This window comes from Bufo bufo, chromosome 2 (genome assembly GCF_905171765.1).
Source record: "Bufo bufo chromosome 2, aBufBuf1.1, whole genome shotgun sequence".
Taxonomy (NCBI): Eukaryota; Metazoa; Chordata; class Amphibia; order Anura; family Bufonidae; genus Bufo; species Bufo bufo.
The window spans coordinates 767,294,325-767,366,413 of record NC_053390.1 but is presented as its reverse complement, the minus strand read 5'-3'; the positions used below and the strand labels follow the sequence as shown (position 1 = coordinate 767,366,413).

The following is a 72,089-nucleotide window of genomic DNA, read 5'->3' as shown; positions in this document are numbered from 1 at the left end:
GGGGTCATTCTAGATAAAAATGGTACAATACGACTATAAATGAGTATACATGAATAATGGAAGCTCTTAGCGCATATACGTGTCGGGCCCATCTACCAGGCGTCAAGGTGGCTTCCGCAGATGGGTCCCTATCACTAAAGAAACTGCCTCACTTTGGACTTACTTAAGCCTACAATCTTCAGGGCAGTGTAGGAACCAGCTACAAACATATTCTGTATACCGTACTCATTTATAGTCGGTATTGTACCACTTTTATCTAGAATGACCCCCATTTCTTAGCTCTATTGTTTGTATATATAATGGTGTGCAGCCATTTTGTTTTTGTAATTATGTTTGCCTCATGGATATGCACCTGTGATCCTGAAGGTTTTAGTCTAAATTTTCTTGCCACTATAGAACGTTAAGTCCCCGCATTACAGCAGGAGGTCACAAGCTGCCTTTTTAGCAATAATAGCAAAATCTGGAATTGAATACATCTTCAGTTGTAGGGAGATTCACCAAGTGTATGCAATATACACTGTTAGCTAGTGTTGGACAAGGACTTCTTGGGCCCACCAGGGGAAATTATTCTCAAGGCCCAACCCCTAAATCAACAAACCCTAATAGGGTTTTATTCAAAGAAATAGACGCTAGTGGAAATTGATTGGCTCCAAAGGCTGCCAAATTCGTTTTTTCTCCTGGATCCTTGGGGCCCACTATGGTATTAGAGTCTGGGCAAATTGGATGAACCTCTGGTACACTGGGGATGGGCCAGTCCAACCCTGCAGTTAGCACACCAAGAGAGGTATAACTATAGAGGTGCAGAGATTGTGGTCACAAAAAGGCCCTGGAGTCTGAGAAGAACTAAAAAGTCCACATGTCCCATATGAGTAGACCAGTGCTGTACACTACACATGATAGTTGAAGGTGCTGTTAAGTATTTTACATTGCAGCCCAGGAGCTTGAAGTTACACATTGAGATTTAGAGAGGTTTTCTAATAAAGACTTGCTTCCGCTCAGTCAATAGGGTTGCCAAAAGTCCAGAAGTTTCAGGACAGTGCGTAAAAATAGGCGACTTTATTACTGAGTCCGTGAAAAAAAAATAGATGTGTCTGCGATTTTTTTTTAAGCTGGTGGTACTTGAGTAGATTATTTTGGTGGTAATTATCATCATTTTACAGCTCAGAATAAATGCTGGTAATGAGTTGTTATCAGTATATTAAGCAATTGACATGTTATAATTATAATCTTTATCATTAATTGGGGCTTTACAATTTTTCCATAAAAAATGATGGCTGTAAGAGATTTTGGGATAACTTGTCCAGAAAAAAGTTTAATTCTGGTTATATCGATAGAGATCTGGTGTCACTAATGTCAAGAATAGCAAGAAGAGGCTCAGTCCTCCTGGTCCATCTCCGATATAGTCTTTGTAGTTCCTGTTTCATGTATGGTCAGGTAAGGAATGAAAAATAAAAGAAATGCTGCAGTCAAGATTTTTTTAATGCTTTTTATTTTTTTTGGGGGGGGTAGATCACTCTTGTTTTATGAGGGTAGTGGAAAATTTGTGCTTTTTTTGTTTTTTGGGGATGGGGAATTTTTTTAAGGAAAAGGTAAGTATTGATGTTTTTTTGGGGGTGGGGGTTGTTTTCTGAGAGTAGCTTTTTTTGAGAAATAATTTCAGCTAGGTATATTCCATTGAGGCTGAGTGCACACCCATCAGTTTCCTAAAGGCAGTGGAATCTAGTAAGTGATATGGCAGCGACTACACCGCCACCTACTTGGTGAGATGAGAGTTCAGTGTGCACACAAGTAAATTTCTTAGTTGTTTTGTATAGCTACATATTTCATTATGGGTGACTGATGATGGAACAGAGGATAAGGAGGAGTCTGAGCGGGAGAAGCAGTAACTGATGAGGTTTTGTACTGCTTACATACAGCCAAGCTGCTAGAATAAACAGTGGGAGAAGGAGGACAATTTTGTTATGATTGCTGGCCATTTTGTTTTTTTCCCTGGATCTGATGCCTCATGTGCCGCAGTAGAGCTGTGGTGCCTATGTTTGTGTTTGAATGGTGTATTTTCATCCTGTACAGCTTGCACATGGCAATGGTTTTGGCTGCAGGCACAAAACTACCAGTAGTCGAACTTGGCCTAGGTCTGACACATTTTGAGCCTGTGTGCACAGTACCAGTGGCATCAGCTGACCATAATATAAGCAGAACTGACCATGGCAGGTTTTTTCGGATGTCAATATCATCCCTCCTTTTGGCTGGGAGGCTGACTGCAAGACATTCTGGTCAAGCCCAGCTCTCTAGTGTACTAAATTTGATATGTAAAATGGCGAACAGCTGTCACTTGATCAATCAGAAGCGCTACAAAAGGTCTCCATGTGCCCAAGCCTGGAGGTACACCTACACTTTTTGGGGTACTTTTACCTAATTTTACTGGGGTTTTCTGGGAGCACAATGTTGATGACCTTTCTTCAGCTCAACATAGACCATGTGACTGGTGAACGTAGCATCACTAGCCTTGGAAGAGGCTGCAGCGCTCACCAGAAAGCCGAGGTTCTTCAACAGCTGATTGGCAGGTGTACCGGGAGTAGGACCTCCACCAATCACATACTAATGGCCTAGCTCAAGGATATTGTACAGTCGTGGCCAAAAGTTTTGAGAATTAGATAAATATTGGAAATTGGAAAAGTTGCTGCTTAAGTTTTTATAATAGCAATTTGCATATACTCCAGAATGTTATGAAGAGTGATCAGATGAATTGCATAGTCCTTCTTTGCCATGAAAATTTACTTAATCCCAAAAAAAACTTTCCACTGCATTTCATTGCTGTCATTAAAGGACCTGCTGAGATCATTTCAGTAATCGTCTTGTTAACTCAGGTGAGAATGTTGACGAGCACAAGGCTGGAGATCATTATGTCAGGCTGATTGGGTTAAAATGGCAGACTTGACATGTTAAAAGCAGGGTGATGCTTGAAATCATTGTTCTTCCATTGTTAACCATGGTGACCTGCAAAGAAACGCGTGCAGCCATCATTGTGTTGCATAAAAATGGCTTCACAGGCAAGGATATTGTGGCTACTAAGATTGCACCTCAATCAACAATTTATAGGATCATCAAGAACTTCAAGGAAAGAGGTTCAATTCTTGTTAAGAAGGCTTCAGGGCGTCCAAGAAAGTCCAGCAAGCGCCAGGATCGTCTCCTAAAGGGGATTCAGCTGCGGGATCGGAGTGCCACCAGTGCAGAGCTTGCTCAGGAATGGCAGCAGGCAGGTGTGAGCGCATCTGCACGCACAGTGAGGCGAAGACTTTTGGAAGATGGCCTGGTGTCAAGAAGGGCAGCAAAGAAGCCACTTCTCTCCCAAAGAAAAAAAAATCAGGGACAGATTGATCTTCTGCAGAAAGTATGGTGAATGGACTGCTGAGGACTGGGGCAAATTCATATTCTCAGATGAAGCCTCTTTCCGATTGTTTGGGGCATCTGGAAAAAGGCTTGTCCAGAGAAGAAAATGTGAGTGCTACCATCAGTCCTGTGTCATGCCAACAGTAAAGCATCCTGAGACCATTCATGTGTGGGGTTGCTTCTCATCCAAGGGAGTGGGCTCACTCACAATTTTGCCCAAAAACAAAGCCATGAATAAAGAATGGTACCAAAGCACCCTCCAACAGCAACTTCTTCCAACAATCCAACAACAGTTTGGTGAAGAACAATGCATTTTCCAGCACGATGGAGCATCGTGCCATAAGGCAAAAGTGATAACTAAGTGGCTCGGGGACCAAAACATTGACATTTTGGGTCCATGGCCTGGAAACTCCCCAGAAACTACCATTGAGAACTTGTGGTTAATCCTCAAGAGGCGGGTGGACAAACAAAAACCCACTAATTCTGACAAACTCCAAGAAGTGATTATGAAAGAATGGGTTGCTATCAGTCAGGAATTGGCCCAGAAGTTGATTGAGAGCATGCCCAGTCGAATTGCAGAGGTCCTGAAAAAGAAGGGCCAACACTGCAAATACTGACTCTTTGCATAAATGTCATGTCATTTCGATAAAAGCCTTTGAAACGTATGAAGTGCGTGTAATTATATTTCACTACATCACAGAAACAACTGAAACAAAGATCTAAAAGCAGTTTAGCAGCAAACTTTGTGAAAACTAATATTTGTGTCATTCTCAAAACTTTTGGCCACGACTGTACTCCTGGAAAACCCCTTTAACCACCTCAGCCCCCAGTGCTTAAACACCCTGAAAGACCAGGCCACTTTTTACACTTCTGACCTACACTACTTTCACCGTTTATTGCTCGGTCATGCAACTTACCACCCAAATGAATTTTACCTCCTTTTCTTCTCACTAATAGAGCTTTCATTTGGTGGTATTTCATTGCTGCTGACATTTTTACTTTTTTTGTTATTAATCGAAATTTAACGATTTTTTTGCAAAAAAATGACATTTTTCACTTTCAGTTGTAAAATTTTGCAAAAAAAACGACATCCATATAGAAATTTTGCTCTAAATTTATAGTTCTACATGTCTTTGATAAAAAAAAAATGTTTGGGTAGAAAAAAAATGGTTTGGGTAAAAGTTATAGCGTTTACAAACTATGGTACAAAAATGTGAATTTCCGCTTTTTGCAGCAGCTCTGACTTTCTGAGCACCTGTCATGTTTCCTGAGGTTCTACAATGCCCAGACAGTACAAACACCCCACAAATGACCCCATTTCTGAAAGTACACACCCTAAGGTATTCGCTGATGGGCATAGTGAGTTCATAGAACTTTTTATTTTTTGTCACAAGTTAGCGGAAAATGATGATTTTTTTTTTTGATTTTTTTTTTCTTACAAAGTCTCATATTCCACTAACTTGTGACAAAAAATAAAAAGTTCTATGAACTCACTATGCCCATCAGCGAATACCTTGGGGTCTCTTCTTTCCAAAATGGGGTCACTTGTGGGGTAGTTATACTGCCCTGGCATTCTAGGGGCCCAAATGTGTGGTAAGGAGTTTGAAATCAAATTCTGTAAAAAATGACAAGTGAAATCCGAAAGGTGCTCTTTGGAATATGGGCCCCTTTGCCCACCTAGGCTGCAAAAAAGTGTCACACATCTGGTATCCCCGTACTCAGGAGAAGTTGAGGAATGTGTTTTGGGGTGTCTTTTTACATATACCCATGCTGGGTGAGATAAATATCTTGGTCAAATGACAACTTTGTATAAAAAAATGGGAAAAGTTGTCTTTTGCCAAGATATTTCTCTCACCCAGCATGGGTATATATAAAATGACACCCCAAAACACATTCCCCACCTTCTCCTGAGTACGGAGATACCAGATGTGTGACACTTTTTTGCAGCCTAGGTGGGCAAAGGGGCCCATATTCCAAAGAGCACCTTTCGGATTTCACTTGTCATTTTTTACTGAATTTGATTTCAAACTCCTTACCACACATTTGGGCCCCTAGAATGCCAGGGCAGTATAACTACCCCACAAGTGACCCCATTTTGGAAAGAAGACACCCCAAGGTATTCCGTGAGGGGCATGGCGAGTTCCTAGAATTTTTTATTTTTTGTCACAAGTTAGTGGAAAATGATTATTTTTTTTTTTTTTTTTTTTTTCATACAAAGTCTCATATTCCACTAACTTGTGACAAAAAATAAAAACTTCCATGAACTCACTATGCCCATCAGCGAATACCTTGGGGTCTCTTCTTTCCAAAATGGGGTCACTTGTGGGGTAGTTATACTGCCCTGGCATTCTAGGGGCCCAAATGTGTGGTAAGGAGTTTGAAATCAAATTCTGTAAAAATTGACCTGTGAAATCCGAAAGGTGCTCTTTGGCATATGGGCCCCTTTGCCCACCTAGGCTGCAAAAAAGTGTCACACATCTGGTATCTCTGTATTCAGGAGAAGTTGAGGAATGTGTTTTGGGGTGTCTTTTTACATATACCCATGCTGGGTGAGATAAATATCTTGGTCAAATGCCAACTTTGTATAAAAAAATGGGAAAAGTTGTCGTTTGCCAAGATATTTCTCTCACCCAGCATGGGTATATATAAAATGACACCCCAAAACACATTCCCCACCTTCTCCTGAGTACGGAGATACCAGATGTGTGACACTTTTTTGCAGCCTAGGTGGGCAAAGGGGCCCATATTCCAAAGAGCACCTTTCGGATTTCACTTGTCATTTTTTACAGAATTTGATTTCAAACTCCTTACCACACATTTGGGCCCCTAGAATGCCAGGGCAGTATAACTACCCCACAAGTGACCCCATTTTGGAAAGAAGAGACCCCAAGGTATTCGCTGATGGGCATAGTGAGTTCATGGAAGTTTTTATTTTTTGTCACAAGTTAGTGGAATATGAGACTTTGTATAAAAAAAAAAAAAAAAAAAAAAAAAAATCAGCATTTTCCACTAACTTGTGACAAAAAATAAAAAATTCTAGGAACTCGCCATGCCCCTCACGGAATACCTTGGGGTGTCTTCTTTCCAAAATGGGGTCACTTGTGTGGTAGTTATACTGCCCTGGCATTTTCCAGGGGCCCTAATGTGTGTTAGGTAGGTAAATGACCTGTGAAATCCTAAAGGTGCTCTTTGGAATAGAAAAAAATTGCCCACCTAGGCTGCAAAAAAGTGTCACACATGTGGTATCGCCGTATTCAGGAGAAGTTGGGAAATGTGTTTTGGGGTGTCATTTTACATATACCCTTGCTGGGTGAGAGAAATATCTTGGCAAAAGACAACTTTTCCCATTTTTTTATACAAAGTTGGCATTTGACCAAGATATTTCTCTCACCCAGCATGGGTATTTGTAAAATGACACCCCAAAACACATTCCCCAACTTCTCCTGAGTACGGCGATACCACATGTGTGACACTTTTTTGCAGCCTAGATGCGCAAAGGGGCCCACATTCATTTTATGAGGGCATTTTTAGACATTTGGATACCAGACTTCTTCTCACGCTTTGGGGCCCCTAGAATGCCAGGGCAGTATAAATACCCCACATGTGACCCCATTTTGGAAAGAAGACACCCCAAGGTATTCAATGAGGGGCATGGCGAGTTCATAGAAATTTTTTTTTTTTGGCACAAGTTAGCGGAAATTGATATTTTTTATTTTTTTCTCACAAAGTCTCCCGTTCCGCTAACTTGGGACAAAAATTTCAATCTTTCATGGACTCAATATGCCCCTCACGGAATACCTGGGGGTGTCTTCTTTCCGAAATGGGGTCACATGTGGCGTATTTATACTGCCCTGGCATTCTAGGGGCCCTAAAGCGTGAGAAGAAGTCTGGAATATACATGTCTAAAAAATTTTACGCATTTGGATTCCGTGAGGGGTATGGTGAGTTCATGTGAGATTTTATTTTTTGACACAAGTTAGTGGAATATGAGACTTTGTAAGAAAAATAAATAAAAATTCCGCTAACTTGGGCCAAAGAAATGTCTGAATGGAGCCTTACAGAGGGGTGATCAATGACAGGGGGGTGATCAATGACAGGGGGGTGATCAATGACAGGGGGGGGTGATCAATGACAGGGGGGTGATCAGGGAGTCTATATGGGGTGATAACCACAGTCATTGATCATGCCCGTGTAAGGCTTCATTCAGACGTCCGTATGCGTTTTGCGGATCCGATCCATCTATCAGTGCATCCGTAAAAATCATGCGGACATCTGAATGGAGCTTTACAGGGGGGTAATCAATGACAGGGGGGTGATCAGGGAGTCTATATGGGGTGATCACCACAGTCATTGATCATGCCCCTGTAAGGCTTCATTCAGACGTCCGGATGCGTTTTGCGGATCCGATCCATCTATCAGTGGATCCGTAAAAATCATGCGGACGTCTGAATGGAGCTTTACAGGGGGGTGATCAATGACAGGGGTGTAATCAATGACAGGGGGGTGATCAGGGAGTCTATATGGGGTGATCACCACAGTCATTGATCACGCCCCTGTAAGGCTTCATTCAGACGTCCGGATGCGTTTTGCGGATCCGATCCATCTATCAGTGCATCCGTAAAAATCATGCGGACATCTGAATGGAGCTTTACAGGGGGGTAATCAATGACAGGGGGGTGATCAGGGAGTCTATATGGGGTGATCACCACAGTCATTGATCATGCCCCTGTAAGGCTTCATTCAGACGTCCGGATGCGTTTTGCGGATCCGATCCATCTATCAGTGGATCCGTAAAAATCATGCGGACGTCTGAATGGAGCTTTACAGGGGGGTGATCAATGACAGGGGTGTAATCAATGACAGGGGGGTGATCAGGGAGTCTATATGGGGTGATCACCACAGTCATTGATCACGCCCCTGTAAGGCTTCATTCAGACGTCCGGATGCGTTTTGCGGATCCGATCCATCTATCAGTGCATCCGTAAAAATCATGCGGACATCTGAATGGAGCTTTACAGGGGGGTAATCAATGACAGGGGGGTGATCAGGGAGTCTATATGGGGTGATCACCACAGTCATTGATCACGCCCCTGTAAGGCTTCATTCAGACGTCCGGATGCGTTTTGCGGATCCGATCCATCTATCAGTGCATCCGTAAAAATCATGCGGACATCTGAATGGAGCTTTACAGGGGGGTAATCAATGACAGGGGGGTGATCAGGGAGTCTATATGGGGTGATCACCACAGTCATTGATCACGCCCCTGTAAGGCTTCATTCAGACGTCCGGATGCGTTTTGCGGATCCGATCCATCTATCAGTGCATCCGTAAAAATCATGCGGACATCTGAATGGAGCTTTACAGGGGGGTAATCAATGACAGGGGGGTAATCAATGACAGGGGGGTGATCAGGGAGTCTATATGGGGTGATCACCACAGTCATTGATCACGCCCCTGTAAGGCTTCATTCAGACGCCCGTATGCGTTTTGCGGATCCGATCCATCCATCAGTGGATCCGTAAAAATCATGCGGACGTCTGAATGGAGCTTTACAGGGGGTTGATCAATGACAGGGGTGTAATCAATGACAGGGGGGTGATCAGGGAGTCTATATGGGGTGATCAGGGGCTAATAAGGGGTTAATAAGTGACGGGGGGGGGTGTAGTGTAGTGTAGTGGTGCTTGGTGGGACTTTACTGAGCTACCTGTGTCCTCTGGTGGTCGATCCAAACAAAGGGGACCACCAGAGGACCAGGTAGCAGGTATATTAGACGCTGTTATCAAAACAGCGTCTAATATACCTGTTAGGGGTTAAAAAAAACACATCTCCAGCCTGCCAGCGAACGATCGCCGCTGGCAGGCTGGAGATCAACTCTCTTACCTTCCGTTCCTGTGAGCGCGCGCGCCTGTGTGCGCGCGTTCACAGGAAATCTCGCGTCTCGCGAGAGGACGCACCGGCGCGTCCACCCAGAAGAGCAGGGCCGCCGCAAAGACGCAATCCTGCGTACGGCGGTCCTGAGGTGGTTAAAGGAGTATTCCCAGAGTGTCACGCTGTAATGTGTGAGGGAAACCCCACACCGAACATAGGAGGGAAAGGGGAAAGGAAATAAGGCCTGAAAACTAGGGAAGGAAGATGGACACCTCCTAGTGAAAACCCTAACAAAGCTATGACTGAATACCAGTATGAACAGAACCCAAAGGTAGGTGAGTTCATACACAGGAATACCTAAAGTCCTATCTAACCAGACCCTGGTACTAATGACAGGAATGAGACTACCTGTTCCTCCAAAAGGAAGGATGAACGGGAGTCTCCCTGAGGCCTATTACAAAACAACAAGGAAATACAACTCACAGAACGGTCAAAATAAAATACAAAAGGGAAAGGTAACACTTAACTTCCAAGAAGCTATGGCAGCACCCGTAACTCAGCCGAGATCCAAACACCAGCTATCCACAAGTCCAACTGAAGCTATAAATCGCACAGCATTGTGGGAGAAACAACTATAAATAGGGAAAGTTAAATGAGCACAATAGCAACACCTGGAAGTTAAGGGTGTGGCCAGTACCAGAAACAACACAGACGCCTATTGATCCACAAGGTAAACATGTCAAATCAAACCACCTGTTGCCAGTCTCAAAGATCTCCTGCCACTCACTGTTGCGGGGACGTCCGTATGTCTCGGTACATCCGTAACACAGAGGTGTACACAAATCTCATAGGGCCCTATAGCAAAACTTAGCATGGACCCCCTGCACCTAGTTTCCCAGTGTACATGCATCAGTCACTCTCAGGCAATGCAGGAGATGCGGAACTCCCCAGATTTCTGACAAATTTATGTTTTTTTAATCAAGTAGAAGAAATTTTAATTAAAAACAAAGTGTAATTTTAAAAAGTTGCCTTTGGCCTTATCCACTTTATTTGACTTTTATACGGGAAAATGTGGAACAGGTGCTTCAGATATATGGTGCTCACCCATATTTCTCTTTTATCAGAAAACTGGCAAAAATACATTGATAAATCTCCTGCATCTCTTCTGTTACAATGATAGCTTGGCTGCCTGCAGCCACCACTAGGGGGAGCTCAGTGAATAGGAATGGATACAACTGCAATAGAAGCTGTAATAATGTCTTTGCATTGAGCTCCCCCTACTGGTGGATTTTTGAAAATGCAGTTTTTTCACGAGAGTAAGAGAAGAGCAAGTTCTGTGCAGGTCCCCATTTCTGCTCTATTGCAGGTATGCCACCAGGTATTCCCACCTCAGACATTGATGGCATATCCTATCTCCAAAACTGAGCCCCCAAAGTGAAGGAGAGCAGATTTCAGATGTGTGGCATGCTCTCCATTCACTGCTCGCAGTTTAGGTAAAAAAATCAATGAACTTGGGTCAATAATGGCATCTGAGAATGTAGATTTAGTGGCTGTTACGGAGACATGGTTTAATGAAAGAAATGACTGGGACATAACCATACCAGGGTACTCTTTATACAGGAGAGACAGAGAAGGCAAGAAAGGAGGAGGAGTGGCCCTGTATGTGAAAGATAGCATTAAATCTAACCTAATACAAGTTGGTGAGGCCAACATAGAGTCAGTTTGGTTTACGTTGCAGTTTGCTAACCATGCAGTAACTCGTGTAGGTGTGATATATAGACCACCTGGTCAAGTTAAAGAACTAGATGATCTACTAGTTGAAGAAATAGCTAAAATGACAATGAAAGGAGAAGTTATCATTATGGGAGATTTCAATCTTCCAGATATAAACTGGAAAACCAAAATAGCAAGTTCTACCAGGAGTACAGATATTCTAAATTCCCTACTGGGGTTATCTCTACAACAAGTGGTTGAGGAGCCAACCCGGAGGGAGGCCATTTTGGATTTGGTATTCACAAATGGGGATTCGGTATATGATGTCATTGTAGGCGAAACCTTGGGATCTAGTGATCACCAGTCAGTGTGGTTTAATATAAGAACTGTGAAAGAGTCCCACCACACAAAAGCAAAAGTTTTAGATTTTAGAAAAACAGACTTTTCAAAAATGAAATTAGTCATAAATGAGTCCTTATCAGACTGGAACGGATTACATGGAGTCCAGGAGAAATGGGACTACTTAAAAGGTGCATTATTGAAGGCAACAGAAAATTGCATTAGACTTGTCAGTAAAAGCAAAAAAAGGAAGAGACCACTGTGGTACTCAGCAGAAGTGGCCCAAATCATTAAAAATAAAAAGCTAGCATTTTATAATTATAAAAAAAACCAGAGCAATGAAGATAAGGAAATCTACAAGATTAGGCAGAAAGAGGCCAAGCAAGTTATAAGAACTTCTAAAGCGCAGGCAGAAGAAAAACTAGCTCAGTCTATGAAAAAAGGGGATAAGACATTCTTCAGATATATAAATGAAAAAAGGAAATTAAAACAAGGAATAACTAAATTAAAAACAAAGGACGGAAGGTATGTAGAAGAGAATAAAGGGCTAGCCGACTGCCTTAATTAATACTTCTGTTCAGTTTTTACAAAAGAAAAAGGAGAAGGACCTCCACTAGAAAGGATGACTAATAAATCGTTTGATGCATGTATCTTTACAGAGGAAGATGTTCTAAGTTTGCTGTCTAAAGTGAAGACAAATAAGTCACAGGGGCCTGATGAGATACACCCAAAATTATTAAAAGAGCTTAGTGGTGAGCTGGCAAAACCGTTAACAGATTTATTTAACCAATTATTAGTAACAGGAGTCGTCCCGGAAGATTGGAAATTGGCAAATGTCGTGCCCATTCACAAGAAAGGTAGTAGGGAGGAATCGAGCAACTATAGACCAGTGAGTCTGACATCAATAGTAGGCAAATTAATGGAAACCCTATTAAAGGATAGGATTGTGGAACATCTAAAATCCCATGGATTGCAAGATGAAAAACAACATGGGTTTACTTCAGGGAGATCATGTCAAACAAATCTTATAGATTTTTTTGACTGGGTGACTAAAATAATAGACGGTGGAGGTGCAGTAGACATCGCATATCTAGATTTTAGTAAGGCTTTTGACACTGTCCCACATAGAAGACTTATCAATAAACTGCAGTCATTGAGCATGGACTCCCATATTGTTGAGTGGATTAGGCAGTGGCTGAGTGACAGACAACAGAGGGTTGTAGTCAATGGAGAACATTCAAAACAAGGTCATTTTACCAGTGGGGTTCCACAGGGATCTGTACTGGGACCAATTTTGTTTAATATCTTCATAAGTGATATTGCAAAAGGCCTCGATGGTAAGGTTTGTCTTTTTGCTGATGACACAAAGATATGTAACAGGGTTGATGTTCCTGGAGGGAAACGCCAAATGGAAAAGGATTTAGGAAAACTAGAAGAATGGTCAGAACTCTGGCAACTGAAATTTAATGTGGATAAGTGCAAGATAATGCACCTGGGGCGTAAAAACCCAAGGGCAGAATATAGAATATTTGACACAGTCCTGACCTCAGTATCTGAGGAAAGGGATTTAGGAGTAATTATTTCAGAAGACTTAAAGGTGGGAAGACAATGTAATAGAGCAGCACGAAATGCCAGCAGAATGCTTGGATGTATAGGGAGAGGTATAAGCAGTAGAAAGAGTGAAGTGCTTATGCCGCTGTACAGAACACTGGTGAGACCTCACTTGGAGTATTGTGCGCAGTACTGGAGGCCATATCTCCAGAAGGATATAGATACTCTAGAGAGAGTTCAGAGAAGAGCTACTAAACTAGTACATGGAATGCAGGATAAAACTTACCAGGAAAGGTTAAAGGACCTTAATATGTATAGCTTGGAAGAAAGAAGAGACAGAGGGGATATGATAGAAACTTTTAAATACATAAAGGGAATCAACTCAGTAAAGGAAGAGAGCATATTTAAAAGAAGAAAAACTACCACAAGAGGACACAGTTTTAAATTAGTGGGGTAAAGGTTTAAAAGTAATATAAGGAAGTATTACTTTACTGAGAGAGTAGTGGATGCATGGAATAGCCTTCCTGCAGAAGTGGTAGCTGCAAATACAGTGAAGGAGTTTAAGCATGCATAGGATAGGCATAAGGCCATCCTTCATATAAGATAGGGCCAGGGGCTATTCATAGTACTCAGTATATTGGGCAGACTAGATGGGCCAAATGGTTCTTATCTGCCGACACATTCTATGTTTCTATGTTTCTATGCTATTTTTATCTTCTGTTGATTTCTGTCCATTTTTAGCACAGTTATTTTGTCATTATTTGGAATTCGGTCCTTTTAAACCGGCTGTCTACAAATTGTCTCCTCGAAGGGTTGACGACCCATGATTGCCAGTTACAAACAAGGGTACTTATCCTTTGCCGTTTAACTTAATCTCTGCATCACAAACGCATTATTTACCGTGCGGATCACCACGTGAGAGCAGACATTTACATGCAGTTTACCATCTGAGGACAGAAATGAAGTTGACATTTCTGAGCTGCTAACAAAGATGTAGAAATGGAAGGAAATTTCCTAAGCAAAAAAAGTCAGGATTGGCGCACAGCTATTGTCATCAATGGCAGCAGCCTTCAGCTGACACCAGTAATGAGAATTTTTACTTCTGTCTGCTGGGTGGATAATGAGAAACGATGCACAGGCTTTTCGGAGACTGTCACACTCACTACTTGGATTAAGTTTAACTATTTGGACCAATTTACCTGTAGGGAGAAGACATCGATGCAACTTATTTTTCACCAATTTTTTTTTTTTTATGAATTCAGAAGATGACTTAAAATTAATAGCACACCCACTACAAAAACTAACTGTACAGCCAGATGATACAAACCTGGACATGTCACCGGGTACACACGTGGCATCGTTGCCAACTGCTCTTATCTCCAAGGGCTGCCCCGTTTTTTTTTTTTAATGATCTGTCAATGAACATTAATAATAAAGGTTAAATGTTTTTTGGGGGAGGGAAAACTTTTTAAAAGTGTAGATAAAAATAAAAAATTTGCATGATTACACATCTCACGGATCCCCCACCACTGCTATCCTGATGGGCATTTTTTTAACCCATACTTTTTAACACCATTACTCTATTTTACATTAAAAATATATTTTACAAATATATGTTCAGAGCACCCGCCCGTTATTATCCTTTATAGTTTTTCTTGTATCTGTAGGCACCGGATAGGTGCAGGAGCTCAACATAATTTTGTAGATAGATTTATATTTCATATTTTTTATTTTTTTGTGTCTACTCCATTTTTTTTTTTATCTATTATTCTTCTTTCCTTGATTGAATATTTCTCCCCTGGAAAACCTTTTAAGTAACTAAAATACAAGAAGGGTCACTATACAGATTTTGATTTCAGATATAGCAGAGCTGAATTTTTTACACTACCTACCGCATTGCCCTATCCGCAGAAGTACACAGTACTGTAGAGACCCATGCAGTTCAGAGCGATACTGAGGAATAATACAGCTGTCCTAAGGGTATGTCACATATGGCAGATGGGTTGCAGAAATCTATTCCACACATCTGAATGTCATTGCTGCAGATTTATTTTACCAACTACATTCAGATTTATGAAAAAGTCTGAAAAATAAAGAGGGGGAAAAGCTGGCAGTGGAAAAAATCCACGGTGCCATGGGCGGATTGGTCATAGACCCTACAGGGAAATTTCCCAGGATGCACAGGGGACCACTTTATCCCTTCTCATGGCCGTCAGCAAGGTACATAAAGATCTGATGCTCTCAGCATTAATTAATGTAGGAGCATCAGACACTTATGCACCTGGCCAATGGCCGTAGGTGACCTCCTGAGTTGAATTATATTGCCATCCTCAGGACGATGATACAGCTTCAGGCCTCTTTTATACTACCGTATGGCTATTTCAGTGTTTTGCGGTCCGTTTTTCACAGATCCGTTGTTCCGTTTTTATGTTTCCGTTGTGTTTCCATTTCCGTTCTGTTTTTCCATTCCGTTTTTCCGTATGGCATATACAGTATACAGTAATTACATAGAAAAAATTGGGCTGGGCATAACATTTTCAATAGATGGTTCCGCAAAAACGGAACGGATATGGAAGACATACGGATGCATTTCCCTATGTGTTCCGTTTTTTTTGCGGATCCATTGACTTGAATGGAGCCACGGAACGTGATTTGCGGGCAATAATAGGACATGTTCTATCTTTCAACGGAACGGAAAAAAACGGAAATACAGAAACGGAATGCATACGGAGGACATTGCGGTTTTTTTTGCGGAACCATTGAAATGAATGGTTCCGTATACGGACCGTATATGGAACGCAAAAAACGGCCCGCAAAAAGGAAAAAAGAAAACGGTAGTGTAAAAAGAGGCCTCATACTGTGAGGCGAAAGGCATTATTTTGTGCTGCACTGTGGTATTTTGTTCTGCTGGGGCAGTATATTGTGCTGCACTTGGAATTTATTTCTGCTGAGGCAGTATATTGTGCTGCACTTGGTATTTAGTTCTGCTGGGGTAGTATATTGTGCTGCACTATAGTATTTAGTTCTGCTGAGGCAGTATATTGTGCTGCACTGTGGTATTTAGTTCTGCTGGGAAAGTATATTGTGCTGCACTGTGGTATTTAGTTCTGCTGAGGCAGTATATTGTGCTGCACTGTGGTATTTAGTTCTGCTGAGGCAGTATATTGTGCTGCACTTGGAATTTATTTCTGCTGAGGCAGTATATTGTGCTGCACTGTGGTATTTAGTTCTGCTGAGGCAGTATATTGTGCTGCACTGTGGTATTTAGTTCTGCTAGGGCAGTATATTGTGCTGCAATGTGGTATTTAGTTCTTCTGAGGCAGTATGTTGTGCTGCACTGTGGTATTTAGTTCTGCTGGGGCAGTATATTGTGTTGCACTGGGGTATCTGGTTTTGCTAGGGCAGTATATTGTGTTGCACTGTGGTATTTGGTTCTGCTGGGGCAGTATATTGTGTTGCACTGGGGTATCTGGTTTTGCTAGGGCAGTATGTTGTGTTGCACTATGGTATTTAGTTCTGCTGGGGTGGTATTTTGTCCTGCACTACGGTATTGCTGATCTCGCCTACTCATGTTGCCCCGCCTGTCAATTTGGACCACCCTTTCTTTTTTTTTTCCAGGGCCATTTTAAGTTCCGAGTCCGCCCCTGGGTGCTGCAGGGGCAGATAAGAGTGATCGTGGGCTGAATGAGGCAAATCATGAAGAAAATAGGTGATATGAATCTAGAAATGCTACTATAGTTTTTTACACCTACTGGAGTGACTGGAGTGGTGTAAGAAAAATGGCATACTTTTTGCGCAAGTGACCCCAAAAAGTCACAAAGTCCCTATGTTGCAACTTTTTTAAGCTAAAATTCTGCATGTGATAACGTCCCTCATAATGTCTGCCTTAAAAAGTTCAAGAATGCATTTATTTAATCTCTATATTTAAAGTTTACATATATTTTTATATAATTTTTTTATAATTTTATACCATAGGTGATAATTGTGAACCCTGTAATATATTTCATTAATGAAGAGTGCCCATCTCTACTCTTATCTTCCTCCTCCTACCCCTGATCACTGTCTCTGCAATGACTGAACAAATCTGTAGAAGCCCCTACACAGTGCATTCATGTCTATTGGGAGGGGAGGCGGAGGACGAGCTGCAGAGATCTTGGAAGTGGGTGGGACCAAGTGCAGAACAAGCACTTTTCTGTAATAAAATATATTACAAAGTTCACTATTATCACCTTTACTATAGAATTATAGACCTAAAATAAAAGCTTAGCTATGCTTTAACCCTTTTTATGAAATAGTCTTCAATATCTGAATGACCAGAGCAAATTATAACCCTTTCGAATGACACAAACGTGTATTCCATGGGTACTCTACCCTAGAAGCATCTCTTCTGAGGGAGAGCACTGTGCCTCGCTGAGTCTTTACTCTTTATAGGTTTGTAATATGGACTGTGTGCTGACATATAGAGTCTACACATACAGCATTGTCATTGACCTTACCTGAGACCTGCAGACAGTGTTGGCCTGGGGTACCTAGGGCCCACCATTAAATTTTATTATGGGGGCCCTCCGTACGGTTACTTTCAAATATAATAAATAATCTAGCATGTTTTTTATATGCAAAAATTTTTTTTTGATATGAACATCGGCTGGTTGAGGTGCTGTACATTGAATATATGTATGAAGTGCTGCAAGTCTAATGTGTTATGTGCCACTTGTGCAGGGGGTGGGAGACTAGGGGCCCACCTTCTCAGGGGCCCACCGGGGGATTACTCTGTATCCCTGTGGGCCAGTCCGAGCCTGCCTGCAGATCAAGAATTAACTACATCAAACATATTGTACTTGTTTGAGGAGCGACTAGTAAGACTCTATTCTCATCAAAATTTTTACAGTTCCTTCCACGCTCTCAAGGTCTGCTACTCCATGAACACCAATGGCAACTGACCCCGCTAACATGTAATGGGGTCCGCTGGGTTCCAGCGAGATGTCTGCATGCAACGTTATTTTTTTCAGCAACACGTGACAGAATCTACAATGGAGGTTCCTGATGAAACCTCTGATGTATATGTGAAGATTACCTAACAACTTTAGCAGAAACTTTTTCTAAAACGTAGATTCTTCTGATCAGAATTCTGCTTTGCGTTCACTCATGTATTATTAGGCAGTGGTAGGGAGTGGACATCTGGAAGTCCTTTTAAATAATACAAGATTTCTTTTTCTTTTCTTTCAACATTGGAAAAAGTCCAATTTATGAAACTCCAGGCGATCAGCGGTTCTCACTGGAGAAGGCTTCACCGGCCGCTGCAGTGGAAATTCTATTATACGATATGATATTCCAATGAATGGGTGACAGTGTAATACACAAGCAGCACCCCAGAATAGAGCTACTGCAAAAGCTTGATTGTTATAATGTTATATTCCAAAAGTAAAATGTTTTCATTTAATGTGTTTGTGTACCTAATAGAACTGTATGGATAGGTCAGGGTTAAATGCCTCAGACTCTTTTAGGTAGCCAGGAGATCGACCTGGGTCTGCCCCTGGTTAGAGGGAATTCCTGTCCAGCTGCGGATCTTAAAGCGTGCCCTAATTCTGTACCATAAACCTCAATTGCATGCCTACAGTTCTGCAGAGAGACTTTAGAAAAACAGAGAGGTGTTGCCATCAGGAAAAAAATTGCATTGTGAGCTACTGTTGGAATTGTGCCTTGATTCTGTTGAGTGTACTACTACTCCTTGTCTGCACTTTAGTAAAGAGAGATCTCATTTGTGTTGAAATGCAATCTAGTAAACCTAATGGGATCTAAATAATAAAGCTCACTGCGGGAGATTTATCAAATTTTGGTGTAAAGTAGAACTGGCTTTGTTGCCCATAGCAACCAATCCGATTACACCTTTTATTTTTCAGAGGAGCTGTGAAAAATGAAAGGTGGAATCTGATTGGTTGCTATGGGCAACAAAGCCAGATCTACTTTACACTAGTTTGAAAAATTTCCCTCATTGACTTTAGGCCTCTTGCACACCAACGTGTGCTGCCCTTGCTGCGGACCGCAAATTGCGGTCCGCAATGCACGGGCACCGACCGTGGCCCAGCCGCTTGCGGATCGCGACCTCATTCACTTGATCCGTCCGCTCCACAAAAAGATAGGACAAGTTCTATCTTTTTGCAGAACGGAAGCACGGAGCGGAACACCACAGAAGCACTCCGTGGTTCCGTTCCGCATCGCATCTCCGGATTTGCGGACCCATTGAAGTGAAGGGGTCCGCATCTGTGATGCGGAATGCACACGGCCGGTGTCCCGGGCATTGTGGACCCGCCGTACGCGGGCTGCAATACGGCCACGGGGGACACAAGAGGCCTTAAATGAATTGTAGCAATAGCCATTATCTAAAACTCCAGAAGCTGGGGAGAATATCCAGACTGTAAAATCTGACTACAGGCTTCTTATCCCCATCACAGAAGCTGGATTTCTCCCTTCTTTCCCGCCTTTACTTATATTCGCAATGGCTTGCAGAAGTCATATAACAGACAGAAGCATGCTCAGTGATAAAGCCTAATATTTGTTATCATTTCTCTTGCTTTACAGACATCTTAGATGTTAAAGTTACCTTTGAAATGAAGCGGAAAGTCTTCTTTAATAAATTTAGTTGATATTGATTTTACAAATGGCAGGATTTGCCCTTTCTATTCGGAGCGTTAAAATGAAAGTTCCAAATAGATTTTAAAGAGAACACAAAGACAAAGGAATGGCGGACAGGAATCATTTTATGGAACACCAGTGCCACCTAGTGGTCGGAGCACGCCAGTGACCCACATGGAGATCCTTGTAACTGTACGTATTTAGCTGGAAAAGCTTATGTAATACCCATTGTTTATATAACTTTAACATGTCCCCAGATCTCAGAGCGCACACTAGGGTCACATTCATAGCACATTTTAGCAGATATAGATCTGAGCTGGCCTTTTACGGCCTTCTGATCATGTGGTTACACGACTTCTTAAAGGGGGTGTCCCATGATTAATGTAAACAAATGAAATTCAGGCATCATATAGTACATGACAATCTCTTTCTAACAAATCCAGCATTAGGCCTTGTACCTTACATGGATCCAGAGATCTTCCCATTCATTGCTTTAATTGCTCTGCGAGATTTATTACAAGTTGGCAGGGCAGGGGGCATGTCCTTTCTGTTGCAGCTGGTGGCATTTGAAGGACAGAACTAAGCATGTGCATCCATCTCAGTGAGGTGGACAGATAAATTAGACAAAGAGCAAACAGCAGGTGGCGCTAAACAGATAGATTTCGGTGAATAATTCAGTAACTATACAAAATTTTTAATTACATGCAATTACAAACGTTTTCAGATCAAGGTGCTGGTTTAAAAATAGTAGAGTATTTTTTGGGGGACAACCTCCTTAAGGAGAGAGGAAAACCACTGTCCTTGAGCTTGCATCTCCCTAAAGTTCTCACGCACATGAATGTGTGCTGGCCGGGCCCGTGCTGCGGACCGCAATTTGCACGGGCACTGACCATAGGGCCGCTGTATGCATATGCAGGACCCATTTACTTGAATAGGGTCCGCGATCATGCACTACTTTTTTGCGGTGCAGAGGTACGGACAGAAAACCCACAGAAGCAATACATGGTGCTTCCCTGCCTCCGTTCTGCTCCGCACCTCACCTTCCAGATTGCAGACCCATTCACTGGTCTCTGACTATCCATAAAAATAAAAAAAAAAGGTTTTCCAAAGGTGCCTCCAGTGCCATCTATTGGAAGGCAGCTATCCTACAAGTCAATGATCAACCTTCTAAACAGGCCTCGAGGGCCCATTCAGACAACTGTATTTCTGTCCACATCAGTTCAGCAATTTTGTTTAAATCACGTTTCACTTTTTTTTTGAGAATTTGAAATGTAATTTTCCAGGTCACTATCTATATTTAAACAAAAAACATAAAAAAAATTTGCACTGAAATAAAACAAACACTGTACAGTTTTCGCACTGGCCACCAAGCCTATTAACAGGTGCCAATTCTTGGTCTGTACAGATTACTTTACAGCAGTTATCTGCTTATCTATACACAGAGGTGATATCATTACAGGCAGGATTAGAATGACCGATAAGACAGGATCCACAATAGGTGATTGTCAGAGCTCATCTATTCCTTCCTTGTACAATGACCTCTAGGTCACAGAGCACGCCTAGAAGACTCTCCCATAGAAGTCAATGAGGTCCCCTCATGACCATTGTGTCTATGGCCCATGTGGCTGCCATAAAGCAATTTTCTTAATGCTTTCTAAATGCTGTTAAGAATAGCTCAGGCAAGATGGCAGCCCCCATAATCATATTCAGAACATAGAATAAATACATCTGCAATCATAAAATAACAACAGATTAGAAAAAAGGATGTGTTCTACTATCTGATTTTAACTGGCAGAAAAAACATTGTGTGACCCATTTCCTTAGGAATATAGCTAAGCCAGTACCTCTGGCAAACAGCTGATTTGGGGTGATGGTCCATCATCAGTTCAGAGTTTAGTTGGGTAAGAAGCCCTTCTCAGGGATCTAAGAAGCACTATTACTCCTTGTGGAGAGCACCTAATAGGCATAAGGAGTCTTATAGGCCATACAATGCTCTTCTGGGAAAAGGATATGCAAATTAATTTATTACAAAAGAGAAAAGAACGCTGAGCCTCTGATGCCTCTGCTGGAAGGCATCTATTCTATAAGCCACACAAATGATTTGATTACACTTACCGGAAATCGGTTTTCTTTGAGCCTATGACAGCACTCCTGGAGAGACCGCCTCCACCTCCTCAGGACAGGAAACAGAACCGCCTTTTTAAAGGAGGGATCATCCCCTCTATCTCCAGTCCTTTCTTCAAGAACTAAGAATAAACATCTTAACAACACATCTTAATATCTTGTTTTTATTTTTTATCTATGTACATATATATATATATATATATATATATATATATATATATACGGTATACACTGCTCAAAAAAATAAAGGGAACACAAAAATAACACATCCTAGATCTGAATTAATTTAATATTCTTCTGAAATACTTTGTTCTTTACATAGTTGAATGTGCTGACAACAAAATCACACAAAAATAAAAAAAATGGAAATCTAATTTTTCAACCCATGGAGGTCTGGATTTGGAGTCACACTCAAAATTAAAGTGGAAAAACACACTACAGGCTGATCCAACTTTGATGTAATGTATTAAAACAAGTCAAAATGAGGCTCAGTAGTGTGTGTGGCCTCCACGTGCCTGTATGACCTCCCTACAACGCCTGTGCATGCTCCTGATGAGGTGGCGGACGGTCTCCTGAGGGATCTCCTCCCAGACCTGGACTAAAGCATCTGCCAACTCCTGGACAGTCTGTGGTGCAACGTGACGTTGGTGGATAGAGCGAGACATGATGTCCCAGATGTGCTCAATTGGATCCAGGTCTGGGGAACGGGCGGGCCAGTCCATAGCATCAATGCCTTTGTCTTGCAAGAAATGCTGACACACTCCAGCCACATGAGGTCTAGCATTGTCTTGCATTAGGAGGAACCCAGGGCCAACCGCACCAGCATATGGTCTCACAAGGGGTCTGAGGATCTCATCTCGGTACCTAATGGCAGTCAGGCTACCTCTGGCGAGCACATGGAGGGCTGTGCGGCCCTCCAAAGAAATGCCACCCCACACCATTACTGACCCAATGCCAAACCGGTCATGCTGGAGGATGTTGCAGGCAGCAAAACGTTCTCCACGGCGTCTCAAGACTCTGTCACGTCTGTCACATGTGCTCAGTGTGAACCTGCTTTCATCTGTGAAGAGCACAGGGCGCCAGTGGCGAATTTGCCAATCTTGGTGTTCTCTGGCAAATGCCAAACGTCCTGCACGGTGTTGGGCTGTTAGCACAACCCCCACCTGTGGACGTCGGACCCTCATATCACCCTCATGGAGTCTGTTTCTGACCGTTTGAGCAGACACATGCACATTTGTGGCCTGCTGAAGGTCATTTTGCAGGGCTCTGGCAGTGCTCCTCCTGTTCCTCCTTGCACAAAGGCGGAGGTAGCGGTCCTGCTGCTGGGTTGTTGCCCTCCTACGGCCTCCTCCACGTCTCCTGATGTACTGGCCTGTCTCCTGGTAGCGCCTCCATGCTCTGGACACTACGCTGACAGACACAGCAAACCTTCTTGCCACAGCTCGCATTGATGTGCCATCCTGGATAAGCTGCACTACCTGAGCCACTTGTGTGGGTTGTAGACTCCGTCTCATGCTACCACTAGAGTGAAAGCACCGCCAGCATTCAAAAGTGACCAAAACATCAGCCAGGAAGCATAGGAACTGAGAAGTGGTCTGTGGTCACCACCTGCAGAACCACTCCTTTATTGGGGGTGTCTTGCTAATTGCCTATAATTTCCACCTGTTGTCTATCCCATTTGCACAACAGCATGTGAAATTGATTGTCTCTCAGTGTTGCTTCCTAAGTGGACAGTTTGATTTCACAGAAGTGTGATTGACTTGTAGTTACATTGTGTTAAGTGTTCCCTTTATTTTTTTGAGCAGTCTATATCCCTCTACAGAAACTATCTAGGGTCGGAAATTAACTGGGTGCTGTCATCGGCTCAAAGAAAACCGATTACCGGTAAGTGTAAAAAAAAATCATTCTTTCTCGCCTATGACAGCACCCCTGGAGAATAGGCAAGAATTTATCTAGGGTGGGACCACAGCCTGAAGTACTTTACAACCAAATGAAAGACCTTCATTAGAAGGTAACTGTAGTCTATAGTGCCTAAAAAATTTATGTGGAGAGCTACAGGTAGCTGCCTTACAGATCAGCTCTATAGAGGCTGAAGCTCTCTCTGCCTATGATGTGGAGACTTATCTCGTAGAATGAGCCCCAACCCCCGAGGGCAGAATAACTCCTTTAGAAGAGTAGGCTAAGGAAATGGCCTGTCTAATCCACCTAGCAATAGTCTGAGAGGAGGCTGCCGATCCTTTCCTTGCTCCCTGAAACAAAATTAACAAACGTGAGGAGGATCTCAAAGGCTGAGTGACCTGTAGATATTGCAGGATACATCTCCTAACATCCAAACAGTGGTATTCAGACTCCTTATTTTTTGGGGAAGCACAGAAGGAAGGTAACACTATCTCCTGAGAACGATGAAAACGTGAAGAGACTTTTGGTAAAAAAGAAGGATCAGGCAAAATCACTACCCGATCCTCCAGGATCACCAAATAGGGAGGGTCAACTGAGAGGGCAGCAATCTCACTGACCCTTCTAGCCGAGGTAATGGCCAGAAGGAAGGCAAGCTTAAGGGTCAGCAACTTCGGGGAGATTTTATCGATAGGCTCGAAAGGGTCAGAAGTGAGAGCAGAGAGGACCAAGTTTAAATCCCAGGGGGGTACTCTATTTTTACATACCGGAGATAATTTAGACACTGCTGTTATAAATCTTTTAATCCAAGGGTGAACTGCTAACTTAAATTCAAATAAGGCGCTTAAGGCTGAAACCTGGACCTTCAAAGTGCTAGGCTTAAAGGGATTCTGTCACCTCCTTTTACGATTTTAAGCTGGCACCATCGCTATGTTGACTAAAGTAGCTTATTTCCAGGACTCTATTTTTTACTTTATTTCGTTTAGTAGTTTTGATGTAAAAGCGATTTTTATGTTATGCTAATTAGGGTCCAAGGTGCCCAGAGGGGCGTTTTTCTCACTCTCCGGTGCCCAGTGACGCCCCCCTGCAGTGCCCAAGACAGCCTCCTGATAATCAAAACACCTCCCACAGCCCGGCAAACGGTTCCGCCCCCTCCCCACGTCATAGTCTGCCTTATAGAAATGCCCCGTCCGCCTTCCTGTCTGCGGCCAGAAAACTCGCGCAGGCGCAGTACCGCCTGCGGCCTGTGCGATCATCAACGTCCTGAGGGCAACAGCGCTCAGATCACATCACTAGGCTCGGCGCATGCCTAGTGAGACTTTTGAGGCTGTTGCGGCCTGCGCCTGCGCGAGTTTTCTGGCCGCAGACAGGAAGGAGGACGGGGCATATCTATAAGGTAGATTATGACGTGGGGAGGGGGCGGAACCGTTTGCCGGGCTGTGGGAGGTGTTTTGATTATCAGGAGGCTGTCTTGGGCACTGCAGGGGGGCGTCACTGGGCACCGGAGAGTGAGAAAAATGCCCCTCTGGGCACCTTGGACCCTAATTAGCATAACATAAAAATCGCTTTTACATCAAAACTACTAAACAAAATAAAGTAAAAAGAGTCCTAGAAATAAGCTACTTTAGTCAACATAGCGATGGTGCCAGCTTAAAATCGTAAAAGGAGGTGACAGAATCCCTTTAAGTCACCCCTCTTGTAGGAAATCTAACACGAGCGGGATGTCGGGCATCTCTAGAACATCCAGAGGTTTTTTGGCGAATCTGAAAAAGGTCCTCCAAACCCTAAGGTAAATCTCGGAAGTAGCCCTTTTCCGACTGGCCAACAGAGTGTCTACTACTTCCTCAGAGAGACGCCTTCTCTTTAAAATCTCCCTTTCAATAACCAGGCAGTCAGGTGCAGATTTCTCACCTCTGGGTGAAAAACTGGACCCTGAGATAGAAGCTCCTGGAAATCTGGAAGTACCCAAGGTGTTGCTATTGACATTTTGCGGAGCCAGGAAAACCACATCCTTCTCGACCAAAAGGGAGCTATCACTATTACCGTGTCCTCTTCCTAATCTAAGGACCATTCTGCCTGGTATAGACAATGATGACTGAGGTAGTCCGCTTTCATATTGTCTGAAGCTCTTAGGTGAACTGCAGAAAGAGATAATAGAGAAGCTTCTGCTAGGTTGGAAATCTGATAAGTTAGAGACATTAGGCCTTGAGCTCTTGTCCCTCCCTGTCGGTTGATATAGACCACTGCTGTCGTGTTGTCCGAATACATTTTTACATTTCTGCCCCTGATGATTGGAAGACTCTGTAACAAGGCTATCCTGAACGCATCCAACTCCCTGAAATTGTGCGACTGGGAAAGAGATCTGCTGTCCCAATTGCCCTGCAACAGCATGGACTCCACATGGGCTCCTGTGAGAGAAGGATTTATTATTTTATACATATATAATTAGAACATTCTGTAGTACACATTTTTGTCCACTAGATGGCCGCAAACCATATGTATGAGAAGGTCAATAAGGGAGGGGGAAGAGGGGATTACTGAAACCACTCCTATCAGGTTAAGGAGCCAATAGTCTCTTCTTAAGGAACACCCCTTTTGTGATGTCATGTCTGCTATTTAAGTGAATGTACTGTGAATAAAAGGCTCTCGCCTGCCTCTTCTACCATGGCTCAGGGAAGATAAGAAGATGCTTTCATGAAACCACCTAGTGTCTGGTCTCATTATAAAGCAGTATGGTGTACACATACTTATTCTTCTAATTGATTTGGCACCACACAAAGTAGAAGGAGAAGCGCATGAATTGCGACGACAAAATGGCGCCGAGCGTGGGGCAGACAGCTTGCGTAACTTCCGATTCAAACGCCACGAGAGCGACTTAAACGGAACCATCAGACGAGATCACATGCCGACATGGTAAGAAAGCTTTATTTCTTACAAATCTCCTCTGTAACTTCCGCTTTTGTGGGTTCTCAAGAGTTGAATTGGTGTTATCGCGATAAAAGGGTTCAAGTTATAGCTGATCTGTCCGTTAGAAAGAACCTGTTGAAATATTCCTTCTTTGTGTGGTAGAACATGCTGGAACTAAACGGAAGTTGTTAGACAGCTGAGTTGGATATCCTGTGACGTAGAATTGGTTCCCAGCCCAAGATTCTGACGATAACTTGAGGAAAGGGTTAATACCAATTGTCATAGGCAATTGGAAGTTATTAAGATTTTGTATCCCGGTGAATTGACTAGGGGTCTTCACTTTGAGAGATTGTGGGTTCAATACTATTATATCATTTGAGCTTTGTGCAACTGCGCTTACGTTTGTGGGTTCGGTGGCGATTACTTATAGTAATCGGATTCCGTTTGAGCTTTGTGCAACTACGCTTAAGTTTGCGGGTTTGATAAGTAGCAATTGTTTGAGCTTCGTGTAACTACAATAATGGGAAATTCGAATGTTGCAGGACAGAGTGAAAAGATTTTAACAGCGGCTCAGTTGATGAGAGAAAGAGAAGGAAAAGTTTCAGTTAGGAATAAAAGTTGAAAGCATTCTGTCATACTAAGTAGCAGCGATTTCCGGTATTATCCGGAAATATGCAGTTTTGTGTAAAAGTTCCCCCTAGATGTTGCAAATGCAGTAGGAGATAGATTAAATTAAAGTTTGTGGAAAAGTGTAGATGGAAAGTTGAAAGTAATTGAGAAGAATGGACAATATTGCTATAGTAAAATGGAGGATTTGGGTGTGGTAGGGAACAGAACAAAGAAGTTTGCCATGTGGCATTCCCTTCCCCCCCCCACCACATCTGTTGTAACTTTAAAAAAAAAAGTAATCCTGGGTCTTGTGGTCCATCAAAGACTACCTATTGCTTTTTCTGTCAGCCCCTCCTCTACACCATGTACTGGAATGTGCTAATCAGCACCACCCACTGTGCCTTCTGCTCCCTCTAGCCCTTCCCCACCCCCCCCCCCCCAAAACTCTTTCCTTAGGCCTTATGGGGGATGGGAGTGTGTGTGCGAGTAACATGTTGTTTGTTTGTGGATCTCAGAGAGAGGACACAATTTCTATCATAGTTTCCAACACTGGATTATATCCAGTGATGTCTGAAAATAACCCTTCCCAATTGTATGTCCCATCAGTTAAAAATGTACCTGCAGTAATTGCCCCTATGATGCCTACTAGAAATATTCCAGATCAGTCTACTCAATCTAGAATGCACCCATTCTAAGTCCTTAGTCAGATATGAGTGAAAGTGTAGGGATATCTGCATCATTATATGATGTATGACATATATTACACCCAGCAGTAACATCAATTTTGCCATGATGAATAGCATTCCCAATTCAGAGGACTTACTTATGCTGCTTTATAGAAAATTAGTTAAAATATGGAGAGTTTTCTCATATTATTTATAAGATTTGGAAAATTGAGTCCAATGTAGAGCTGGGGATTTAATGCATAGTGAAGATCAGTGAGTCTGGGAGGAAGTGTTTAGATCATCAGTCAGTCACATTGTACTCAGGACAGAGTGTGTGGAGAAAGTTTTCACTAGACTCCAGGAAAGTTGGGTGGATTTGGATTTTTGAGCTTACTTTATCTATGCATGAGAAAATCCTAAGTACTGCCTTTGTGTATGGTCTTGAGAATCATCTAGAAAGGTCTAGTGTTGGCTAGGCTTGAGAGAAGTTCATTTTGTCCCTATTTTGTCATATTGTTAAAGTTAAATCAAACAAAGACCTAAGGCAGAGGTGGCTGCCTATCAGTCCTCCCCACAAGGGGGGGGGGGGAAGACTTTGTATGTACTTGCCCACTTCCTCGCCCGTGGGAGGAGCTACAAATGTTCAGCCCCTTCAAATGAAACACCCATAGGGAATTTAACAACCCTGTTATCTATACAGTCCTTGGGATCTAATTACATTGCCTCATAGCAAACATGTTCCAAGATCTCTCATGGCTAAGGGTAGTATCACATGTGTAGGAGCTTTTAGTAATGCAATTCCTACTCCTCTCACCAATTAATCACCGTCTTAAGGGTGTGCAAAATTAGATCCGATTACTCTGCTGCATCTGGAAGGGGGGAGGCTGGGAGTAGTAAATACAAATACTTTTTCCCACCTCTGTAAATAAAAATAAAAAGTGCTTTCTGGGAGTAGTAAATAAAAATATAAAAATATAAAAATTCAAATTTAATGTCTCCATCCAATTAATAACCACATTTTTGAGTTTCTGGTAGATCATTTCAGGTTCCTGGAAGATGGATCATCTCGGACAGGATATGCTGTTCCTACTTAATCTGATGTTGTCAAGAAAGAACCACTCCGTCCAGCAATGGTAGTGCAGGAGACAGAGCTGAAGACACTCGCTGAGGTTGGTAAGATGGCTGAGGGTAAGACTACTAACATCCAGGTATGCCTTCGGTATCACTCATTATTATGGTCTAATCTAGTGAAGCAGAGATTTTGTTGGATCCATGGCTAAGCCCATCAATAATGAATGCTGAGTGTATGAAAGATGTTTGATGCCCTGATGCTGCCTGAGGAGGTAGAGGCTACATTATTACCTAAAGTCTACGCTAAGTGGAAATCTGTGTGATAAAGGATGGCTTATGGCCAGTGGACTTCCAAAAAGTTTGTCTTTTTCAGATACAGGTTACAGAGGCTGAAAGGAAACATCAAAGGATAAAGGTAGAAGTGATAATAGGACTCTGGAGAGTTGGTAATAAACTCTTCCTTCAGAGGGCACTCTACCTAAAGAGGATGGATTTAGAACATGGGCAAATCGAGAGAGAGAAGGTGTGATTGGGTTCTGTGGTGGATGACTCCTGGGTTCAACAATGCTGCCACTAGGTGAATGCTGTAATAATGATAGGAGAACTATGGGAGTTCCAGGAAGGCATATGCCAAGGTCATCTTACCCATTTCAGAGACTGCGGATTGACTACATTCAGAACAAAGGTGGAACAGTGTGAATATGTCTGTGTCTATATTGATCTCTTTCCAGAATATTCGGAGATTTGGCCTGTAGCAAAGGCTACAGCTAAAAGATACTGACTGAGGTGAGAGTACCTATCCCTGGGGTTTTTCTTCCTCCGATATACATCTAACCGGAAGATAGGCCTAAGTCCTTATGAAGTACTCTTTGGGAATGCTCCTGGATTAGGTGTCTATTTCCCCAATAGATCCAGATGCAGCATAGTAGTTTTCCAAAATGATGTTGTCTGTTGCACAATTTATTGTCTAATGTGTATTTCCAAGTTTTAGTTGTTTCCTAGAATCCAGACTGTATAGAAGCGATTCATTCTTCACAATCAGGAGATTGGATAGTGGTGAAACAAGAGACGGGCGGAAAGTCCTAGAGCTACGGTTTAAAGACCTACATCAAGTCCTGATAACCGCCGCCACTGCTGTCGAATTGCAAGGAGAAACTGATCGTATTGCAATCAAGTGCCAGGACTATAAGAGCCATAATGTTGTTTCCTGCCTTATTGTTTGTTCCATATTGTACAAAGGGGAAATCACAGTCAAATCAAATTCCAACGGTTTTATATTATCAAGATGAGTCAGGAACAACTAAGTTGACTTTTGCAGTATAGTGGACTGTAAGACAGATGACAGATAGGACACTTGGTTTTGGTCTGATAAGTACATCTGTGTGACGGGGACTGACCCAGTCTATGGTAATTGTATTTAAATATGACCATACCAACTGTGGATATTGGAAATTAACAGAATGGAGCACTAATCTGAAGTGTTGTGAATACAAACTAGTGGAAACTACCTCTAGAGTCAGTAAAGGTGAAGGTTTGTCGCAAAGAATGACTATCCTGAAGGGAACCCCACCAAACAGTTGTAAACATGATGAGTGTAATCCTCTGTTCCTGTCCATTAGAAATCCTATCCAACAGGATTCGGGGATATATGTGTTAGGAGCGTGTGTAAGTGACAAAGATCCCCTAGGAAAATTTAGAATGTTGGTAAAGGAGAAACCTCAAAGTTCAGTTGCTTCTGTGGCTCCTACATCCTTACCTATAATTGACATTAAATATTTGGCCAAATTTAAAATATATGACAAACTGACCTTAGAGACAGGATTTATACAGGAAAGCCCTTTGGTGTTTTCCCTCCAGGATATTGTTCTTACTTAATTCAGATGAAGAAGACAAGTAGTGACTGATGGTTCCTGACAGTTGGTTTATCAACCAAAATGATCAAAACGCAGATATCTGGTGATTGTGTGGAGATTTGAAACTCCGACCCAGGATGCAGGTGGAATGAAGTGGTCAATGTACCCTGATCAAGTCCTGATCGGGTACTGATGCCATTTGTTCTATTCTCACCTCCTGAGTGGGATCAAATCAGAAAACAATGTCCGGTCACGACTAAGGAGGTAACTCCCTACATCTTTTGACTCAGGTTTATACATGGATACATGGATGCCATAGGAATCTGTAGAAGAGTTTCTGATGAATTTAAAGCAAAAAGTCAGATAGTTGCAGGATTTGAGTCATTAACTCCCATGATTAGTAAAAATAAAAAATAAAAATAATTTTTTTGGATTGGATTAACATATCTATTGTCATCAACAGAGATTTGTGAATTATATCTGTGATGCTGTTAAGGGAATGGTGGAACAACTGAGCTCTTTTCCAGTGATGACTCTACAGAACCGACTGGTCCTTGACAGCCGAAAAAGGAGGGGTCTCCAGGAACTGCTGCATCTACATCCCGGACAACACTGCCCCTGATGGAAGGATCACCAAGGATCTGAAGAAACTGATGGAAGGATCACCAAGGATCTGAAGAAACTGATGAACTTTATCAAATGAACTGATGGGAAAAATTCTGAAATTAATATCATGGCCAGAATAATGTTTTGGGAACTGGTTCAGCGACTACAATGTTATTAGAATTTGGTTTTAACAGGCTGTCATATAGTTCTACATTTTAGGAAAATTGTTTTTGAAAATGTATAATACATCCATGCCCACACTATGTATATGTGCTGTGCCCCTGTCAAAGACAAAGATTATTCCATCCTTAAGTAAATAAAACCTTGTTGGTGGTTGCGGGGTAAATAGGACAAGGTGAAGGCAAACCCGAAAGGGAGTTGAGGGGACCTGGTGAAGCAATAAGGAAAGTCCAGCTCTTCGCTGTTTAGGGCGTTGGGAGAGTACCTCACTTTGCCTGTTCACCTCTGGTCTATTGCCCGCAAAAGGAGGGATTTGTGAGAGAAGGATTTATTATTTTATACATATATAATTAGAACATTCTGTAGTACACATTTTTGTCCACTAGATGGCCGCAAACCATATGTATGAGAAGGTCAATAAGGGAGGGGGAAGAGGGGATTACTGAAACCACTCCTATCAGGTTAAGGAGCCAATAGTCTCTTCTTAAGGAACACCCCTTTTGTGATGTCATGTCTGCTATTTAAGTGAATGTACTGTGAATAAAAGGCTCTCGCCTGCCTCTTCTACCATGGCTCAGGGAAGATAAGAAGATGCTTTCATGAAACCACCTAGTGTCTGGTCTCATTATAAAGCAGTATGGTGTACACATACTTATTCTTCTAATTGATTTGGCACCACACAAAGAAGAAGGAGAAGCGCATGAATTGCGACGACACTCCCCAACCGGAGGTGCTCGCATCCGTGGTTAAGGGGAGAACCGCCTCCCTGGTCCAAGGAACTCCGCTCTGTAAGTTCTTTAAATACATCCACCAGTCTAAGGAATCTAGGGTCTGGGAGGATAGAAACATCCCCATGTCCAGAGAGGGGAGACTCCTGTCCCAGTGCTGCGGGATCTGTAGCTGAAGAGACCTTGAATGATACTGGGCCCATTCCACTCCTGGAATAGCGGATGTCATGAGACCCAGTACCAACATGGCCTCTCTTGGTGAGTGACGTAGACGAATGAAGAAGCTGAACTCTTGACCTGATCAGTAGGGCTTTCTGCAGGGGTAGTAGGCACTTCTGGGAAGTGGAGTCCAGATTCATTCCCAGAAAACTGCATCTCTGGCTTGGGCATAGACTGGATTTTTCTAGGTTTATTTCCCAACCCAGCCTCTCTAGAACCTCCCTCAACCAGGCAATCTGACCCAGGAGAATCTGGTCTGACCAGGCCACCAGGAGAGAATATTGTCCAGGTATGGTATAATGATAATGTCCTGCTCCCTGACGTGGGCCATCATTTCTGAAATATTCTTTGTAAAGATCCTCGGAGCCTGAGAGAGCCTGAATGGTAATGCTCGGAACTGAAGATGCAGAATTTTCTTCTCTAACTCGACCGCTACCCTGGTCGATGAATGGGGACATGATAGTACAGTATGCATCTCTCAGGTCTACTGTGGCCATGAAGAAGCCCGGGTAAAGATTGTTCACTACCGATCTGATAGACTTCATACGAAATCTCTCGTACTAAATAAAATGGTTCAAACACTTCAAGTTTATTATGGTCCGAAATGAGCCATTTGTTTTTTTGACCAGAAAAAGAGTCAAATAAAACCCCTCTTTCCATTCCTGATCTGGGACACTTACTAGCACTTTTTTGTCTATTAGAGAAAAAACCTCTGAAACGATGGCAGAATGTTTTGCAGGATCTGACCGGAAATCTGTAACTGCAAATTTTCCTTCTGGAACACTCTGGAATTTTAGTTTTAGGCCCTACCCTATTACTGACTATCCAGGGGCTGTTGGAGATCCTCTGCCAATGGTGTACAAAGAATGACAGACAGGAGCCCTGGCGTCATTGGGAATGCTTTTTTGAGGCATCCGACCCGGAAAAAAGAAAACCCCTATTCTTCTTGCTTGGACCTGCAAACTGTCTTGCTCTTTCTTTCCCCTTAAAGGACCCTTTGTTAAATCTGGGACAGAAAGATCTTTTGGGTGGCTGACTATCAGAGGGAAGCCCTTCTTCTTGTCTGAGGCCTTTTCTAATAAATCAAGAACAGGCCCAAACAAGAATTCTCCCCGACAAGGGATAGTGCACAATTTTGCCTTGGAACTGGCGTCTCCGTTCCAACCCTTTAACCAAATAGCCCGCCGGGCAGAGTTGGATAAGGCAGAGGCCCTAGCGGAAAATCTCAAGGTATCCGCAGAAGCGTCAGCTAAGAAATCCAAGGCATTGATTATAATAGCAAAGGAAGAAAGCAATTGCTCCCTAGGGGTACCCCCTTTAATGTGAGCCTCTAGCTTCCCCATCTACACTTTCATGGACCTAGCAACAGATGTAGCAGCAATGGCAGGTCTAAAAGTTGCCGCAGAGGCTTCCAAATTTTTCTTTAAATAAACCTCTGCCCTTCTGTCCATTGGGTCCTTGAGTGAACCCATGTCCTCAAAGGGGAGCGCGGCTTTTTTGGACATTTTTGCTACAGGGGCATCCAACTTTGGGGCTCTATCCCAAGGGGCAGACAATTCCTCATCGAATGGATACTTCCGCTTCACTTAAGAGGGAACGAAAAATTTCCTATCCGGTCTTTTCCATTCTCTGGCAATCAGCTCATGAATGTTCTTATGCACATCGAATATCTTCCTCTTCTTGGGGCCTAACCCTTCAAACATTGAATCCTGGACTGAATGCTGTGGCTTCTGATCCTCCAACCCCATCGTAGCCCTAACCGCCTTTACTAGGGAGCTAGTGTTCTCCATATGAAAAAGTGGTCTCCCTGCGGCCTCGTCTTCAGAAGAATAGTCTGATGACCCCCATTCTCCTTCTTTCTCCAGACCCAAAGGTATCTCACTGTCACTGGCGGGGGGAAGGGGGGAGTCCTTAGCAGCAGCGGAAGAAGTACTGGGACAGTGCTTTATCAAACCGCTAACCGACTCTCTGACTTCTTCACGATCATTTGTTTAATGCTGCCCATTAAAGACGGAGTTTCCTCCTCCATTAACTTGCTGATACAAGCTTGATAAATAGGTTTTGCCCAGGCAGAAGGGAGCTTCTTCTTACATACACCACATCCCCTCTCCTTTACTCTGGAGGTCTTCCTGGAAGACTCCTTTGATACCGAAGCATCATTGGTGGTCTCAGTGGGTTCTGCGCGCTGAACCTGCTCCATGTCTCACACAGCAAACAGCCGAAATGGAGGTACTGCACACACTCTTCTCACCTAGCGTGTCAGTGAGCTAACTGGGTTTTTCTCCTCGGCGCGCACAGCCGGCATCCCTCCCCTTCAGGTCCAAAGCATAGCTTCCTCCCACCGCCGCAACCCGGAAGTAAACGCGCAGGTCGGCGCCCGAACATGTGAACACGGCCGCAGAGGTTTGCAGGAGCCCAAGGTCAAGACCGTCTCAGGAACCGGGAAGGATGACGGAAGGAGTAATGATAGAGAAGGGAGCCCAGACTTTTGCAGCGGCACTTGGAGGAGAACTTATGCCGCACGGGGTAACCCTCCAAACACGATTTCAATAGCCGGGGCCCTCTCAGCTCTCGTTGTTAATCTTTTTTTCTGCGGATCCGACTCCCTCCTGCCCCTTAGGACAGGAAACAGAACTGGAGATAGAGGGGATGATCCCTCCTTTAAAAATGTGGTTGTGGTTCTGGTTCCTGTTTCCTGTCCTGAGGAGGTGGAGGCGGTCTCTCTATGGGTGCTGTCATAGGCGAGAAAGAAAACTGGCATTTCAACTTTACTGTAGCTCACTTGTCAGTTTTGCTGTGCAGACTTAGTCACAGTCAGCAGAGTGCAGGGATTTTAACTGCAGACATCAGCTTTACATCAGGCACTGCATCTCTCCTGTCATTCTCTGGTCTTTACGGAAGACTATACGCCACCACTTACTGGAGTCTGTATTCAACTTTTCTGACCATTCACTTCTACTCCATGTAGCTGTCATAATGCAAGCACGTCCTTAGTTCTATACAGACAATAAAAGGAACTAAATAGCTACATTATAAAACATATCTTAGGGCAGTGATGGCAAACCTTTTAGAGACCGAGTGCCCAAACTGCAACCCAAAACCACTTATTGATTGCAAAGTGCCAACATGGCAATTTAACCTGAATACTACAGTCCAATATAGTATATCTTCCATGTATTTTATTATTTATCTATAATAACCTGCCTGCATTCAGTGCGCTGCCTGTGCCAGTCATAGTGCGCCCTGTGCTGATGAATGGCAGGAAAAGTCTAAGGCATATTGGTATACCATTGATTTTTTCCAGGGTGCAGATGCCCACAGAGAGGGCTCTGAGTGCCGCCTCTGGCACCCGTGCCATAGGTTCGCCACCACTGTCCTAGGGGATACATAATAACAGTAAAAAAGCAGAAAAGCTGTCTTTGTGGCCCATATCAAATAATCACTGAAGCTTTCACTGAAAATACATAGCAGCTATCAATCATCGGTGAGAAGGGTGAGGTGGGTGTGCGCTTCCCTCTTACATACAGTTGACCCCTAACTATGAGCCTGCTGTACTATATTACTTTTTTGTGCATATTCTATGGACCTGTCCATATAATAAGCCCTTCCCACCAATGGATATAACTGTATGTCCACACTAGTGCCTTCCAGTGAATAGGATGTACAGTTATGTCCAGCGGAGGGGGGTGGGCACAGCGGGCCAGCTGTAATATGCAGCAAATATACAACTGTACTGGCCCAGATTGGAAATAAAATTGCTGAAAAAATTAAAAAAGTGCTGGCTTTTAGAATGGGGTCACATAAAAGCAATTTTTTCATGAAATGTGATAGACGTATGAGAAAGTAGTAAAAACTGTAAAAAAAAAATAAGCATATTTGGTATTGCCGTAATCGCACTGACTGCCACATGGTGAAAGTTGCAAAAGTGGTGGAACGGCTAAAGGTTAAAGGGGTTCTCCGGGAATTAAGAACATTTAAAATACTTAAATTTACTTTATAATAAATATATTCTCAAATACCTTTCATTATTTATAATGGCTTGTTTTGTCTGGGAATCAATCATCAGGGGAAATAAAATGGCCGCTGTCCCATTAGTTCACACAAAACCTGTCCTAAATCACACTTGAGGACAAGTTACTTCACAACACTGAGGTAGAGCTGCCTCATCCTCCTCTGTGCTCTATTTGTCAGGGATTATCATCCTGAATACAGCTGATAAGATTTTCAGCTGAATCTCTGTAGGAATGGAGTTCATGAGGAAACAGACAGGAAGGACAGGACAGACTGTGGTGATGTGAGGCTGTGGTAATGGAGACTGCATACAAGTGCTGCTGGTCATCAGCCACCCCTTACCCTCCTCTCATGTCTCATCATCTCCATTCTCACAGAGATTCACCTGTATTCAGACCTATAATACCTGACAAGCAGAGGAGGACGAGGCAGCTCTTTACCTCACTGCTCTGAAGTAACTTGTCCTCCTTTGTTATTAGGACAGGTTTTGTGTGCACTAATAGGACAGCGGCCATTTTATTTCTCCTGATGATTGCTCCCCAGGCAAAACGAGCCCTTATAAGTAATGAAAGGTATTTGTGAATCTATTTATTATAAAATAATATTTAAAGGGGTTCTGCATTTTGTTTAAACTGATGATCTATCCTCTGGATAGATCATCAGCATCTGATCGGCGGGAGTCGGCTGTTTGAGAAGGCAGCGGCGCCGCGGCCTTCTCACTGTCTACCACAGGCCCAGTGACGTCACGACCAGTATCAACTGGCCTGGGCGCGGCTAAGCTCTGTTCACTTGAATGGAGCTTAGCTGCGCCCAGGCCAGTGATACTAGTCGTGACGTCACTGGGCCAGCGGTAAACAGTGAGAAGGCCGCAGCGCTGCTGCCTTCTCAAACAGCTGATCGGAGGGGGGTCACGGGTGTCGGACCCCCGCCGATCAGATGCTGATGATCTATCCAGAGGAAAGATAATCAGTTTAAACAAAGTGCAGAACCCCTTTAAGTATTTTAATTTGCTTAATTCCCAGAGAACCCCTTTAAAGGGGTATTTTGGTTGTTTCAAAGGTATCGATAACTATTAGATCAGTTGGGGTCCTACCGCTGGGACCCCCACGATCACGAGGGCCCCGTACCCCCTGAAATGAACAGAGCAGCCAGTCATACATTCGCTTGGCCGCTCCATTCATTTCTATGGGAGTTCCAGATAGCAGAGTGCTCTGCCATCTCCGGTATTCCCATAGAAATTAATGGAGCTGCCGCACATGCTCGGTTTCATGCTTTAACTGTCTCCTGAGCTGTAATAGGGAGAGAGCTTCAGCAGAACAGACACTCCTCTTGAGCTGTCAGCTTGATATAAATCTAGCAGAACAATGAATGGGGAGATCTCTGGATCCATGTGAGGTACAGGGCAGGTTCTAGCTTTGTTAGAAAGAGGTCGTCATATACTAACGTCATAGACATTTTTTTACATTAGTCATGGAATACCCCTTTAAAGGATTTTTTCAGAGAATCAAATATTGATGACCTATCTTTTGCATAGGTTATGAATATCAGATCCGTGAGTGTCTGACTCTTGGCACCCACGCTGATCAGAGAATGCAAAGCTTGGATGAGCGCTATGGCCTCTTCATTGTATACTAAGCACAGTGCCGTACATTGAATAGCGGCTCAATCCCAATCACTTGAATGGGACTAAGCTGCACAAAGGCCATGTGACCAGTGGATGGGCCTAAGAGGAGGCTGCAGCACTCAGAGTGCTGCGTCTCCTTCCAATAGCTGATAGGCCAGACCCCACTAATCTGATTTTAATGACTGATCCTGAGGAGAGGTCATCAAAATTTGTAATGACAATAATGGCTTTAACGTTAATAAATGTTGTGTTACTGTATTTGGTGATTACTCTTATTGCCTCTATGACGTGCAAATGCTTAATTTTTACACCGGTGTCATTTAAACAGTCTTCCTAGTGATCAAGCAGCAACCATTATATTGTGATTAACAGCAAGAGTAAAACATTGCTTTCTCTTAAAGGGAACCTATCACCTCCAAAAACCATCCCAAGCCGCCAGCAGTACCGGAGAGTAGCCAGCAGCAGGTTTCCAACGATAATTTTCTTCCTGGAGGCCGATGTGGCTAAAGCTCAGAAAACGTTCTATTATCCCCTGCCGGAGCGCTTCTCTAGTCATGCTTGAAGTCAAGCGGGCAGTGGCCTCCTTGCTTAAAGTCAAGATAACCGCGCCCTCTTACCTGTGACTGACAGCCAGCAGTTCGGCTGGCTTTGTCGAACTTTCTGCATAAGCGCCGTCAGTCACAGCGAAGGGGCAGGTAAGAGGGCGCGGTTATCTTGACTTGAAGCAAGACGGCCGCTGCCTCCTTGACTTCAAGCATGACTAGAGAAGCGCGCCGGCAGGGGATAATAGAAAGTTTTCTGAGGTTTAGCCGCATCGGCCTTCAGGAAGAAAATTATTGTTGAAAACCCGCTGCTGGCTACTCTCCGGTACTGCTGGCGGCTTGGGATGGTTTTTGGAGGTGACAGGTTCCCTTTAATGTCGCTTGAAAGTCAAAAAAATCTATCATTGCATGTGCTTTATGTGATATATTTTATATTACCTACAAATACTCAGGAATACTGCAATGTAGGTCCAAAGTAAGAATAAAATAGGCAACATATTTACAACCCATTAGTCCAAAAGGCAAGTAAGTCATATATATCTGAAAGATGTCCTCACATTGCCTTCACCTCTCACTGGGAGAGGGTGGCTCTGTGCATCGTGACAGGGATGCCCTTGCACATTTTGACTAATTCATTCTGTATGTGGCTACAATGTGCAGTCCCTGTTCTGTAGTCCAGTGGGGCTATATTTTGGATGAAAGTAGATGGGCTCCCATTGGCTTATAGGGGTGACAGGGATCAGGAATAGAGACCACCAGAAAACATCTGAACAGGTGACAGGGGACCGGTTGAGTTGACCATGACAATATTTTACAATTTTCCACCATGCGGAGCCTTTTTAAAAATCTAAAATGAGGGGACAACCCCTTCAACATTTTGAAGTGTATCCTTCAGATGTCTGTCCTTTATAGTACATTGTTCCTGATAACAGGTGCACATTGCCAGGAACTTGTTAGCAAGACCTTAGTATCCTAGCAGCATGACATATTGAATAAGGTGCACACAATAATGGGCTTATGTCATGATTAATGTAACAAAAAAATTAAAATGAGACAATCTCTTTGTAACAAAGCAAGAACCAGTCCTGTACCTCACATGGATCCAGAGATCTCCCCATTCATTGCTCCAATTGCTAGATTTATTTCAAATTGGCAGATCTGGGGCGTGTTCTTGCTCAGACAGAATGTCTGTAACTTTCACGGCTTCTAACAGTAGTTATGGGAGATGGCAGTTGAAGGATGGAACTGAGCATGTGCGTCCACTCCAGCGAGGTGGATAGAGATGAGGAAAGAACAAACAGCAGGTGGCGCTATACAGATACATTTAATTGAATAACTTGGTGACTATGCAGAATTTTTAATTACATGCAGTTATAAAAGTATTGCGATCCAGGTGCTGGTTTGAAAAGTGTAGAATATTTTTCGTGGGATAACCCCTTTAAAGAAAGCGGAGATGAACCTTTGTTTCTAGTAGCAGAGGTACCCGCAGCCGTATATCCCCCACTCCTCATTGACTTGCAAGATCTCAACAACAGGTTTCAAATTTAAATCCTGATCATCCTCTTGAATAAAAAACAAGCAAAAACACAGAAATGTGACGTAGTGTAAAAGGTATCATGTCTGCCTTTAATTGACCACAGAAACATTATGTCCAGAAAGTTATCATAAATCCATACTAAGCCTTTAATACAAATAGGTTTAACAAATAAATTGTGACTGTACTTAAAGGGATAGTGGAGACGGCAGCACTGGAACCGTAACGGGACGTGCAGGTCACAGATCACATACTCAGCGCTCTTCTATTACAGCTGCGCTGGTACAAGCTCCGTTTTCCCCTTTTCAGTGATCACTTGTATAAGGCTGCCAGACTTGGGCCTGTTCTTCCCAGAAGTCCAGTTAAAAAATGTCCTAAAATAATAAAATAAAAAAAATACATAATTAGCAAGTGCTATATTTATAAGAATAATTGATACCCACAAAGCAGTGCTTGTACTAGGGGTCCACAATACAGACTTCATAGGGACTTGGTGGGCACAACAGCAAAAACACAGCTCTGTCTCCATGACGGGAGTGTTTGTTCTGTATGTACTGAACTCAAACTGACATCCTGATAATAAACTCTCGGGTAAAGTATTCATTTTTACTGATGATACAATACCTTGTACGATATTTAAAGCTCAGCTTGATTGTAAAACATTGCACAATGCTGACAAGCTGGCAGCATGGGCAAGAAGGTGGCAGACAGAGGTCGCACTACGTTTTTTCCAGAAGAGTAAAAATACTTGTTTCACCATTATTGAGGAGTATTTTTACCCGAGGAGGAGTACGAAAGTTGCAGTAATACAAATACATAATACATAGGCCTGCACTCGCTCACATCTGCGTTAGAGGATGTGTTTGGAGATTCTGTAAAGAGACCGGACAAAAAAAAAGCCTCGCATGCAGGACTTTTGGTCTGGTAAAAGACAGGCTCCTGAATGGAAACTGAACGGACTCCCTCATAGTAAGCGGGGTCTGTTCAGCTTCTTCCCTGTCAGTTAGGCCGAGTTCACATCACTTTTTTAAATACATTTAATGTACACAAAAAAAATGTACATATGTTAACAGACACCATATTGTGGCATCCGTCACCATAGAGTTCCATTGTAAAAAAAAAAAAAAAAAAAAAGTATATATAAAGGCCTCATGCACACGGCCGTGTTCTGCGGTATGCCGGCCTAACGTAACGGCCTATACACTCGTATAGATCATACGAGTGTATTACTGTAGTGCAGTGGCGGCATGAAGCGCACGGCGTCATAGCAACCAATAACGCTGTGCGCTCCTGCTGTCAGCAGGAATCCCAACCGGGTTACCACGGACCGCTCTCGGCCACGGAACACGGCTGTGTGCACGAGGCCTTAGCCTACATGGTTTTTTTCCTGGATTTTGCAGGATGGGGAAAACGTGTTAGGCTACTTTCACACTAGCGTTTTTGCTGTATCCGGCAAAAACATTTCCGTTACTGACAGTGTCGGACTGGGGTGCCTAGGGCCCACCAGTGGAATTGATTTTGGGGGCCCACCCTAGAGCTGGAGATATAACTTGTTCATTTTTCAGTCTCGCACACATGAATGTATGCATTTTAGCACACAATACAGTAACAGTATGCTAAACAGAACAGTATTGTGCACTGCACTATATCAAATAGTTTCTCTTTAAAGGGAGTCTGTCATCACAGTTTCACCTTTTTAACCCTTCCCATAGCTTTCTAGCAGCATTACAGTTGATAAAAACGTTACCTTTATAAGCAATCGTGGACTTATAAAACTGGCAAAAATCATCTTAGTAGGATGTGCAAATGAGGGCTCGCAAGTGCCCAGGGGCCGCGTCAACCTCGTAGGTGCCCAGGCAGCTCTGCCTTATCATCGCTTCCCTCCGCCCAGTCTTTCCCTCTGCCCGCCCATCTTCTTACTTCTTCTTTCGACGAGATCCTGCGCACTGAGTCCGTTAGCCGGCGCATGCGCATTAATTACTGTGATGCCATACCAGGAATGGAATGCGCCGGCCGATGGATATCAGACCCCCACCAATCAGATACTGATGACCTATCCACAGTCATATGTGACTGATATCAGCCGCTCCTCTTATAACGTTCCAGCACTGATATAACCTCCAGAGACATTACATCACATGTGACTGATATCAGCCGCTCCTCTTATAACGCTCCAGCACTGATATAACCTCCAGAGACATTACATCACATGTGACTGATATCAGCCGCTCCTCTTATAACGCTCCAGCACTGATATAACCTCCAGAGACATTACATCACATGTGACTGATATCAGCCGCTCCTCTTATAACGCTCCAGCACTGATATAACCTCCAGAGACATTACATCACATGTGACTGATATCAGCCGCTCCTCTTATAACGCTCTAGTACTGATATAACCTCCAGAGACATTACATCACATGTGACTGATATCAGCCGCTCCTCTTATAACGCTCTAGTACTGATATAACCTCCAGAGACATTACATCACATGTGACTGATATCAGCCGCTCCTCTTATAACGCTCCAGCGCTGATATAACCTCCAGAGACATTACATCACATGTGACTGATATCAGCCGCTCCTCTTATAACGCTCCAGCACTGATATAACCTCCAGAGACATTACATCACATGTGACTGATATCAGCCGCTCCTCTTATAACGCTCTAGTACTGCTATAACCTCCAGAGACATTACATCACATGTGACTGATATCAGCCGCTCCTCTTATAACGTTCCAGCACTGATATAACCTCCAGAGACATTACATCACATGTGACTGATATCAGCCGCTCCTCTTATAACACTCTAGTACTGATATACCGTATTTTTCGCCCTATAAGATGCACCGGGGTTTTTGGGGAGGAAAATAAGAAAAAAAAATATTTTTAACCAAAAGGTGTGCTTTTGGTGGGTTTGGAACTAATGGTGGTCTGTGGATGGCACTATTACTGGGGATCTGTGAAGGACACTGTTATGGGGGGGATCTGTGAAGGACACTGTTATGGGGGGGGATCTGGGGATGGCACTGTTATGGGGGGGGGATCTGGGGATGGCGCACTGTTAGGCCTCATGCACACGACTGTTTTATTCCATGTCCGTTGTTCCGTTTTCGTGATTTTCTGCGGACCCATTGACTTTTAATGGGTTTGTTGAAAACTCGGCTAATGCACCGTTTGTCATCCGCGTCCGTGATCCCTGGTTCCAGTCCGTCAAAAAAATATAACCTGTCCTATTTTTTCCACGGAAAACGGTTTGCGGATCCATTCAAGTCAATGGGACCGTGAAAAAATGCGGAGGCACACAAGATTGTCATCCGTGTCCGCGTCAGTTTTTTCCCTATCATTTGCATGGCAAACTTGACTTAGATTTTTTTTTAACTTTCCTTCATGTCTGGTGATCCTCCAAAAATAAATGAAGACACACGGAAACGGATCACGGAACAATGGAACCCCATTTTGCGGAACGGAACACAACAACGGTCGTGTGCATGAGGCCTTATGGGGGATCTGTGGATGACGCACTGTTATGGGGGGGATCTGTGGATGACGCACTGTTATGGGGGGGATCTGTGGATGACGCACTGTTATGGGGGGGATCTGTGGATGACGCACTGTTATGGGGGGGATCTGTGACGGACACTGTTATTGGGGGGTATCTGTGGATGGCACTGTTATGGAGGTGGATCTGTGGATGGCACTGTTATGGAGGGGGATCTGTGGATGGCACTGTTATGGAGGGGGATCTGTGGATGGCACTGTTATGGAGGGGGATCTGTGGATGGCACTGTTATGGAGGGGGATCTGTGGATGGCACTGTTATGGAGGGGGATCTGTGGATGGCACTGTTATGGAGGGGGATCTGTGGATGGCACTGTTATGGAGGGGGATCTGTGGATGGCACTGTTATGGAGGGGGATCTGTGGATGGCACTGTTATGGAGGGGGATCTGCGGGTGGCACAGTTATGGAGGGGGATCTGCGGGTGGCACAGTTATGGAGGGGGACCTGTGGGTGGCACTGTTATATATGTGCCATCACAGACCCCCCACCCCATAACAGTGCCATCCACAGACCCCCCCACCCCTTAACAGTGCCACCCACAGATGTCCCTCATAAAACTGTCATCCACAGATCCCCCCCCCACCGCTCCAGTATACAAATATAAAATGTCTGATTGAATTAAAAGTTATTACACATGCCCCCTCACTCCTAATATTACTGTACACCCTAACAGCTTCTGTACAACGCAGGCAGGCCGGGCGGTCAGCGCGTCACTCACTGACGTCACGTGCCTGCGCCGCCTGCTTGATTCATAAAGTAGGCGGCGCAGGCACGTGACATCGGGGAGTTATGCTGCTGTTAGGGTGTATGGTAATATTAAAAGTGGGGGGGGGGGGGCATGTTTAATCACTTTTAATTGAATGAGACATTTTATATTTGAATATTGCAGCACCGGAGCGGCGGGGCCGGAGTACAGTGACTGCACCCAGTCCCTCCCCGCTCTCGTATACATCGCAGCCTGTAAAAATGTCAGCATTCACCCCATAAGACGCAGGGGCATTTTCCCATTTTTTGGGGGAAAAAAGTGCGTTTTATAGGGCGAAAAATACGGTAACCTCCAGAGACATTACATCATATGTGACTGATATCAGCCGCTCCTCTTATAACGCTCCAACGCTGATATAACCTTCAGAGACATTACATCCTATGTGACTGATATCAGCTGCTCCTCTTATATCGCTCCAGTACTGAGATAACCTCCAGAGCAGGGGCGTACATACAGGGGTCGCGGCTGGGCCCGGCACTCCAGGGGGCCCGGCCGCCTGTGGACCCCTGGCCCCGCCCTGCAGTAGTGCTGTGCCTGCCTGTATAAAGGCTGTTTCACACGAGCGAGTCGATTGCGGGAATCACGCTCCGTGTGTGAGTGTGAACCTCCGCTCTGCTCATAGTGACATAAAGCGGTCAGTATGATTCTGTGGAAAAAAGGCCATGCAGAGACACATAGTATTATAAACCATGATAATGCCGTGCGCTCCTGCAAGTCCAGAGCGGAGGATCACACTCACACACGGAGCGTGATTCCCGCAATGGACGCGCTCGTGTGAAACAGCCTTAACCCGGGCGGCCGACCCGGGGCCCGCCGCCCAGTGTTGCGTTTCTGCGCTGCAGTGCCAGGCCAGGCCAGCCCTACCCTCCTTGAGTGAGAGTCTCCTCCCCCTGATTCTCCTCCCCGTGCAGGTGCGGCGTGCCTAGTCATTTCCTGTTGGGCGGCCGCACCGGACACAACGTTTCCCTAGGCTGCGCAGGCGCACAACAACGCCGAGACGCAGCAGGAAGAAGGCACCGGAGAGCGTGAAGAAGCCGGTGCCGGTTCGGAAGTGAAGATAAGATTTGTAAAAAAAAAAAAAAAAAAAAAAAAAAAAGGTCTTCATAATTGCTCACCTCATTTATGGTGAGTGAGTTCAGAGTACACTCAGAGTAGGGTCTGATGGGGGCTGAGAGGGGCTGGCTTTATAACTAGCTCTGCTATATTTCTGTAGCCTGCAACCTCTGACTGCCCAGTTGGGCTGAAACTACTACACCCAGCATGTTCTGGCAGTAATAGTAAATGGATATTGGTGCAATTCTGAGCTACTAGTCTATATAATATTATATAGTAGCTCAGAATTGCACCAATATCCATTTACTATTACTGCCAGAATATGCTGGGTGTAGTAGTTTCAGCCCAACTGGGCAGTCAGAGGTTGCAGGCTACAGAAATATAGCAGAGTTAGGCTACTTTCACACCGGCGTTTCTGGGTCCGCCTGTGAGATCCGTTTCAGGGCTCTCACAAGCGGCCCAAAACGGATCAGTTCAGCCCCAATGCATTCTGAATGGATGCGGATCCGCTCAGAATGCATCAGTATGCCTCCGTTCAGCCTCTATTCCGCTCTGGAGGCGGACACCAAAACGCTGCTTGCAGCCAAACGGATCTGTTCTGAACGGATACAAGCATTTGCATTATAGGTGCAGATCCGTCTGTGCAGATTTGTTTTGGTGTCCGCCTGGCGATGCGGAGCCAAACGGATCCGTCCTGACTTACAATGTAAGTCAATGAGGACGGATCCGTTTTCACTGACACAATATGGTGCAATTGAAAACGGATCCGCCTCCCATTGACTTTCAGTGTAAGTCAAAATGGATCCGTTTGCATTATCTTTTTTTTTTTGTTCATGGTAATGCAAACAGATGCCTTCTGAACGGATACAAGCATTTGCATTATCGGTGCGGATCCGTCTGTGCAGATACCAGACGGATCCGCACCTAACGCAGGTGTGAAAGTAGCCTAAGGCTGCATTCACACGTCTGTGGTGTGTTGCGGACCCGAATCCGCAACACACCAGCCCGGCGCCCCCATAGAAATGCCTATTCTTGTCCGCAAGCTGCGGACAAGAATAGGACATGCTCTATCTTCTTGTGGAGCTGCGGACCCAAAATCAGGGCCGCACTCCGCAATTGCGGCTGCAGACAGCACACTGTGTGCTGTCCGCATCCATTCCGTCCCCATAGAGAATGAATGGGTCCGCACCTATTCCGCAAAATTGCGGAAAGGATGCGGACCCATTTTGCGGACGTGTAAATGGAGCCTAACTCTGCTGCTGGTGGAGGGAGGTTGGGGGGGGGGGGCGGCGACGGGAAGGGGGCCCCATGGTTCAGTTTTACACCGGGGCCCCATGGATTGTGTGCTCCAGAGACATTACATATTATGTGGGGGTGAGGGGCTGGGAAAGTGTGAAATGCCACTGATGAGAGGGAAGAGGGGGACACTGGGAGACATGACTTCTTGCCCTGTATAAAGTATAGGTGAGATAGTTGGTGGGAAAGGTCTGTGAGAGGCTGGAACAACAGGGACACAAGATGTGCAGGGGCAGCAGCTTCAGGACTCTCTTCCCACTTCCCTCCCACAGTAACTTACCCCAGTGCTGCTGTGTGGAGTAGTGGGACCAGTGAGAGAAGAGAACTTTATACTGGAGGGAGGCACAGTGACTCAGAGAGAGCAGCGTCTCCATCTCCTGCTGCCTCGGCTGTCGGCTCCTCTGGCTCCGCCCCCTCCTCACACAGGATGGAATCTCACACTGCAGAGAGGAGGGGGGGAGCTGTCTGCTCATGTCGGGTCGGTGAAGTTTACTTTGGAGAAAGGGACAAGCGCTGCAAAGTATTGTGCTGTCCCTTTCACCAAAGTAAAATGATATGTGTGCCAGTGCTGCAGTCCAGCCCCTGATAACAGCCAGGCGCCTGAAACTGAAAGTATAGTAACTCCCCTGCCCCTGCTGGTGGCTCTGGCTGCAGTATAAGCAGACAGGCAAGGGGCCCACCGGGCATTTCACCGGCTTCCCGGTGAGCCAGTCCGAGCCTGGTTACTGATAATACAACCATCTGCACCCGTAACACAGCCAAGACGGATCAGTCATGAACTCCATTGAAAGTCAATGGGAGACGGATCTGTTTTCTATTGTGTCAGAGAAAACGGATCCGTCCTCATTGACTTACATTGTGAGTCATGACAGATCTGTATTGCTCCGCATCCCATGACGGAAGGCAAACCGCATCATGCTGCGGTTTACTCTCCGGTATGAGAACGGAACGGAATGCATTTTGGAGCATTCCGTTCTGTTACGTTTTGTCCCCATTGACAATGAACGGGGACAAAACGAAAGCTTTTTTTCTCCGGTATTGAGACCCAGGATCGGACTGGCCCACAGGGGTACAGGGGAATCCCCCGATGGGCCCCTGAGCAAAGTGGGCCCCTAGTCTCCCACCCCCTGCACAAGTGGCACATAACACAGTAGACTTACTGCACTTCATACATATATTCAATGTACAGCACCTCAACCAGCCTATGTTCATATAAAAAACTTGTTAGATTATTTATTATATTTGAATGTATCCGTATGGTGGGCCCCCAAAATAAATTTTTACTGGTGGGCCCTAGGTAGCCCAGTCCGACACTGTTGAGACCCTATGACTGATCTCCTTACCGGAAAATATTACCGCTAGTGTGAAAGTAGCCTATCACTATGCTTTCCCATCCTTCAGAGTCCTGCAAAAAAAGTATACAGTAAAACTCAACTGTGATATAGGACACAGTATGGCATCTGTCTGAGGCGTCCGTTAATGTATATGTTTTTTGTGTACATTAAAACGTATGACAAACACTCACCCTTACGTGCCCGATCCAGCACTTGTTATTTTTGTTGCTCTGCTCATCTAACGGAGCAGAACAGAAATAAATAGTGGTGATGTGAACGGGGCTTAAGAGGTAGGTATGGAGGGAACCATTACTGCTCTAAATAACAACAGGCAATTATAGCAAAGTGATAAAGTACAGTCCAATATGGCGCATATTCTCTGTACTTTACCACTTGGCTATAATAGCCTGCCTGCATTCATTACACACTGCTGTGACCTTTTACCACTGAGGACTCCTCTTCAGCTCCTCCGCCGCCATGTTCGCCGGCCCCTCCTCCTTCCAACTCCCGCCAGCTTCCCCTGCTGCAGGGGTCTGCATCGCTCCGGCGCCCGCCCAAACCACCCAATAGCAAAGCTCCTTGTTGTATGGAGCTTTGCTATTGGTCATTTCAGGCACAGGCAGCATTGCCGCGCTGCCTGTGCCGTTCACAGCACACCCTGCACTCATGAATGGGAGGGGAAAGTCTGAGGCATATTAGTACAGCTTAGACTTTTTCCAGGGAGCAAAATAGCCTGAAGAAGAGTCTATGACGCTTGTACAGACGTTATTGTGACCTCTGATGGCAGATGAAATAGACTGGTCACACATGTAAAGTACACCTTGGCTTCAGTTATAGTATTACTGCATGTGCAATAAAAAGGAAATACATTTTGATTAAGAGAACTGACTATTAAGGAATTAAAAACAGAGTTGAGAGAACAAGAAAATGACTTTGGATTCCTGCCATATGTGGCCAAGCAGCAGAGCTCAATGCCAAGCAGCAGCTGCAAAAGCAAATATGATTTTATGATGTATATAATGTATTCTGTATCCATGTCAGATCTGAAATTTTGGCGGATTGCACATGGATCCTTTCATTTATACGGGTCCGCAAAAAAAAAAAAAAAAAAAACACACACACAGTCTGCATCCATCTGTCCATTCTGCAAAATTATAGAAGGTGCCCTCTTCTTATCTGTATTGTGGACAAGTGAATTGCATACGGAAGGTGTCCAGATTTTGCAGATCCATTGCGTGTGCATGAGGCTTAAGTCTCCACATAAACCACAAAGTTTGGGAGTTCCCCAGTCATTTTTCCATTCATTCCTATGGGGACGCACTGGCTAGACAGTCTCTGCTCCCCTAGTCTGACTGACAGTTCAGAGCACCTCCTCCCCTGTTCAGTACAAGCTATGCATGGTTATGCAGTGAGATAGCCTACTTTCACCATCTGTCTACTTCCATACGTTGTGGGTTATATAGCGTAATCTAGTACCAGCAAAGTGGATGAGATTAGACAAATCTTCTGCACGCTGCTTTTTTCCCTTCAGTGCAGAAATTGACCGGCAGTGCGGATTTTGAAATCCTCAGCACGACAATTATTTGTGCAATTTTTGGTATGTGAAGAGCTGTCCCAGCAGTGTGAAAGCCAGAAGCAAATACTGTCTTAGGGCTCATTCAGACAAACGCAAGGGCTCCGTACCCATGCTGCTGAAAGAAAATAGCGGTCTGCAATATCTGGCCACTGCCCTTGTGTACTCCGTGCTGTGGATGCAGACCCACTGACTTGAATGGGTCCATGATCCACAAAATACGGCAAAAAAAAAATAGGACATGTCCTATCTTTTGCAGTGCGGATGCACAGACCCGAATAGGATACCCTCCAAAGCGCTTCCGATCCTTGCCCATGCTCAGCAAAAGATAGGACATGTCCTATCTTTCGCAGTATCTTGCGGGTGACACGCGGCCAGTGCCCATATATTGCAGATCTGCCGTTTGCAGTTCACAATACGGGTACAAAGCCCTTACGTTCGTCTGAATGAGCCCTTATTTGGACAACGTGTCCACCATCCTTAATACTCTGACAGCTACTGCAGTGGTACCACAACCACCACCAGCGGCGGCGGCAGCACCTCTACCACCCAGGGTTGGTGCCCATCCAGAAATTCCTGGACAGTTTGTAAAAACTGGGGACTTTTTCGCAGTCTGTGAAAAAAATTAGACATGTCCGTAATTTTTTTGGAGGCTGGTGGTACTTGAGCAGGTGACTTTGATTGTAATTCTCAGCATTTTAGACTTCACAGTAAAGTCTGGTTAAGGTCTTCAGTTTTAGTATGTGATCTATAGACATGGATTACTTATCATATATCATATCATTATAGTTTTTCAATTTGTACGTAAAAAATTTTTTGACTGTCTGATTTTTGGATAAATTGTCAGGGAAAAAAAAAAAATATATATTTAGGTTGGCAACCCTGGGATCACCTCCTCAAGCTGCATGGGATTAAATTTTCTGTGCCACACTGTAAAAACTAAAGTGGGCGAATAGATTATAAATAGGAGATTTCTCCTAAAGTGAGAAACTTGTTCAGACTGAAAAAGAAAACACCTTATAGGTTATTATTAAAAAGGTTTATCTAGATTAGAAAAATCCCTGTGCAGGTGCTGCAAGGAAAATGAATGTTGAAGGCCCTTTCACACGGTCTAATTCAAAGGTAATTATCAGTAATGAGACAAACCCTCCCGATAATTTCCCTTTTTGTCAGCTGTTCTCATTCATCCCTGTACAGATTCCTTGCTTGTCAGCAGCAAATCACCCTCTGTAAGCAGCGATCTACTGCCAGCAAACCGTTATGCACAAAAATAGCGATCCCTTTGTGCGTCCTGTAGTCATAATACCCCCAGTTGTGTGTGTGTGTATACTATATTAATGTCTGTAAAGCGCATTATATATATATATATATATATATATATATATATATATATATATATATATATATAAAAAATAGTTGTGCCCTCATACTGCGTCGCTGTTCCCAGCGCTGTGACGTCACATGTGACATCACGACGCTGGGAGCCCAAGTCCTCCTGCATTCAGTGAATAACATGGGTTTGTGGAGCGAGTATCCCAGCGTGTTCAAATGGATGAGCTGAGTGTTTTATATTCAGGTCCATCTAGCCGTGAAATCGGCCACAAATAGGACATGCCCAATTTTTGGACGCCTGCTATTCACTGGCAGGGAAGACTTTAATTGGCTCTGAAAATGGCCGTTACAAAAACAGCTGCCACATGTAAATGTGGCCTACAAATATTTGACTGTTTTTCATTTCGGCAGTACTATGTAGTTGAAAATAAAATACTGAATATCCTTCTGTAGCAGTAGCACAGAGATGAAACTCCTATATACATAGGTAACCTTTATTAGTTTACTGCTGCTGCTGGAAGGGAAATATGTTATCTACATAAGGCTGGTTTCAGACGGGCGTTGCGGGAAAATGTGCGGGTGTGTTGCGGGAACACACGCGATTTTTCCGCACGAGTGCAAAACATTGTAATGCGTCTTGCACTCGCGTGAGAAAAATCGCGCAAAACCCGAACTTCTTCACAGAAGTTCGGGCTTGGGATCGGTGTTCTGTAGATTGTATTATTTTCCCTTATAACATAATAGCATTCTGAATACAGAATGCTAAGTAAAATGGGGCTTTAACTGTGAGCAATAGGACCTTTGATGAGGTCACTGCGTTCATCACATGGTCCATCACAAGTGGATTAAGGAGAGTTAAAAAAAAAAAAAAAAAAAAAAATAGTAAATTTTTTTTTTTTAACCCCTCCAGCCCTATTGGACTATGCATTCTGTATACAGAATGCTATTATTTTCCCTTATAACCATGTTATAAGGGGAAATAATGATCGGGTCCCCATCCCGATTGTCAACTAGCAACCGTGCGTGAAAATCGCACCGCATCCGCACTTGCTTGCGATTTTCACGCAACCCCATTCACTTCTATGGGGCCTGCGTTGCGTGAAAAACGCAGAATATAGAACATGCTGCGATTTTCACGCAACACACAAGTGATGCGTGAAAATCACCGCTCGTGTGCACAGCCCCATTGAAGTGAATGGGTCCGGATTCAGTGCGGGTGCAATGCGCACAACTCACACATCGCATCCGCGCAGAATACTCGCCCGTGTGAAAGGGGCCTAATAGTACATTATTAGAATTAGGATAACAGTATCAGGTCTATGGATGTCTTGATAGGCCTAGATAAAACGCTCACAGAACAGCATTGCTCTTACCAGTGTAATGAGTGATGCTCTAATTGAGTCACTCATCCCCCTTCCCTCTCTGGCCACAGTGATGGTCTGATTAAGAGAGTTAAAGAAGTCCAAACAAAAGAGTAAATTAAATTAAAGAAGCCAGAACAGGAAGTGGAATACATGGAGGGACTTCAAAAATTATATCCAGAAAACCATCCATTTTTTTTTTTATAAAAAAAATAAATAAAACAAATTACATAGAATATACATATATAGGTTGGTATTATGTGATCAAACAATTTTGATGGCAGTGGCCCTTTAACAAAAATGGCAGAGGGTTATACTTCATTTAGCACTGAATGAGGTATAATTAATTTAAGAAGGCTGAACCAGATTGGCCTTTTTTCAAATAACTTTATTTACAATATGCCTAGACGTCTGACGGGAAGAGAAGCCACACACCAGCAGCAGTCTAGATACGGGAGTGCGGGTTCGGGGGAACTCAGAAGTATCTTCTAGATTTTGTATAAAATTTTTGAATTTGGAAAAATAATAGATTTTTTTTTTTGCAATTGTCACTTTTTGGATGCAATTTTCATACTTCTAGCAAAACCACAGAACTGAACCCTAGATATCCCCCCTTAGTGTGCACAGAGAATTAGATGGGATCCCTGCAAAACACAAGCTAATAATGTGAGCAAAATAATTAAATCACTGCCTTTGGCAAACACTGTGTACTCACTCAGCAATAACATCTAATGGTGTCCAGGATGAGAAGTCTGCATCAGGCATGGAGGCTCTGTTCGCTGGTGTATCCAAGGTAACACTGCCGGGAAGAGATAAGGATTATTAAAAAAATAAAAACCCACACAATATACAGTACATGCACGAACGGCTTTGTATTGTTAAAGGGGTATTCCACCCAAAAAATGTATTAGCCAATTAGAGCTTGCAGGTTCTTCACTCATATCCTTACTGCCATACACACAGTCACATGACCCTTAGCCAATAGTAGCTCCAGCTCGCAGGTCCTACTCTCAGAGGCGGCTCTTCCATTAGGCCACTTAGGCCACCGCCTAAGGCCTCGCGCTGGTGGGGGCCTCGCTCTGGCTCCCACCCGACACCGCCACAAGTACTTGCGGCAGTGTCGGGTGGGAGCGTCCTTAGGTCAAAACATTCCAGGCCCCGAATGCTATTCCCCATGCCCCTTGTACTTGTCTGTCCACTAATCTGCTAGGCTGCTGCGCGGTCATGAATTCAGTCACTTGACAGCGCAACCCAGTCGTGCAGTGCGTTACGTGCATAATCTCGCGAGACCGGCGGGAGGTCACAGGTCTCGCAGGATTACGCACCACAGGATGGGGTTGCGCTGTCAAGTGACTGAAGTTGAACTCATGCCCGCGCAGCGCAGAAGCCTAGAAGATCAGCAGACAAGTACAAGGTGGGGGGGGGGGGAAATTTCATAATATGAAGCAGTGTGTGGGCAAATTTGTGAGGCAGTGTGGGGGGACAAATTACTTAATGGGGGCAGTGTGGGGGGCAAATTACTTAATGGGGCAGTGTGGGGGGGGGGCAAATTACTTAATGGGGGCAGTGTGGGGGGCAAATTACTTAATGGGGGCAATGTGGGGGACAGTATTACTAATGAGAGTATTCTAGAAGGGAATTACTATTGGTGGGACTATGAGGAGTACTATTACTATGGGGGGCACTAATATTTCTTCAGGATAGTATTTAGGGGCACAGCGAGCAGCAGGATAACACTGTGGGGGGTCCAGTTTGGGGGATGATGATATAAATGTGAGGACACTAAGATGTCCGTGTGTCACACTCTGCAGAGACGAGGCGGCTGAGAGAAGTGTCCGGGACCGAATGGAGAAGATGATGAGAGAGAAGATCTACATCGGAGGAGATGTCACCTGGAGGCACCGGATGTGACAGGTAAGTGCTGCTTTATAGCAAGTACAGCACAATGCGGTGTGTGGGGGGAGGGTCGATTTAGAGAACTGGGCCAGGGTTAATGCAAAGTGTTAATATGCACTGTGAATATAAGCCCTGTACTGTGTTGTCACTGTGCATATTAACCCTTTACTGTGATGTCACTGCATATTAAAGGGGTACTCCGGGATAGGAAAATAAATCCCCTATCCAAAGGATAGGAGACAAGTGTCTGATCAGGGGGGTCTGGCCGTTGGGATCCCCCACGATCTCCTGTATGGTACAGACTGTTAGAATTTGTATTATGGCAAGAAAAAAGCAGCTAACAGTCTGTTCAGTAGGACTATCAGCTGTGCATCCACCTGACTTCTCCTCAACACAACTGATGGTCCCAACCCCATTTATAAGGCAAGAAATCCCACTTATTAAACCTGACAGGGCACACCTGTGAAGTGAAAACCATTTCAGGGGTATACCTCTTGAAGCTCATCAAGAGAATGCCAAGAGTGGGCAAAGCAGTAATCAAAGCAAAAGGAGGCTACTTTGAAGAACCTAGAATATGACATATTTTCAGTTGTTTCTCACTTGTTTGTTATTTATATAATTCCACATGTGTTAATTCATAGTTTTGATGCCTTCAGTGTGAATCTACAATTTTCATAGTCATGAAAATAAAGAAAACTCTTTGAATGAGAAGGTGTGTCCAAACTTTTGGTCTGTACTGTACCTGGCTGCCCGCGCCGCTCCTGGTCCCCGCACCCCCCCCCCCCCCCAACCCCGACCAGGATCGGCGCAGAAAGCCAGGTAAGTATATTCAATGTGAGGGGCCTGGGCATATGGGGGGCATTTAATATAGTGTTGGATGACTCCTTAAAGAAGGCACGGTGGTGTGAAAGTAACTGTTAAGGGGGATGGGGCACTGTGGAGGTGACTATTAAGAAGGCAGGGCACTGTAGAGGTCACTTAAGAGGGTGTGGCGCTGTGGAGGTCACTGTTATGGGGGACAGGTAAAAAAATTGACAGTGTGTAACTGCCGGGGTATATAGGGCTACTAGTGAGTTCCTCATTTTAAAAAAAAAAAAAAAAAAAAAAAAAAAAAAAAAAAAGAAGGGGGCATAAATTGGCCTCCTGGACACAAATCCGATAAACATACAAATAGACAGACCAACCCTTTATACTCGGGAAACGCCGGGTATTTTTTTTTTAGTACACTATATAAAGTATCAGCCTTATTTCAATAAATAATGAGCTCAATATTGTTTGTCCACACTGTTAGTGCACATGACAGTCTCTGTATTATGGTCCACAGATGCGCAAAATATGAATGCTGTCCAAGTGTCATCCCCGTTTCTTTGCAGACCTATTGACTTCAATAGGTCCATGGTCCACATGTTGCAGAACAGAAAAACGAATGCAGAAAGTACACAGATGATCCATGTGCTTTCTGCATCCGTATATCTGTTCCGCAAACAGAATGTCCTATACTTGCCCTCAAAATGCAGACCCAAATTGCAGATTGAAGTCAATGGGTCAGCAAAAATGCAGATGCAACACGGACATTTAGTATTTCGCGCAATCCAAGATATATATGGTTGTGTGCACAGACTCTTAAAGAAGCACTCAATTTTTATTGGGCCCACCATTTATATATCATTGCTGAGGGTTATGGTAGTGCAGTGAAAGTCCATACCGCCCTTTGTATTCCGCTTACAGCGACTTATTGAAATAAGGCCGATTCCTTATATAGTGTATGTGTAATGTGATTCACCTAATTGGGAGCTAATCTGGGGGGCCCAATAAAAAAAAAAAAAAAATCTGGAGAGAAGGACAAGTATTTATCCGGTAGTTTTCCCTGTACATCAAGATGACAGAGGAGCCATCACCTCTCCTGACAGGTCTGTTTTTACCAACTACTTGTACTATTCATGAAATAATTCTGGACATTTTTTTTCCTAAGGACTCAACATTCTTCTATTGCCCCTAGAAATGTATAATACATTAAAATCCTGGCGTCACCAGTTGGGGTTGTGTCCCAGCACACAGTCACACGGTCCAATCAGTGCCGACAGTACCAAACTGTCCTCTTGGACAAGAGCAATAGTCACGCTCAGTTGATAATTGTATCATACATTTCTAGAAGGATCACCAGAGGAATAGCACAATGAACAGTTATAGGAAAAGATGCCATAGACTTGTTATTTTATGGGGAATACAGGTACTTACTAAACCAGACATGTCAGAGCTGACAGATTAGGCACCTATTACAGGTCACGCCATGCAGGGTCATTACTTGTATTAGGAGGACATGACCCATCTATGAATATAAGGGTTAGATTAGATGTACAGTCAGGCTCGCCATCTTCAGAGGACGGTTTGTATCATCTCAGGATCAATACACTAGAGTCTCCCAGACAATATGCATGTGGAGGATCTCCTCACTGTCGGGAAATCAGGAACATATTCAATCTGATGTTCACAGAAAATCAATAGCGACTTACGGCAGGATGGCTACAGCAGCAGAATTCACTGGCAATCCGCTCTTGTCCCCGCCAAGGCTCTGGCAGAGTTGGTGTACTGCTGCCTTCGCCATGCCATAGGCAATCATTCCTAAAGGAGACACAACGACACACGTTACAATTACCTGTACAAATGTCAAACATGAGGTTTTGTCTGAAACGGAGGACTGTCTCCTCCAGTATAAAATTAATGCATCCACCAGCTCTGGTAGGACGACCAGGCATACGCCGAGTGTTTCCGATTTTCTTCTGATCCCATTTTATCACAAGCTCTGGTGGGGCGACACTGCATACCCTGAGTATTTCTGTATTGCTTCTCATTCCATTTAATTTTCAACCCAAGCTGCAGGCTCTGAGCTCAGTGGGCGTCCTCTGTGAAGCATGCCCCCTCTCCTGCCTTTCCTTCAATGCTGTAGTCTGACATTGCCATGCATGCCAGAGGAAATGAATCTCAGAAATCGGATACAAACATCAGAAAACTGACGTAAAAAAGGTCAAACTTCAGACCATAGGCCCAGTCAGATTTATCGTCATTTACATCAGTTTTCTGGCGTAGATGACGGGGCAGATTTATCATAGGCCGGAGTAAATTACCCACAGCACCCAGCAGTCCGTGCACCTATACAGGCTGGCATAGATTTCAATGTTCTCTTAAGTCAGAAAACTGGCGTAAAAGATCATAAATGTGGTGGGGCTGCTGGACACGCCCCATCTCTCGCCCCGTTTTCGGCAAAGTGGCGAAGATGGTGGAGAAATACCACTTGCTCAAAAATGGTTGCACAAGTGGTGCTGAAATAGTTGCAAACAAGTAGTTTGACACTTTTTCATACCATAAAACTGGCAGAAAGTCGTGATAAATTAGGCGCAAGGACTGAAATCTACAACGGCTTTGCGCTTAGGCGTACGGACTGCCGGAGGATGAGCTTAAATTATACCGAAGTGTGTACCTTGTCATAAATTAAACGCATTCTCTGGTGGTACAGGGGGATATCAAGACAGGCCTAGAAAATGCTGGTCTTGATAGTTGCGTATCATTTTGGTGCATTTTTTGCAGTGACTTTTGTATTTATATATCTTTTTCATCTGCACAATGTATCATTTTGTGTAAGATGTCCTTGTGGTGGATGCGGTCCGCCCCGGCGTCCTCCATTGTACGCATTTTTTTTTGCTGGGGGATTGCCGTTATTTGCGGACCGCATGTGGAGGAGTTGTTCCCCCGGTTATAGACGCGCCACAGTGTCTGGGTTTGGAGCATTTCCACCCGTTTAGGCCACTTTTTTCAGTGAGTTTTTGTCTTTATGTGTATGGAATGTGCCACTTCGTTGTGTTGGTAACCTTCTTTTGCACCTGGTAGCTTCTGTGTCACATGGTCTCACAGCTTTATCCTACCTCTCAGTGCATTGGTGATACCACTATGGAGGCATGTGAGAGTCTGGCTGCGAGTTGGTTTCTAGCACTGTTCAGACCCTGTTCACACACCACGGGTGTTTTAGTGGTAGGACCCCATGCGTGCTGAGACGACGTGGTGCATGAGGGGCTCCGATATGTTCCCGACTGGAAGATATTGGCAAAGTTCTCAGCTTTTAACATCGGCCTGAGGAATTCGCTAGTATTGGCAGTTGTGTATCATTTTGGAGCATTTTTTGCAGTGATTTCTCTACATTTTCCCCCCCACATGTTCCACAAAGGCTGGGGCTTAGCAGAAAAGGGCAGAGCTTCTCAGAAGAGGGTGCCACAATTCTGGTGTAAATATTTTTCTGAACGTACGCCAAACCAATAGTTGGTACACAGTCAAAGAAAGGAGTCTATCCCGGCACTAGGATGATCATCCAGCTTGAGCCCCTGTGATAAATCTGGTGCGGGTCTAGACAGTCTAATTTTACACTTTCTACAGGTTTAGTAAATCCAGTCCATTGTGTGCAGGAAGAAAAAGTAAGTGAACCCTTGAATTTCATAACCTGGCAGCAATTCAAACTTTGGTAACAATCTGACCACAATGAATTAGTAAAGCAACACAGAAATCCAGGTAGTTCCCAAGGGTTCACTTACTTTTTCTTGCATACAATCTGTATACTTTACATAAAGAATCGGCTTTATCATTTCTACCGCTACTATACTGTACTAGCTACTCTACTAGCTTCCATACCTCAATTCTACAGAGCACGCCCAGGCCTCACAAACAAACCCGCACTATACATGTGTGCACAGAGTTTCCAGCTGAAAACAGAGTCACTTTAGTGCCCTAGAGCATTCAGGCAGTAACATGGATAATGTCATTTGTCCAGCAGACAGTCGGCTTTCTTTTGTGTCTGCCTTCTGCAATTCATCAGAGTAGCCAAACCGGAGGAGGAGATTGCCCAATCCATCTGTAATGCACATCGTCTGCTCCAAAATGAAACGCACATCTCGCACGGACACATCAGAGACATTCCAGAGGCTCAGCGAGAAGTATTCTTTACATGACAAACAGGAACCCAGCAAAATTATAATAGATTGGTAAAATTACCTTAGTGGATATTTGGAGGGTTCAAAATCCACATAAACAAGCATTGCTTCTCAGTATCGAGTGGAACGAGCTCAGGGCAGCAGCTCGCATAGCACATCGCTCCTCTGCCTGTGCCCGCTCTGCTAAAGCCGGATATTGCTCATCTACGCTAGGCTTTAGGAGAGCAGCGCACGTACAGGCAGGAGAGCAGCGCACGTACAGGCAGGAGAGCAGCGCACGTACAGGCAGGAGAGCAGCGCACGTACAGGCAGGAGAGCAGCGCACGTACAGGCAGGAGAGCAGCGCACGTACAGGCAGGAGAGCGATGTACAACACTACATTGCTTCTCAGTATCGAGTGGAATGAGCTCAGGGCAGCAGCTCGCATAGCACATCGCTCCTCTTCCTGTGCCCGCTCTGCTAAAGCCTGATATAGCCTGTCAACGCTAGGCTTTAGGAGAGAAGCGCTGGTACAGGCAGGAGAGCGATGCTCCTGCCTGTACAGCGCTCAGCGAGGCCCCAGCGGTGTACAACAGTACACTGCTTCTCTGTATCGAGTGGAACTAGCTCACATAACACATCTCTCCTCTGCCTGTGCCCGTTCTGCTAAAGCCCGATACGTATAGGACAGATTTTTCGTTGGTCATTACCAGGAGTAGCGGACAGCCCAGCATTCGCTCCGGATAAGGTCAGCAGGCCACCCTCCTTCAGATACTTGGTAGCGAGGTGGCTGGAAATGGTTGACGTCCACACGCTCTGTTTCCACATGAGATCACAGTTCTTATAAAAAGCTGAAGAATCAAGAAAACAGAGTCAAGGGGGATTACCGAGAGTTTAATGTTAATGCCCTAACCTCTAAGAATTGGAATTATTTTATTTTTATTTTTGCGAAATACAAGTATTTACTAAAACAGACATATCATGGACGGTCCGTGTAAGGCTACTTTCACACTCGCGTTTTTAGGCGGATCCGTCATGGATCTGCAAAAACGTATCCGTTCAGATAATACAACCGCATGCATCCGTCATGAACGGATCTGTTTGTATTATCTGTAACATAGCCAACACAGATCCGTCATGAACTCCATTGAAAGTCAATGGGAGACGGATCCGTTTTCTATTGTGCCAGATTGTGTCAGAGAAAAAGGGATCAGTCCCCATTGACTTACATTGTGTGGCAGGACGGATCCGTTTGGCTCAGTTTCGTCAAGCGGACAGTAAAACGCTGCAGGCAGAGTAGCCTAATGTATGGAGGTTTATACACATGTAAGGGCAGCCTAGAGTAACTCAGAAAATTACAACAGCAAAAATAAATAAATAATTAAAAGGGGTTATCCAGGAATTGACAACGATGACCTATCCTCATGATAGGTCATCATTATCCGATCAGCAGATGTACAGTGACGTCACTGGCCTAGGAAGAGGCCATGGTGCTTCTAATAGCCGACCGGCGGGGCTCATAAATATAAATTCCCGGATAACCCCTTTAATAAAGAATTCTCATTTAACTTTGTCTTTTCCAAGGCCCAATCGATAGAGCAAACGCAGATAAGCAGCCGTTATCATGTCCGCTTTACAAATGATTAACCAGTGAAGGCACAGATCTACAAGACACAGTCCAGATGAGAAGGTGCAGAAGAGCGCACGTGCCCCCAAAGATAAATCACATTTTCTACTCACGGATCAGTTTGCCGGTCGCATCTCTGCTGTTCAATTGTCCCTTACACAAATAATAATAGATTACTGTAAGGCCTCACGCACACGGTCGTATGCGTTTGTGCCATCTGCAAACCGTGGATCGACAAAATACGGATGCGGTCTGCATTTCTTTTCCAGGCCCTTTGGGTCCATGGTCTGCATTTTGTGGACAGGTTCTATCTTTTTGTAAAAAAGACATATGGATGCAGAAAACACACGCATCCGCATGTCCAATCTGCTAAAGGACAGACCTTGCGGATGCTACACGGACAGTATCCACGTTTTGCGGACAACACAGACGAGGCCTTACAGTATGTCATATTCAGATTATGAACCCTGGAGGAACTTCATCTACATTTCGAGTGATGGCAGAAAACATCATTTCGTTTTCCGTTCTGCTAAATTCTCATTACAAAACATACGCGGTTTCCATATGGAGTAAACACAAGGCAGACAGTTAACATATGGATCGGATGAAAACAATTATGGTAATGGCTGCCAGACACACATGTGGCTAAAACGGCTGACTCACTGTGAATAGGAGGTTTTAGAACCCGGGCTCTGGGTGGAAACGGCGTCACTGTGTCTTTGATGTCACACAGAACACCAGGAACCTTCTAGGTCTAGACGGGTACGTCCTGACCATGGAAGGACAATATGGATGCGATTTGTATCTACCAATGCCCAGTAGAGGGATAATGCTGTAATAACACGTGCGGCCAGTCACTGCGGTAATGGCCAAAATTCTCGATGGGTCTTCCACAAATGATTCCACAAGAAGCTGAAGCTACAAGACAAAGGGGACCGCACAAGGTGTCTGAACCTTCTGTAAGACATACAGTATATGGCGGTAGTATTCCTCAACGTGCACCTACAGTGGAAGGCTCTGACATGCCACCGCACAGGCATACCATGGCATACATCACCCATTGGTCACAATTTCAGAAAGTTTATACCAGATTCAGTAGTAGTTTTTTTTTTTTGTGGTGCCCTACTGTATGGAGTCTGCCAGGGGGAGGCCAAAGATGGTGTAATGGAGGACTATGGATACATTCAGCATATACAATGGGAGCTTTCCAAGAGCATATGGAGAAGGCAACTAGACAGCAAGAGGTGAACATAGCCCAATACCACCAGATCCAGAGATCTCTGCTGGTTACCTTCACAGTACAAGGTACAAGGCCTTGACCCTCATGCTCTCTATGTAGTCACAGAGTGACCGTATACAGAGCTGGCGGCCACCGCTCGGGATATATTGATTATACGGAGTTCAGTGCATTGATCTGTACGCAGTAAGTCCTGTCACCTGTTGTATTCCCCATACAATAATAAGACTTATGGCTCTATAGAAACATAGAATGTGGTCGGTAGATAAGAACCATTTGGCCCATCTAGTCTGCCCAATAAATCTATAGTCGCCCATTCCTTTATTTCTACTAGAAGTTTATGAATGAATTACCAGCAGCTTGCAGTAAAGGTACAGATGGGTGTTACCAGTTGGGGGGGGGGGGGGGGGGAGGGGTGTCCCTGCACTGCACAGTCTGCGCTGATTGGACACTACTGGTAATACCCTGCAGACTGCTGGCAATTTATTAATAACTTCTAGCAGGAATAGTACAGGAATGGCACAGCATAGAGTCATAGGAATCACCATTACATGGGGAATGCAGGTAGTTACTACAACAGACCGGGGACAGGTCCTAGTGGAGGCTGCAGGACGTCATTGTGTATGGGGGAAAAAAAATAAATAATAATAATTAAACCTCTATAAAGATATTAGTATAAAACGAATCAGTAAAAAAATCTGGAACTAAAGTAGAAGAAAGCATTTCAGTAATGGCTCGGGATCCCTTCATTGTAGACATCACTAACACTCTGAACGATTCTCAGCGCCATAGCGGACCTCCGTGACTTACATTTTGCTTTCGCAGAGCCCCCTGCCCAGCCTCCGGCTACACATAGGATTGCGTCCACTTTCTGTCCACCGAGAATCTGGTCCACGGCTGAGGTGACCTGGATCGGGAGGGAGCAAGAAACGGTGAGGGCAACCCTTTAGAAGAAGTCATATCACTGCCACCCTTTATCTGAAGCAATTCTAAAAAAAAAAATTATATATTTATACATTTTTTTATATATATATATACACACACACACAGTCTGAGATTTCAGAGACATTCTCCTATCCAACACAGATGTGGAAGACTACCACCAGAAATCCTGCCTTGAAGCTCCGCCATCTAATTGCATCTCAACACTCTGTAGACTTATGTGCAGGTCTGATTTATTGACCCTGGATATTAAAGGACCTTATCTACACACAAAGATCTCCTACTGGATATATGGCCGACAGATTTTACACTCCTGCAGGACCTGTAACGGCTTGCATTCCCCATGTAATAATTCCGCATCATGTATTCTTATGAATCTAGATTGCATCATTCCTCTAGTATTCCTACTGCCAGCAGTTTGCAATGAAGGTCCAGAAGGGTGTTACCAGTTGAGAGTCCCTGCACAGTCCGACACTGGCAGGACAGTGCAGGGACCCCCCCCAAACTGGTAACACCCAGCTCGACCTTTATTGAAAACAGCTAGCAATTCGAGTATAACTTCTAGCAGGAATAATAAAGGAATGACACAAGACAAAGACATAACAGTAGATGCTCCAAGTACGTCAGGTGTATTTACAGAATATAAGTGCCTCCCTGCATGGTCTCCCCCCCCGAACCGACTCAGCTGCACGCTGTCCAGTACAGTTTTCAAGGCAACTGCCCGACACCAGCAAGTATCACACACAGGTCCTATTCTAATTAGGCACAATGCACAATACCCGGTGGGTGCATTGCCCAAGACTATGCCTGGGGGGGGGACACGATACAGAACATATTATTATACAATTTACACAGACAGATATTAGAATACACAATATCTGCTCTATTCGCCTGTACGGGTTAAGGCTCTACAATCTGTATTACATTTCCTATATAAGGCAGTTGGATCGGATTTCTTCCAGGAGAGAGAAGAATCTACTGTGGAGGACATATTAGGAATGTGCATAAATGTACAGAATAATCACAATAATTCAGGAGACTGCAAGGAAGGCTTATCCGTTAGGAGACCGATCTGTATGTAATGTCCTGCGCCAGGAGAGCAGCCGCTAACCGACCCAGACTACCCCGGGGGCAATCTGCCCGTGTCTGGTACACGGATCAGGATAATGGAGCCTTATTACAGAAACCTCAGTAAGGCCGAACGCACACAGCCGTGAGAGGTCCGTGGTATCCCAGCCTGGCATCCTGCTGACAGCAGGAGCGCACAGTGTCATTGGTTGCTATGACGCCGTGCGCTTCATGCCGCCGCTGCACTACAGTAATATACTCGTATAGATCATACCAGTGTATTACTATAGTGCAGCGGCGGCATGAAGCGCACAGCGTCATAGCAACCAATGACGCCGTGCGCTCCTGCTCTCAGCAGGATGCCAGGCCGGGTTACCACGGACCTCTCACGGCCGTGTGCGTTCGGCCTAAAACTCATAGAAAATGCACAGTTTATAACGGAGGAGTACCCCCTGTATATAGGACATATTATATACTCCTAGTAACTGCACTGTGTATAACGGAGGAGTACCCCCAGTATATAGACAATATATAGGGACATTATATACTCCTAGTACCTGCACTGTGTATAACGGAGGAGTACACCCTGTATATAGGACATAATATATACTCCTAGAAACTGCACTGTGTATAACGGAGGAGTACCCCCAGTATATAGGACATATTATATACTCCTAGTAACTGCACTGTCTATAACGGAGGAGTACACCTAGTATATAGACAATGTATAGGGACATTATATACTCCTAGTACCTGCACTGTGTATAACGGAGAAGTACCCCCAGTATATAGGACATATTATATACGCCTAGTAACTGCACTGTGTATAACGGAGGAGTACCCCCAGTATATAGACAATATATAGGGACATTATATACTCCTAGTACCTGCACTGTATAACGGAGGAGTACACCCTGTATATAGGACATATTATATACTCCTAGCAACTGCACTGTGTATAACGGAGGAGTACACCCCGTATATAGGACATATTATATACTCCTAGTAACTGCACTGTCTATAACGGAGGAGTACCCCCAGTATATAGACAGTATATAGGGACATTATATACTCCTAGTACCTGCACTGTATAACGGAGGAGTACACCCTGTATATAGGACATATTATATACGCCTAGTAACTGCACTGTGTATAACGGAGGAGTACCCCCAGTATATAGACAATATATAGGGACATTATATACTCCTAGTACCTGCACTGTATAACGGAGGAGTACACCCTGTATATAGGACATAATATATACTCCTAGAAACTGCACTGTGTATAACGGAGGAGTACACCCAGTATATAGACAATGTATAGGGACATTATATACTCCTAGTAACTGCACTGTGTATAACGGAGGAGTACCCCCTGTATATAGGACATATTATATACTCCTAGTAACTGCACTGTGTATAACGGAGGAGTACACCCAGTATATAGACAATGTATAGGGACATTATATACTCCTAGTAACTGCACTGTGTATAACGGAGGAGTACCCCCAGTATATAGGACATATTATATACGCCTAGTAACTGCACTGTGTATAACGGAGGAGTACCCCCAGTATATAGACAATATATAGGGTCATAGCCATATACACATCATTCACATCTTAGAGGAGTGAAGAGAACAGGACCCGGTATCATGTATCAGATGTAGTAAGTTATTACATTTCCAGTAATTACTTTTGACCTTTGATTAGGATATGAAATTATCTCAGTGCAGCCGTCCGTACACTACTGACCCGGGGCTGAACACAGCCGCTGACTCACCTCTTCTGACTGCTCCGTGAAAGAATCCGACAGTCTGACAACAACATTGGCATTTGCCGCTGCATTTTCTGCTACATCTATGGATGCCACCCACTGTGGGAATAAAAGGGATACAGCGTAATCTAATACAATCTGTAATATATTGTAACTAATATATGATAGCAATACATTATACTTTCTATATGTTGTATAAATAATATATATTACTAATAAGTAAAATATATATAATACAATAAGTGTTATAATAATGACATCTCTCTATATACATATAAATAATATATGTTAATAATAAGAAATATAAATACATAAACCACACACAGATTTTGACTGATAGGAGGCAGCAGAGCCGAGCTGGTTGGAGGCAGCAGAGCCGAGCTGGTTGGAGGCAGCAGAGCCGAGCTGGTTGGAGGCAGCAGAGCCGAGCTGGTTGGAGGCAGCAGAGCCGAGCTGGTTGGAGGCAGCAGAGCTGTAGTATTAGGTTGCACTAGTGCTCATCATGCTGTCAGTATGCTATGTCTGGTTCTTACATAGGACTTAGTTAAACCGAATGAATAAAATGCAGTTAGCCCCAGACAGATTGAGCTCTGCTACATGTGCACAGTATCTGGTCCTCCCATACACACACATGTGAGGCGCTGTCACCCTGTTGCAGGTCTACAGAACACTGGGAATACAGGAGCACCCTGTAAGTGTACAGAAGCCATTTACCCAGTTCTTGGACTTGAAGTAGTCCACACAGCGGGAGCCCAGGGCCCCTCTGCCGCCGTACACCAGCACTCTCGGAGCCCCGCCGGCAGCAGCCATCTGTCCGCACAGCCTGGAGAGGTAAGCGCTTCTCAGGCAGCTCCGCACTCAGAAGAAGACAGCTCCCGGCCCCGCCCCTCTGACGTCACCACTCCCTCCCGTCAAAACCCTCTTCCAGGCTCGACCTCGTGTGACGTTGTGCCTTCTGATTGGCCGCTCTGTCTGCTCCGGTGGTCACATGATCTGTGTTTTCGGTTCTGCGTCAGCGCAGGCTCTGCAGAACACATGTGTGTGAACTGTGAACACATGACACTGTGACTGCAGGCTGCGGTAATACAGAGGCTGGGGTAGAACCAGGATGTGGCTGCTATGCCTGGGGCACACAGGTATACGTTTCGGAAAAGTCAAAGCAAGTTTATATATTTTTATTATTTTTATTACATATTTAATATATTTATTTTGAATACCTTGGAACCGAGCCCGGGTTCGGGAAATGTTTTTTTACAGTATAAATTAATGTATGAAATTGTGCAAAGTCTCGCGAAGCAATAACTTCGGCTCATCGGAGCCAATACATTCTAATACTGTACGGAGCTCCTGCATGACTTCCACTGGGTCCAGAAGAGGGGAGTGAGGAATGGGCAGAGCGAGAAGAAGACAAGTATGATGAGGCCAGAGAGGAGACAGATCTACAACTGGGGTGGGAAAGGAGTCAGAAGGAGGAGGCACCACCAGAATTGTTCCCATTTAGTGACTCGGATGACGTGCAATAAAAGAAGAAACTAAAGAACTAGACAATGTGACAGATAGTCCAATACCTAATGCAGATCTGGAGCTTTTTGGAGATGGTCTCGGCACTACATTGAGGGAGGGAGAACCACTGAGAGGATTTGCCATCACCACCTTAGGCCGAATGCACACGGCCGTGGAACACGGACGTGAGCGGTCCGTGGTATCCCAGCCTGGCATCTTGCTCATCAGTTAAATATAAGATCACTGTCCCTTGTGAGTAGAAGTAACACGCAAACCAATTGACCCTTGTGTAGTGCCCACCTTCACCTAGTGGGACACTACAAATGGTTTACCTGAGGATTCAGCAAAGTTTCTACTTTTAAAAATGGGTCCATAATCCTGCGCTATGCCAAAAACATACCTGGAGTCAGTGAATATGTTAGCGACCTGTCCTTCCGCCATCATACATCATCATACACGCTGCAGTGATCGCCTTCAACGGCGACTCCTGTGCTAACATCCCGGGGGAAGTCATTTTTGGACCAGTACTTCATGTAAGGCCGAATGCACAGCGGTCCGTGGTATCCCGGCCTGGCATCCTGCTGACAGCAAGAGCGCAAGGCGTCATTGGTTGCTATGACGCCGTGCGCTTCATGCCGCCGCTGCTGTACAGTAATACACTGGTATAGATCTATTACTGTAGTGCAGCGGCGGCATGAAGCGCACGGCGTCATAGCAACCAATGACGCCGTGCGCTCTTGCTGTCAGCAGGATGCCAGGCCGGGATACCACGGACCGCTGTGCATTCGGCCTTAGATGAAGTACTGCTCCAAAAATGACTTCCCCCGGGATGTTAGCACAGGAGTCGTCGTTGAAGGCGATCACTGCAGCGTGTATGATGATGTATGATGGCGGAAGGACAGGTCGCTAACATATTCACTGACTCCAGGTATGTTTTTGGCATAGCGCAGGATTATGGACCCATTTGGAAAAGTAGAAACTTTGCTGAATCCTCAGGTAAACCATTTGTAGTGTCCCACTAGGTGAAGGTGGGCACTACACAAGGGTCAATTGGTTTGCGTGTTACTTCTACTCACAAGGGACAGTGATCTTATATTTAACTATGCATTTAATGTATTTTTCTATGTGTTTTTATATGCAATGTTCCCCCTGTATTATGCATAGCAGGCCTATTAGGGTGTAGTTAGGCATCCTAGCCACTAGAGGGAGATAGGGAGCCCCAGTATAAATGTTCAGGCCCAGACAGGGAGGGAGGAGTTCAGAGTCAGGAGTCTGTGGAGACAGAAGTGAGAAGGCACCAGCCCGAGATATGCTGAGGGCCTCCTCCTGACATGCAGCTTGATAGCCCTGGCTGCTAGCTATGACCAGGAGGCTAGTGAAGAACCCTAGCCTGCCTGTAGATAAAGTGAGCCTCAGTTAGCTCAGAAGATACCCCAGTTGTAGGACAGGACCTCCTGGGAGAAACCTGCAGTTACCCTCAAGCCAAGTAAGGACATTACCAGTCAGATAAGTAACCTGATGAGCAGAGGATCTATAAAGTAAAGCAAGTGCCAATACTGGAGGAAGATTATTTAAACCAAGGATTTAAGCCAGCAGTTAGGCATCCGGGCCTTGGGATCCAGCCAGCAAGTATAGCTAAAGGGGATAGAGCAGCATAGCACTGCAAAGCATTGACTGTTTGCCCTCCATGTATCTTGCATGATTAATACCTGCCATCTTGTGAAATAAGCCTGCTTGTGAAGCTTATGATATAAGGGACTGCATTACCATCTTGTTGTACAAAGTTGGACTGTTTTAAGTAAAGCAACGTTTGGTTCACTATACCACCTGTGTACCTCACTTATTGCTACTGGAAACCGGTGTGCCACCGTTACAGGCACTGGCGTCACGAATCTCAAAAGGGATCTTGCTTCAGGCACTCTAAATACCTACAACATCCAGGGCACCTCACACAACATCAGGCCAGGTCTCTACATACAGAGTGTGCCCCAGAGGAACTTGTGTCTACCTCTCCTTCACTGCCGCATGCCTGCCCAGGGTTCTCCTCCAAATAGTGAGTAACCCTCGATTGCCCATAACCGTGACCTCAATTCGCAATACCCTGCAGGTCTGGCGTGCTGCACATTGAAGAATGCCCAATTGTTCAGGGCCTTGCAGTTGTCAACGAAAATTGTGTTGATGTCTGGTGAATGCAGTAACCGGGTCATTGCAGCAGATTTCAATGCAAGACACCCTACGAGACCACCCATCTCCCATGCTACAGTTAGAAAACTGCTTGCTAAGTTTCGTGAAACTGGTTCAGTGTTGGACGCATGAAATCTGTCTCTAATGAAGAAACATCAGTGGCTGTCCTAGCTTCATTCAGCAAGAGCCCACAGCGTAGCACTCGCCGCATGTCACTGGAGAGTGGCATTAGTCGAACATCCCTTTGGCGGATATTAGCTACTCACAAATGGCACCCTTACAAACTCCAGCTACTGCAGCATCTCAACGAGGATGACCCAGATCGGCGCACTGAATTTGCAGAATGGGCAAAACAAAAATTGGAACAGGACCCTCAGTTTACGCAGAAGATTTTGTTCAGTGATGAGGCAAACTTTTATGTGAATGGTGAAGTTAACAAACAAAACCACCGCTATTGGTCTGACACTAACCCACATTGGATAGATCCCTCCAAGACTGTTGGTAGAAAAAAATTGATGGTATGGTGTGGTATATGGGGTACAAAGATAGTGGGGCCATTCTTCATCAATGGAAACCTCAAGGCCACTGGATATGCAAAATTGCTACATGATTATGTGTTTCCCTCTTTATGCACTGAAGCTGGCACGTTCCCTGAGTTTTTCCAGCAAGATGGTGCACCACCACATTATGGGTGTCAGGTCCGAGCATTCCTAGATGAACAGTTTCCTGGAAAGTGGATTAGTCGTCGTGGGCCAGTTGAATCTGATCCCCCTTAGACTTTTATCTTTGGGGTCATCTGAAGGCAATTGTCTATGCTGTGAAGATACGAGATGTGCAGCACCTGAAACTACGGATACTGGAAGCCTGTGCTAGCATTTCTCCTGCGGTGTTGCTATCAGTGTGTGAAGAGTGGGAGAAGAGGGTTGCATTGACAATCCAACACAATGAGCAGCACATTGAACACATTTTATAAGTGCTCAGAAACGTGTAAATAACTCATGAAAGAATAAAGTTACGTTAAAACCAAGCACACCATTGTTTTTCTTGTGAAATTCCCAATAAGTTTGATGTGTCACATGACCCTCTTCCTATTGAAAAAACAAAAGTTGGATTCAAAATGTCTGACTTCAAAATGGCCACCATGGTCACCACCCATCTTGAAAAGTTTCCCCCCTCACATATACTAATGTGCCACAAACAGGAAGTTAATATCACCAACCATTCCCATTTTATTAAGGTGTATCCATATAAATGGCCCACCCTGTATATATATATACACTGCTCAAAAAAATAAAGGGAACACTTAAACAACACAATGTAACTCCAAGTCAATCGCACTTCTGTGAAATCAAACTGTCCACTTAGGAAGCAACACTGAGTGACAATCAACTTCACATGCTGTTGTGCAAATGAGATAGACAACAGGTGGAAATTATAGGCAATTAGCAAGACACCCCCAATAAAGGAGTGGTTCTGCAGGTGGTGATCACAGACCACTTCTCAGTTCCTATGCTTCCTGGCTGATGTTTTGGTCACTTTTGAATGCTGGCGGTGCTTTCACTCTAGTGGTAGCATGAGACGGAGTCTACAACCCACACAAGTGGCTCAGGCAGTGCAGCTTATCCAGGATGTGTCTGTCAGCGTAGTGTTCAGAGCATGGAGGCGCTACCAGGAGACAGGCCAGTACATCAGGAGACGTGGAGGAGGCCGTAGGAGGGCAACAACCCAGCAGCAGGACCGCTACCTCCGCCTTTGTGCAAGGAGGAACAGGAGGAGCACTGCCAGAGCCCTGCAAAATGACCTCCAGCAGGCCACAAATGTGCATGTGTCTGCTCAAACGGTCAGAAACAGACTCCATGAGGGTGATATGAGGGCCCGACGTCCACAGGTGGGGGTTGTGCTTACAGCCTAACACCGTGCAGGACGTTTGGCATTTGCCAGAGAACACCAAGATTGGCAAATTCGCCACTGGCGCCCTGTGCTCTTCACAGATGAAAGCAGGTTCACACTGAGCACATGTGACAGACGTGACAGAGTCTGGAGATGCCGTGGAGAACGTTCTGCTGCCTGCAACATCCTCCAGCATGAACGGTTTGGCATTGGGTCATTAATGGTGTGGGGTGGCATTTCTTTGGAGGGCCGCACAGCCCTCCATGTGCTCGCCAGACTGCCATTAGGTACCGAGATGAGATCCTCAAACCCCTTGTGAGACCATATGCTGGTGCGGTTGGCCCTGGGTTCCTCCTAATGCAAGACAATGCTAGACCTCATGTGGCTGGAGTGTGTCAGCAGTTCCTGCAAGACGAAGGCATTGATGCTATGGACTGGCCCGCCCGTTCCCCAGACCTGAATCCAATTGAGCACATCTGGGACATCATGTCTCGCTCTATCCACCAACGTCACGTTGCACCACAGACTGTCCAGAATTTGGCAGATGCTTTAGTCCAGGTCTGGGAGGAGATCCCTCAGGAGACCGTCCGCCACCTCATCAGGAGCATTCACAGGCGTTGTAGGGAGGTCATACAGGCACGTGGAGGCCACACACTACTGAGCCTCAT

At 44.5% G+C, this 72,089-nt stretch overlaps 1 protein-coding gene across 1 annotated transcript; it reads right to left on the bottom strand.

Moving 5' to 3' along the window:
* Window positions 1-40,122: 40,122 nt before the first annotated feature.
* QDPR (quinoid dihydropteridine reductase) lies at window positions 40,123-66,732 on the bottom strand. The gene is made up of 7 exons (XM_040419060.1): window positions 66,559-66,732; window positions 65,851-65,943; window positions 62,870-62,966; window positions 59,906-60,046; window positions 56,754-56,862; window positions 53,060-53,143; window positions 40,123-40,437 (listed from the first exon to the last, which is right to left on the bottom strand). Exons 1-7 carry the CDS (start codon window positions 66,652-66,654, stop codon window positions 40,332-40,334), a joined length of 726 nt encoding a protein of 241 aa, XP_040274994.1. The 5' UTR covers window positions 66,655-66,732; the 3' UTR covers window positions 40,123-40,331.
* Between the last annotated feature and the right edge of the window lie 5,357 nt (window positions 66,733-72,089).

Bases quoted from the DNA above. Each gene is read 5' to 3' on its own strand.
- QDPR (XM_040419060.1), bottom strand. From the start codon at position 66,654: ATGGCTGCTGCCGGCGGGGCTCCGAGAGTGCTGGTGTACGGCGGCAGA. The intron at 60,047-62,869 runs GTAAGTCACGGA...TTGATTCTTCAG, and splicing joins GGGCTCTGCGAAAGCAAAAT to CTTTTTATAAGAACTGTGAT. The intron at 40,438-53,059 runs GTGAGTACACAG...TTATTATTTTAG, and splicing joins CCATTAGATGTTATTGCTGA to GACATTTTTTAACTGGACTT.